Raw genomic sequence first — 72,089 nt, 5'->3', positions numbered from 1 at the left:
TTCCTTTTTAAACATAACACAATATTTTTACTTCTTACAATATTAAGTTTAATGAAATTTTATTTTTATTTTTTTTTAAGAATGACAACAGAATCAACCTTCAAATACAGTAAAGAGATTAACATTGACTTAGCCAACATCATAAAATGAGAATAGACACTAGACCGCACAAATCTTGATACAATATCTATAACATTATACTGAGAGATGAATACTAGAAACTAATCTGAAATAACAGTAACAATTCCAAGTTGTAATTCTTCTTCGTGCAATAAAATCTAGATTATCCACGATTACAAATCTAAGAAACTCATTTTTTTTCTCTCCATAAATGGCTGTGTAATGGTCAAACACTGATTTCAATAGCATGGTAATTTTTTACTTATGTCAGCATTTCTCAACCTATGGGGTGCGCCCCGCCCCTACGGGGCATGATAACGCTAAATGGGGATGCAAGCATATTGAAAATTAAAAAAAAAATTCATCAATTTATTGTAAGGAAAGTAAAACAAAATACATTCCGACATAATAAATAAAATTCACATTTACATTGATTTAACGCACTTAAAAATAAGACTGTATGAGTACTGCACAACCTACGTAATTAATAAATTTATCAACACTAAATTAAAAACAAGTTTAATTATTAGCAACTCCCTTGGGCCTATCTTGCATACCAAAGTTTTTGGTAGTAAGGTTTAATATTAGAAATAGACACCCTTGAGTTCTTTTTCTAAATTTAGCTGAGATCTACAATTTGTCTTAAAAGCAGCAACTGCAGAAAATTCAGTTTCACAAAGACGGAATGTTGAAAATGCTAATAATAGTATAGGAAATGCTCTTGTTTTCACTGTAGAAAACTCATTCAATTCTGCCCATAATTCAAAGTGATTTATTATTATTAAATTGTCTTTTGATTTCAACACTTGCCTTGAAATTTTGAAGATGGCAGTTCAGAGCCGTTCTGGAGTATTTTGAAATAGATCCCTAACTCACTTGTAACTTGCTACCAAATCATCAGCAAGAAAAAATTTTCAAAATTGTTTCTCAGCATGGCTAAATGATTTTCAATGATTACAAAAACAACTTTCACATGATTTTCTTCAGCCTAAGTTTTAACAAATTCATTCACAAACATTTCTAGGTTTTTTCTTTTAAATTTCTGCTCCACAATTGCAATTTTCTACAAAAAGCATTAACTTTATCACTCGTAAGTGTATTTGCTCCTTGGAGTTGATGATTAGAAGGTATTTAATTTCTCAAATACAGTGTGTCTGAAAAGGTCCCTAACTAAAATAAAATTCAAGATTTAAAGATAAATGAATTTACTCACATCAGATCTCTACACAGAACCCTTCTCTAGTTATTAACTAGTTGCAGCGCTGACAGAGCCTGTCAAACGATCTGGAGAAATCACTTTGTGGGATAACCTTCAGCTGTTCGGTGCAAGCCCTTTGGATGGCCAGAATATTGTTGAAAAACTGGCCTTTCATCTTAACTTGAGTTTTGAGAACAGAAAATAGTCTGCTGGAGCAAAGTTGGGTGGGATAAGATGGTGATTTGAATTGTTGCATAATAACGTGTTAAACTGTTGCCATGTGTGCCAGGACAATGTCATGCAAGAATCCAACTGCCCTTTTCTTTTTCCTGTTTAGCCTCCAGTAATTACCTTTCAGAAAAAACTTCACAGGATGAATGAGGATGATATGTATGAGTGTATGCAAAGCTTTTTCATTCATGAAGTTTTTTTTTTTTTAAATGTTTGCTTTTCATACAATTTTAATTTTATGCATTCTTCGGGTTTGTTAATCCAAAATCATTTACTTTCTTTTTCATTTACTTCAGTACTGGTTAATCCAAAATGTAAGTATTCTTGATTTCATTTTCAGAACCACACCTGTCTGTGCACTTGACGCTTCTCTATCATCTAATTCTCACTAAAAATTTAACCCATGATTCTATGTAAATGTACTGCCGTGAATAATTAATACCATGAATTGCAATTAACATGCAAATTACAACGTACACATTCATGTTAGATTCTATAGGGGTAGAAGGATTGACTAGACTGAGACTGACTGGAATTGGACGAGGTGCAGCTTTTATAAGTTTGTGCAAACCTTTCAGAATGTTAGAGACAAATCTGAAATTCTCGTGAAGCCGTGAGAATGTCCAATATGGTGGATATAATACCGAGCAATAGAGAGGCATCGATTCTCTGGTTTTGTCAATGCAGCTGATTGGTGTTGACAAATATCAATAAATTTACTTATTCTTGATAATTTATAGGGTTTGTAATAAAGGTGTACCTTTAAAGTTAAAATTACACTATTATTGTAAGAGAGGGCACGATGAAAATTATTGAAAATTGGGTCGCAAATACTGAAAGGTTGAGAAACACTGACTTATGCAATTGTACATTTCCATCCCTACCCTTAAAACTCACTGCTTCTACAATTTACAATGTTCTCTTAAACATGTAGGTTAAAGCATTACACAATTAAAGCTATATGGGAAAATACAGCACATTAGTAATGATATACAATCTACAGTTGAACTATACATTTTACAGCAACTTAATTTTACTTGACTATGCTGAAGATGTATTCATACAAGATTTTTTCAATATTATAGTAAAGGAATATAATTAAATAGACCTGTATAAAAACAAAGAAACTTTTATAATCACATTTTGAAGGGACTTCAAAACAAATGTGAATAATTTACCATTAACAGTATTTGAGGATGAAAAGGTTAAGAAGTAAAAAGCTTAAAAGAATGCAACTAACTATTCAGATATCTTTTAGTCATTGTTGTTTCTGATTCAATTTCAACTTTTTTAACTATAGTGACATCAACTGAAATTTAATTTAAGCAGAAAATTCTGTTTTTCTTTACATTGTTATATTTAAACTGATTTAATTCACAACAGAAGCTTGTATATTGGAATATGAAAATGGAAATTTGTAACATATGAAAAATGCATGCCTGATGGATTCAAACCCAGGACTTCTGGATGAAAGACAGAGAAGCTATCACTCTGCCACAGAGAACAGCAAAACTTGTTAAAGAATATGTTTTTTTTTTAGTTAATTGCATTTAACTTACATATTATATGCACTTTTTATTATGTTTTATAAAAGAATTTGAATTATTGATTTCAGTTGAGAAAAACTGTATACTTAATTTTACACAATTAAAAATTCTTTTGATTGCTAGAAATGCTATTTTGATGTCATTGTTAATTATTGGATACAACTTAAAAAGACAAATATAAACAAAAATAATACCCATCAAATTAATTGAGACACCATTTCAACTTACGAATTCAAACTAATTAAATTCATTACTTATATTTTGAGGAAATTCAACTGTAGTCTATATATAGACTATATATATAAACTGCAGTTTATATATTAAAAAAAAAATCGACATAATAAATCAGCCTATCAATGTTTAAGAAAGCTCATAATTTTTTTTGCCAATAACAAACGGATTTGGAATTTTGTGCATACATATGATTAGAATGAATATAAAGCAGTTAAAATATTGAGAATTTAATGAAAACATATTTCTGATGGATGCTTAAAATTATGGAAATTTAAATTTTACTGAAGAATATTAAATAAGTAAAACACGTAAATTATATTATTACATATTTAAATACATAACACTAACGTAAAAGACCACTGAAACAACAAATACATACAAATATATACAGTGCAAATATTTGACTAGTGAAAACTTATGATTAAAAAAGTAAATTTTACCTTTATTTATTTAAAATTATTGGTTTTCATGTAAGAAAGTGAAACTTAAAATTATTAGACATTTTTAATGAAGCTACTTCAAAATGTGAATAAATAATCTTGTTTTAAAAACATGATAGCAAATGTAACCAAATGTTTTTTTAAGATTTATAAATAATATTCACTATTATTAACAAAAACATAGGTAATCTTTTTCTTTAATTTTTGAAAGAAATGGTTTTGTATTCAGATGTCAACAAAAAGAGGTTAGATTTGGGGAAAAAATCTTTTGCCAATGCAAAAGCACAAAGAATAAATCCATAGTAGATCAAACATTTTTTTTTTCTACTACATGTAATCCAGCCTTTCAACCTTCAATAACCATACAATTCAACATCTAGGTCTACATGAAGAGGATTTTAATATAATAGCTTACTGTATGACAACAGTTTTTGAAGTATCCTTTTATTGGCGCAATAAATGAATATAAATATTTTATTGGTGCATTTTTATTATATTATTTTTTCCTTGATATTCACTTACATTCAATAAGCTTGGTAAATGCGTATTGTATGTGCTGTTTACTTATTTTAAGTCAGCTATTTTTGCTTTATAATCACTTATATATATAAAAATACTGATCGTCACTTTATTATTCATCAAAAGTTAAAGTCTAAGTAACTACATTTGTACTGTAATAGTTTCTCAACTGTTATGAGCTCTGTTTACAGAGTTCAACATTTAACTTTTGATGAATAATAAAATGATGATCAATATATATATATATTTCAATTATGTTAGTTTTATAATTGCCTCTTGAAGATGGCAGAAGAGCCAAAAGTACTCTAGGAAATTAAACTGGAATTTGGTAACCTGTTTTTTAAAATTATAAGTAATAATTATTATACCAAATGGTGTCACGTTTGAAAAACTAAATTTGTAATAATTTTCATCAAATTCAGCTGGTGTGGTTGATTTCCTAGTCAAATTTTATTAACTGTTTTTCTGTTTTAAATACTTTTGATTCTTTTCATTAAATATTTCCTACAGCTATTTCTTACGCAGGGGAGACAACTCACACAGAGTGGTGCACAAAAATGTGCAATTCCTCCTGTTTTATTCACAATGTAATTAATAGTACTATCATAAGCAATGAAAAATAAAAATTTGACACATACAATTGAAAGTTCACATCTAAAAAAAAGTTTTCCTGAAGACACGCATCTACATTTGATAGGACTCAGCCCCTCTTGGCTAAAATCAGTGATGTCTACTGAGCTTAAAAAAAGAAAGAATAACAATCTTGAATTCAGTAATATAAAAAGGAATCATAAATTGTACTGAAACATCTGAAAATCTGAGAATAAAAACCACAAAAATATAGATTACCTCCCTCCTAGTACATTTAAAAAAACGTTTGCCTGATGACATGCATCTAAACTTGATAGTACTCAGGCCCTCTTTGCTAAAATCAGTGTAGATGTATACTGAGTTTAAAAAAAAGAAAAAATAACAATCTTGAATTCACTAATATAGAAAGGAATCATAAATTGTACTAAAACATCTGCAAATCTGAGAATAAAAACCATAAAAACATAGATTACCTCTTAGTAAGTATTTTGCAGACTCATACTATACAACAGCTACCTTCAGTACTAATGAGTTAGGATACTAGATTTTATTGCACATTTTTATTAACTTAAAATTAGTCACATAAGCGTCTTAAGAAGGCAACTAGCAATAGCTAACAAATATAGACATAGCACACTTTACTAGGTGCTATTATGCTTTAAGTAACAACTAATAGCAGAAACAACTGTGTTAAAGATCTTTAAGTAATACATAAATGAAAAAAGAATGGAGATTATCTTAATACTTGAAAATTTTTTAATTCTTTAAGCAAAAAAGCTTTAAAATTTATACAGTTAAGAGTATGCATTTATATCTGCGTTCCTATTATTATAAACAAATTAATAATTAAAAAATGCAGTTCACAATATACTTTTTGTACACGTAAAATATATAACAAAACTTAACACTATACACAAATGATGATTCACATGTTCTAGCTAAATAAATATTAACAGAGAATAATTTGTATATTTATGCAATTAATATTTTACCTTACATTTTTCTTCATCTCAACGTGAGTGAAAATAACAAACTTTACATTGATGAAACAGGTATACTTAACTCCTTTTAAGCTAATTTATTAACACAAACAAAAAAAATTACAACTACTATCTTACATGAATTATATTATGAAATATAATTCAAAGAGTATAGAGTACAACCATTTCAGTAAATAAATTCTGTTAAGGAAATCTTAATAATCATCCTTTTCAGAATTTGTTTGTAATTTATCAATAGATAGTAAAAGAAAAACTAGTATTTCTAATATGTATCTCAACAGCAGAGTGACTTTTCTGAGTGTATAAAAGCACCAAAAACCAACATGCATAAAAAACCTCCAATTAACTTTCCACTCATTGTATATTCTTGCAATACATGATACCAAATGTGCATTACTTAATTATAGATAAAATACTTAATGAACTAAAAAAAGGTTTCTGCAAACTGTAATTAACATATTCTTTTGAGAAACATAACTACCAGAAAAAATAAGGACGCTTCTGGAACATGGACATAAATATTCACAGGCAATGAAAATAATGAAAAATGTTTTATATCCGGCCATTTCATTCTTTGTCAAAGCAATAAAAAAGACTATAGATTTGAATATGAAGTGAATTATTTGAATATGTAGTTTATATCAGTTATGATAATTATCTGTCATTTCTGGTAGAAATAGGAGATTAAATTTTTATGCATATTATACCAAATTCAGAGATTTTAAAAACACATCTGTAACTAAGAGATTCATAATTTAGTATCAGACTTCACTGATTGTGTATGATCAACTAAACATCATATTCCAAATTATAGGAGGCAGCCTAGGTATTAATATTTTAGATCTATAACAGTAAATTATTAACACTAACTGCAAATTGCTACTTAGTATGGATGAATTTTTTTTTAATAACTCAAATGTAAACAACCAGAGAATTTTATTACCAAACTTAATATTGACACATTTCATTCATTACTCCAGTACAGTGTCATAACACTGAATTTTCCTTACATAAAAACATCATTTCATATAACGTAATGAAAAACATTTCAACATAGAATACACCTAAGCCAATTTCTATTACTTCTAAAAACTAATCTTGCTGGGTTAAGGAAATCCATATTATAACAATGAAATATAATACCAAAATCTATCAGGTTACAACATGAAATGATTGGTACACAGTCAAATTATAGATACAACTGTTAACAAAGCAAAAGAGATAAAGGGAAAGTGCTAAACCAAAGAACAATAAACATGGCCAATAAAGGTGAAAGAAAAATTTCATTTACTGAGACTGGACAAATGGCTTTTATGTAAAGAATTTCAAATTTATTTTTTTAAGTTTAAAAATTATGGTATAGCAGAAGCAAGTTTTCATGGAGTTTATTGTAATATAAATAGTACCAAATTTTTTCCCACTGTCACAGATATACCAATAGTTGTCTCTATAGATAGGACACCCAATAGACTACAAGTTAAATGTGAACACTGAATATTTCAACATAGAAAAATCTAACAGCAGCCTCACTGCAACTAACTGACTTTTATTCAACTGTGAGGAAATAAAAGTACAAACCAAAAAGAACTGGAAATTAAACATGATACATTGAAAGATTCAGCAAGGATACAGAAAGGTTCATGTAAAGAGTAGTTTCAAAATGTAAGCCATGTGAAATATTACTTAAAATTTTATAAAGATCTGATAAGCTACTTTTATCATATATCTCTAGTGATATATGATAAAAAATTTGGAATGCATTCATGAAATCATTTTCAGATCATAAAAGAAAGCTATGAGAAGACCGATTCATCTTTTTTGTTTATATAAACAAGTGTTAACGCAAGGATTGAAAAACCAATTCATACAACATTTGTTTCTTTTTATTAACAGAAGATGAAAAACATTGTTTGGTTGTTTATTTAAGATTTGAGTAAATAAGTTCAAAATGACACACAGTTTCTTCAGTTGAACTGGATATGAGATGAAATTTAGTGTTACAATAATGTTTCAGAAGTAAATGAACTCAAAATTCACAAAAAAAACAAACCTTAAGAAGGCCTGCCTGTCTTCCAAACTAGTTAAACGTAATTTTTTCCACATTAATGTTAACAGTACAGAAAAATTCTTTTTCCTCCAAGACAAAATTTTAAATAAATCTAATTGGAAAAATGAAATGACTATGAAGTAGTGTATGGTGAAACCGACTAAAGATACAAAAAGCATAGTAATTTGATCTTTAAAAGTGTCCTAACCACTGTCTTGTGTGTGTAGCAGGGTTTTGGCAAAAAATATACATACATGAGGAACATTCAATAATTAAGTAGACAGATTGATGTAGAGAAAAAAACTGGTTCATTCAACGACAATCTTTTGGATGGTCAACTTGGCTGGCCACCTTGGAAACTATTTAATCAGTTGGTTGATACTAATTAATCTAAACATAACCTCTTTTGTTGAATTCAGAATGTTCAGCTTCGTTTGAAACATGTACATTGGAAGAGTAATGTTCAGTGATAAAATTTTTGCAACCAGAAGGTGTAAAACTGGGCCAAAAATTTATTCAAGAATATTGAAACAATATGGTGAAATGTAACGTGTATAAGTGGATGGAACACTTTAATTTGGGCAGAACAAGTATGACTGATCTCCATCGCTCTGGAAGAGCAGTTGAAGTTTTGACAACTCGCTGCAAAATTGCATAAATGATCTGATTTGCAAAAAAATTGAATCAAAATTTCCCAAATTGCTACTTTGTGTAATATTGGTATTGGAACTGTGCATTCAATCATTTATAAGATGCTGAATTATTGCAGAACATGTTCAAAATGGTTTCCAAAAGCCCATAAAGACACCTGGAGAAACGTTCAAAAAGTTAGGTTGGGAGGCATTACCACCACCATCACATCCTCCTTTGCCCAGATCTCATGTCCGATTTTTATCTGTTTGACCTGCTTAAAGACTTTTTACATGGAAAGAAGTTCAACAACAAAGCAGTACACAAATGGTTCAAACAGGAAGGTAAAGACCTCTATGCTGCAGATTTAGAAAGCTGACAGAATAGTGGGCAAGTGTCTAAATGTTGCTAGATACTGCTGAAAAGTAGCGTAACTTTCATTGTCATTGAGTGAACAGTTTTATCTTGAATCAATTTGTCTCATTAATTATTGAATGTCCCTTGTAAAGACATATTTGTTCTCAAATCTGTTCTCCCTTAACTAAATTTTCATGCAGTTTTTCTTTAGATGACAAATCAAATGAAAAGGGAAATATTTTGCCAAGATAAAAAGTCTAAAAGAAAATGATAAATGAAGAGGTTTAACTATGACACAGGATCTGAATAAGATTCCAGCAGCAAGAAAAAGTTCGGAAAAATGTATAAAGACAAAATAAATTCTTTTTGTCTCTTCTATATTCAAAGTACGTTAAAGAAGACTTGAGTTTAAGTACATATTACTTAATAAACCATTGTGTCTGTTAAAGTACATAAAATGTGACAACTTCCATAATGGTATGATACAGCTGGTACTCAAAGTTTAGTCGCAGGTTTAAAAACCATATAAATTATCTCAGAATGAAATAAGACCATCATGAATGAATGGTCTCATGTTGTTTAAGAGTAACACTTAAAAACAATTTCTAGCACCAAAAATCTAAACCAGCAGTATCAATCAATACTGTTCCAAAAGAGACTGCTGGAAAGTAGACTTTTATTTTATCAAGTTTTGTCAAACTTTTTGCCAATAAATGTCTTAATCTTAATGAGACTGATCTTTTACAGCTACATAAAACACTTCATATCAGGTAGGAGAATTTCTCTAGATACAATATGGTCATATACATTGAAACACAAACCTTTGATGATAAAAGTAGGAGCAAAAAGTGCATTAAATATAAAAAAAACAAGCCCACTACTATAATATGAAACAACTTAAAATGGTTAAAAGGATAATATAGGAATATAGACATATACTTATGAAAACAAAAACGGTCCCTCTGCATCAGCATCATCTGTTCCAAGTAAGACTCTATATAAAAATATTAACTTAAAACATGTTAATTATTGAATGCAGAAATTATAAATTGAAAAAAATCTTTAGAAAAAAACATATAGAGAAAAAAATTATTTTTGAAGAGAAAGAAAATTTTTGTTATAATTCACAATGAACATTTAATTCTAGTCTGATAAAAAGCAAACAGAACTTTAACTTGAAGTTGTGATAATCATAAAAAAACAATCTTCGTTTCACTGAAATCAAAAGTTTTAACTAATACTATGCTAGTTTTAAATGATAGAAAGCGTAACTGTGGAACAATTATTTACATTTAAAATAATAGCAATGTGCTGATTTAATTAAAAACAGTCATATGATAAAGAATATGAAATTTGCTTGATTACAAACTTGAAATTCTATGTAAAACAACATTGTACAAGGGAAAAAAGTTAATATAACATAGTACAAATACATGCAAGAAACCAGTTAACACAAAACCTAAGTTACACGTCCTCATAAAATTTTTCATCTTAAGTATCACTATAATAAACTCTCTCATCTGTTGAGAGCCAGACTAAGGAATGATTCCTGAAAGAGGGCAGCAGCTCTTTCAGTAGTTGTTAGGGGCGTGAGTCAGGACGACTTAAACGGCCATATCAACATCACTCAGTCCTCTGAATACTGCGCAGCTGAAAGCAATGGAAAACTACAGCTGCTTTTTTTCCAAGAAAATGTGGCTCTCTGCATTTTCATATAGCAATGATGGAGGTGCCCTCCTTGGTAAAATATTCGGAAGGTAAACTAGTCCCCCGTTCGGATCTCCGGGTGGGGACTACTAAGGAAGGGGTCACCAGAAAATTAAAAAATAACATTCTACGAGTCGGAGCGTGGAATGTTAGAAGCTTGAAAAAGGTTGGTAGGCTAGAAAATTTAAAAAGGGAAATGGGTAGGACAAATGTGGATATAGTAGGAATTAGTGAGGTTCGGTGGGAAGAGGAAGGCGACTTTTGGTCAGATGATTTTAGAGTAATTAACTCAGCGTCAAATAATGGGCAGGCAGGACTAGGTTTCGTGATGAACAAGAAGATAGGGAGGAGAGTGGAGTATTTCAAAACGCATAGCGATAGAATCATTGTAATAAGGATAAAATCAAAACCTAAACCGACAACGATTGTTAACGTCTATATGCCTACAAGCGCCCATGATGATGATGAGGTAGAGTGTGTATACGAAGAGATTGATGAAGCAATTAAACACGTAAAAGGAGATGAAAATTTAATAATAGTTGGAGATTGGAATGCAAGCATTGGAAAAGGCAAGGAAGGAAATATAGTGGGTGAATACGGGCTGGGCAAAAAGAATGAAAGAGGGGACCGACTTATAGAATTTTGCACGAAGTATAATTTAGTAATTGCCAACACCCAATTTAAAAATCATAATAGAAGGATATACACTTGGAAAAAGACAGGCGATACTGGAAGGTATCAGATAGATTATATCATGGTTAAGCAAAGATTTAGAAATCAACTCGTTGACTGCAAAACTTACCCTGGAGCAGACATTGATAGCGACCATAATTTGGTGATAATGAAATGTAGATTGGGGTTTAAAAACCTGAAGAAAAGGTGTCAGATGAATCGGTGGAATTTAGAGAAGCTTGAGGAAGAGGAGGTAAAGAAGATTTTTGAGGAGGGCATCGCAAGAGGTCTGAGTAAAAAAGATAAGGTAGAAATGAAGAAGAAGAATGGGAGAATGTTAAAAAGGAAATTCTTAAATCAGCAGAAGCAAACTTAGGCGGAATAAAGAGAACCGGTAGAAAACCTTGGGTTTCAGACGATATATTGCAGCTGATGGATGAACGTAGAAAATATAGGAATGCTAGTGATGAAGAAAGTAAAAGGAACTATCGGAAATTAAGAAATGCTATAAACAGGAAGTGCAAACTGGTGAAAGAAGAGTGGATTAAAGAAAAGTGTTCAGAAGTGGAAAGAGAAATGAACATTGGTAAAATAGTTGGAGCATACAGGAAAGTTAAGGAAAATGTTGGGGTACATAAATTAAAATCTAATAATGTGTTAAACAAAGATGGTACACCAATATATAATACGAAAGGTAAAGTCGATAGATGGGTGGAATATATTGAAGAGTTATACGGAGGAAATGAATTAGAAAATGGTGTTATAGAGGAAGAAGAGGAAGTTGAAGAGGATGAAATGGGAGAAACAATACTGAGATCTGAATTTAAGAGAGCATTAAAAGATTTAAATGGCAGAAAGGCTCCTGGAATAGACGGAATACCTGTAGAATTACTGTGCAGTGCAGGTGAGGAAGCGATTGATAGATTATACAAACTGGTGTCTAATATTTATGAAAATGGGGAATTTCCATCAGACTTCAAAAAAAGTGTTATAGTTATGATACCAAAGAAAGCAGGGGCAGATAAATGTGAAGAATACAGAACAATTAGTTTAACTACTCATGCATCAAAAATCTTAACTAGAATTTTATACAGAAGAATTGAGAGTAGAGTGGAAGAAGTGTTAGGAGAAGACCAATTTGGTTTCAGGAAAAGTATAGGGACAAGGGAAGCAATTTTAGGCCTCAGATTAATAGTAGAAGGAAGATTAAAGAAAAACAAACCAACATACTTGGCGTTTATAGACCTAGAAAAGGCTTTTGATAACGTAGACTGGAATAAAATGTTCAGCATTTTAAAAAATTAGGGTTCAAATACAGAGATAGAAGAACAATTGCTAACATGTACAGGAACCAAACAGCAACAATAACAATTGAAGAACATAAGAAAGAAGCCCTAATAAGAAAGGGAGTCCGACAAGGATGTTCCCTATCTCCGTTACTTTTTAATCTTTACATGGAACTAGCAGTTAATGATGTTAAAGAACAATTTAGATTCGGAGTAACAGTACAAGGTGAAAAGATAAAGATGCTACGATTTGCTGATGATATAGTAATTCTAGCCGAGAGTAAAAAGGATTTAGAAGAAACAATGAACGGCATAGATGAAGTCCTACGCAAGAACTATCGCATGAAAATAAACAAGAAGAAAACAAAAGTAATGAAATGTAGTAGAAATAACAAAGATGGACCGCTGAATGTGAAAATAGGAGGAGAAAAAATTATGGAGGTAGAAGAATTTTGTTATTTGGGAAGTAGAATTACTAAAGATGGACGAAGCAGGAGCGATATAAAATGCCGAATAGCACAAGTTAAACGAGCCTTCAGTAAGAAATATAATTTGTTTACATCAAAAATTAATTTAAATGTAAGGAAAAGATTTTTGAAAGTGTATGTTTGGAGTGTCGCTTTATATGGAAGTGAAACTTGGACAATCGGAGTATCTGAGAAGAAAAGATTAGAAGCTTTTGAAATGTGGTGCTATAGGAGAATGTTAAAAATCAGATGGGTGGATAAAGTGACAAATGAAGAGGTATTGCGGCAAATAGATGAAGAAAGAAGCATTTGGAAAAATATAGTTAAAAGAAGAGACAGACTTATAGGCCACATACTAAGGCATCCTGGAATAGTCGCTTTAATATTGGAAGGACAGGTAGAAGAGAAAACTTGTGTAGGCAGGCCACGTTTTGAGTATGTAAAACAAATTGTTGGGGATGTAGGATGTAGAGGGTATACTGAAATGAAACGACTAGCACTAGATAGGGAATCTTGGAGAGCTGCATCAAACCAGTCAAATGACTGAAGACAAAAAAAAAAAAAAGGATCACGTAAAGTAAAACTGATTTTATCATTACTTAAAAGTAGATAGTAGTAAATCTGAACAAAGGATATGAAATCTATCCAGCAAATTATACATACAATAGTGTAGCTCAAGTTTGATTACTTTACAAGAACACCAATGAGTGGAAAGTAAATACTAAATATGTAAAAAAAAAAACACAATTTCACACCTGTAATGTTAAACAAAAGTGTAACATTACAAGTTGTTAAATACAGAATCTTAATTTATAAAAGTTCACAATCTTTCAACATATTTGATCTTAATTTTTCAATACTTCTATATTTCTATTTGCAATCAAACATCATTTTCAGCAGATATTACTATAACACAACAAATTTTAATCAATTGAAGCATTTCTTCTTTGAATACAATTAAAAGCAGAGTGTATTTTCTGCCAAAAAAAAGAAATTGTGTCCCAAAAAAAATCTATTTTGTAGTATTAAGTCACAAATATAAAATTTACTGGATTCATAAAATTGTTTTTAGGACTTTATGTTGGTTACAAGAAAACATTATTTATAATGCGCTTTAATCTATGATCTAATAGATAGCATATCTAAATCAATATTTTAACATTAACATAGTCTGGGCTTGCTTTTAAATGTGTGAAAGTCACCAACAAAATAAGTAATTCTTAAGTAAAAAATTAATAAGTGAAACCAAGAATACTTTAGGATCAACCCTCTGGACAACTGAACACTGGATGGCTACTGAACAACTTTAGCCATGCCTAAACTTTTTAGAACAATTAAAATTATTGGTAGGATTTATAAGTAAATAGAACATCACATAGTATTACTTACACAAGCCTGTTTACCAATAAATTTCTAATTACTTTATTACCATCGAAAAGGAAGCAAGAATTGATAAATATTTTAAATTTTTACTAAAATAAAATTAACAGAAATAACTGATCAACTACTTCGTTGCAAGATATTCATTGATTTAAGAACTTCACAAGAAATATATAACACAAGAGTATTTTAGTTACAGAATAAAGAGAACAAAGGTTTCAACAAAGGTAGCCAAGCAAGCCTCAGATCTAAATTTTGATAATTAATTAATAAGAAATTTAATTAAACATAATGAGGGCTGCAACTTGTAATATATAAAATGAAGCAACACACAAAGAATCCAGAGATCACTAATTTTATCCTTAAATTTCAATTAAAAATTAGGGGCTTAAAAAATAATGAATGAATCCATTTAAATAAAATGGGATAACATAATCAGATGGCAAACACGCCTATAAATTAATTCCAAAGGGGATCGATAATAAATATTTGCTAGTAATCTGGTAAAGTATTGTATAACTAAGACTGAAACATTTTTGACAGAAGAAAATACAGTACCGTAACTTACAGGAATGAATGAGCAGAGTAAATATTGATATTAAAGTTGCAGAATTTTAGGAGATGTTTATTTACATAAAAAATTTCTTTAGCATGAGGAATATGTATATTGTAAACAAGTTATTTTTAACTAACTCAGTGAAGTAAATAACAGCATGAATAGGTAAAATTCTATCGAGAGAAAATAGTAAAAGAATAAAACTGATCATTTTTGGGACACAATGAATGTAATAAAATTTCAATTTTGAACAAATTTAAAAGTATTTTTTTCTTTTGAAAGAATTTGTTGAGATAATAGTAATATAATTTTTACATGTCCAAGATGCATTTAATTTCAAATCTAATGAAATACAAATAGAGTATGTTATAAATGATATTGAATACTATCATACACTTTTGCAATAAAACAAAAAGCAAATAAGTTAAAGAAAAAAAATTAACAATTTTTTTTCAAATCAGTTTGCAAATTTGCATGCTTATTTACCATCCTTTTTAACCCACCATCTTTTTAAAGTGACTGTGATGATATATTTTAGGTATTTTTTTAAAAGTATTTCTATTATAACTTTCAAAACAATCTTTTTTTCATAAAAAAAGCATTTTGTTGCCTCACAAATCGGTTTTTTAGTTCATTCAAGTATATCAACATCATCATCATCTCTAGAAAGTGTTTTATCCTCCATCAAATAAAATGACAATGATTATGCCGGTCAGATTCACCGTCAGTCTGATAGGATGATGATAGCAACAAAGATGACGTAGAGGAGGAGTAGGAGGCCATACTTTGAGATGAAGACCTAATAAAGCAGACACACAACTGAGTGTTTAGAGCTACGACAAAAATAAAAGAAAAAATATGACAACAGAAACAGAAAAATTTCTAACGCCGCAGCTCATAACACTCAGACATGAAAAGAAATTATGAAAAAAGAAAAAATCAACAGACATACGATGTACAAGAATCACTATGCCTAGAAGTTATTAATAATGTTCCCATCTCTCATTTAATTAGACTTAATTAAAATCTTTTCTTTTATAAAAAGAGGATGCAATAAATACCATGTATCTCTAAACAATACACAGCAAATGCAATTTAAGTTCAATCAATAATAACGACAATCTATAATACAATTAGTCCTATTTCAATTTTTGTATTCATTAGTCAAATTGATATATAACAAAAAAAAATCTTTTTAAAAAGTAAAAAAAATTACAATGGAAATTGCTGAATAACTTAGAAAATAATAAATTATTTTCTAATTCTGTAATTTGCAGTAATTTGTTTGAAAAATATTTAACTCACAGAACTACAACTTATAGTTATAAAATCAATCTAAATTCTTCACTTTAACCTTGGAATAGTTTTTTATTCAATCTAATTAAGAAAACAAATTGCTGCAAAAATTCAATCATACCTTTTAACAAAAAATAAGATTTTTATTACTTGTGTATAGTGAAAATTATTTATCAATTCAAAAATTAATTTATTTCTTTACCCATCAAACACAAAAAGTGATTCCAATCAAACCAGGCCAGGCCGGTAGCTACCATATTTTAGTTATTTGTTCATTAATTTTTATGACAGAAAATAAGAACTGTTGTCATAATTGTGCTAATAAATTCTACAAAACTTCCAAATAGAGAAAAAAATTATAAATAAATTTTTTGGTCACTTTTTCCCACCATTACTAAATCTTATGGAAGAAGATGAAAGGAATTGGTAATAGCCTGTTAAGTGGAAAGATTATACTGGAAATTAAGTACTATTGGACTCTACAAAACAACTGCAATAGTTATGTTTATAAAGAATGATATACCAGTCTACAAATATGAAATCATTTGTTTCAAAAATACAATCCCAAATTTAAATTAACAAGTATGATTCTTAAATAAAATGTCACATAACCAGAAAATAAATCATAAAAATTTCAAAATGATACACACATTCTAATTTCATAATATTGCATATAGAAAAAAGAACCATTCACTTTTGACAAATTTGAAGTAATATAATAAACTAAAAGGTAAAAAGCACAAGAAAGATATACGTAATAGAATTTAAAAAAAAAGAAGTCAAAAACTCTAGCTTCACACTAAGTTTTCAGATGTCATTAACTGGAAGGGCGATGCAAAACTTTAATCCCAGACATGATGATTAAAGTGACCAAAGATTTTTTTTTAAAGTTTTCTGGCAAAAATGTATCCTAATTTCAATAAGCCAGTCTAAGACATGTTCAAGGAAGCATAGGCTTTTGAATTTGATAATGGGTATGAAATCAAGTGAGCAAGGATATCTGAAATTAAATATGAAAGCAATGAGGGCTGAGCAATCCAGAAGAGTTAATGATAAGCTATCTGCCCAGCTACATTTTGGAATGGATTTGTCTGCTGATAGGACTTGCTTTTAGGTGAAATCCCAAAGATGGTTTATCTCAGTAAAACAATTTGGTACCTGGGTACGGAGAAGTGGATGAAATCTTAGAACCACATACTAGAATTTAAATTTTTATATTACAATTCTGAAGATTGTGCATGTTCAATAAAATGCAGTTAATTTTCAGAAAAATCATAAAGCTTGTTCTGATTACAAAGCTGACATTTTGGAAACTTGGCATATAATTTCAATTAATAAGAAAAAATTTATGATTATTGGAGTAAAAATAATTTCAGCTGATAATGAAACAAAAAACATGTGTTAGTCTTAAAATTAGTTCCAAATTCTGAAACACAAGTCCTAGAACCCACACCAGTAAATTAAACAATTATTATAAGAAATGAAATGGACTATTAAGAACAATAAAAAATGAAAATTTAGAAAAGATTATGAGACTTCTCTATCTGAATTTTTTATAAGTTTATAAACCTTCTCTTTTTATGATGTTCGTGTCAGTTGAATTACGTTTACATTTTGGTACCTTGTACCTAGTCCCATCTTTAAGTTTTTTAGACTTTGCATTTTATTTATTAAATATTTTATTTTAAGGTTATTTTTTAGTTCTCTGTTTATGAAGTCTCTTTTGGTTCTTTAAATGTTTATTTACAACTTGTAAATAAATATCCAAAAATCAAATAAATGATCATTTTCGGGATGGGAGTACTCCACCCTACCATGCTTAATCCCACCCCTCCATTATTGTTATGGTTCTACCACTTCTGTTTTACTTTCCTTTTACTTATATTATGTTAGCTTTACTTTAATTTTAAATACCTTTTTTCCTTATAGCAGTGTCTACTGTTTTAAGTTTCCTTTTTCTAGTTTTTCTCCTTTGATAAAGTCCCTTTTGGTTCTTTAAAAGTTTATTTACAACTTGTAAGTATGTATTCTTGTTTCTCTTGGTTACGATTAAGAAGTGTTTTTCTTTTTCTTAACTGTTTAAACCTTTTTCGATGAGTTTTCTTGCTTGTTTTCTGTAAACTAGACTTTGATATTTAAATTATCTATGCAGGTCTTTTCCTTATCTGAGGCTTATGTTTTTTTTTTATTTAATTACAGAAGCTGTTTTTTTTTTCTTTTAATGTAACCTCTAAATTGTAAGAAAACTTGTAAAAGTTTTCTGTTCTTAAACGAAGTTGGTTAGATTAGATGTACTCCTATCAGATATTCAAATTGAAGTGAATTTTAAAATATCATGACATTGTTAAAGAGAATTTTTAATTTTGTTGCTTAGTTAATATTTTTATTAATAAAAAGTAAAAATATCTTTAAATATTCTTTATTTAGTTCAAATAAAAGAATACCTAATACTGTGCAGTATGTGAGCACATATCCTATTGAGTTGAAGCAATTGTTTCAAAATAGAAAAGAACACATTTACTTGTTGCTTTGCACTATATGTCCCAGTAGCTATTCACAACTGTAATACATGTAAAGAAATCGAGGCAAAAGAAACTGTTCAGTAAACAGCCAGTTTTCCGTTGAACATAATGGAGAGTCCCTTATATCTAAATACTAGATATATTTAAGCTAAATATTAGTTGTATTTCAGTGGTCTTGGCATGCTGATATGTTTGACTCAATGAAGAATGCAATAGGAAATATTTCAGTCCTCACTTTTCTTAGTAAATCTGGCTGGGATGCTTGTTATTCTTGAGGTTGACTGCCATTTTTGGAAGTTATTTGTAACTCGTGTCAGGTCATCTATAACTGTTATGTTCTTATGGAACCTCATAATATTATTGTACAGTACAAATGCATAATCATTCGTACTGTACAATATTATGGACATAATATATATATATATATTGTTACCACATTCATATATGCCTAATTTAATGTCGGCGGACGAAAACGGTAGCAACTCAGGATATGATTGACGCACAGTTACGTACGCGCTCATACAGCATCACTACCGTCGCGCAGTTCTCCCACCATAGCAGCGCTGCGGCCACCGCCGCATAATTTTCAATACATCGTCGACCACCACCTGGAGAAGACCAAGAAGAAGTTCCCTGGCCGCCTCAACGTAGGACCTCCCGGCGGGGCCAACATCCCCGCCGGAGTAGTAGGCCTGGCCGAGGGAGCCGCTGTACGCGGACGCTACCTTCCCAGGCTTCAATTGCACTGGCTGATGGACTCAGCAGCAGTAGCGGCCCACCTTGGAATCGGTCGGGGAGAACCGCCTCGGTGAAGGACGACCGACACTACAGAGGTCTGGGGGCCACGCTGTAGTGGGTACCCAACTGCCGCTGAGGGAAAGTCCGGGCTAACTTCAATGTTTGAGCCGCAACTCCCCAACTTCGCCGGAGACCAGCTTCCGGACCCAACAGCTCTTCTCCGAGCTAACGCAAAAAACGGCCCTTTTGAGGGCCACCACAAGGTTGTGAATTACGAGACGTCGAAGGCAACAGCCCTTTTCAAGGCTATCAGTTACAACGAGCTGTCGAAGCCAATCAACGACAGAAACGACCCTTTTCAGCGCTACCATTAGGTGCCACGTACCGTCGAAGCTATTCTGCGACAATATATATATATGTGTATAACTGTTATGAGAAAATGAAATAATGGTAAGAATATTAATACTGAATATGTCAATGATCGGGATAACGATATCCCGATACGAATGAAACAAAATGACAATTACAATAAATATTAGTAATATTCATTAAAATAAAGAAAAACTTACAATGTATAATGTTTTGAAAATTCACTTGTGCTGAATCTAAAAATTGTTTTCAGATATTTGGGTTTATATATATCCAGCATCGGGTGCGAGTATATAACATTTTATATGAAATTACAGGAAGTGCACGTAAGCAGCATAGAGACCCGGCTGAAACATGTTATTGAGCACGTAAATATTGTGTTTTGTAATTATGAAACAAATTAGAAGTGGGTATCATACAAAGTATGATAAAATTCAGTTTCCCCACTTACTAATTAGAAAATAGTTAATAAAAAGAAAAAAAATTTATTATGTCCAATTCATATTGCAGGAAGTCTTCCGTTCTTATGCATTCATACAGAATTTAACCGATGAATTACATTTCATCCAAATTTATAAAGTCGGCACAAATAATTAATAGCTTCAGATCATTTATACTTAAAGAAAATACCATGTCTTTTTTGTTTCCACAGAATGAGAAATTGCAAGGGACAAAATCAAACGAATGAGGTAGCTAGTCAGTTGTTCCTTTAGTTGGCCTCAATATTCATACAAAGTTTGATTGAGGTAATGTTTAATTTGAACCGTATCTTGCTCAAAACGGTTACGGGCAATGTCAAACACAAAGTTCTTTAATAGCTCAAAAATAAAAATTACAGTATCTTGCCTGTTACACTTCTGTTGAAGAAATAATTTACCAACACAATTTTTACCTTCCCGTTTAGATAGTGCTATAGCTCTAGAAGGGAAAATATTGTAGATTGAAGAATCATGCCTTTTATTCTCTTCTGAGTTTTTTATGTCTGACAAGCAACAGCAGTTTTTGAATGCCAATTATATGTTTTTGGTCAGTTTATAATTTCCTATTTTTAGAGCTTCTTTTTTCATAAAACATTATTGATAATTTCACTGGCTTGACTCCCAAGTTTTTTTCTTAACTATGGATTTAATTTCTGCCATTACAAACTGCACTAACGTACAAACAGAAATAAAACAAAAAAATTGTGGAGAACAATGAATAATTATAAAGTAATATGCCTGCACAAAACGCTATTCATACCTTCACTGAACACGATGTAAACTGGACTAAAGTTTATTTCTTTATATACTCTACGAACTACGAATGACATATCTAAATATAATCATGACGAAAGAAATAATTTCTAACTGCTTGTATAAATTTTTATAGGCCTGTTCATAATACCAATTAAAGCATTAGTGATTGTTTTCAAGATTGAGTCATTAAGGATTTTTATAGGTGATCAACTCAAGTGGAAAGAATTGAACACATAACATAAATGTGTTGTTTGTGAGGCATATTATTTTAAGTCAATAAATGAAATAAAAGTATATTTACGTGGAAAACAATATGAGATGTCAGCACATGACATCACAAGCTTGTAGATTCACTGGGACAACTATAGACTTCTAGACAATACAAATACTTTAAAAAGTAAACTGTTTTTATTACTTCAAAAGTTGTGCGAGTTATGTTCAGCTTACTGGGTTTATTGTAGAAATAAGTTGACTGTATTAACATCTTAATGGTGTATATTTTTTAAACTTCAAAATTAAATCAATTGCCTTTGGTTAAAAAAAAGTTCACTTTTTCAGGCAGTAACACTTTTAAACATACTGCTTATTTTAAAGTACTACAGAGTAGTGGCGGCTTGTAGCTAAAATTAGTGAGGGTGCTGTTCCAGAAAATATTTTTCTGGGCCTTTTAAAAGCCATAGTTTTTTGCAAAATAAAAGAACCAAAAAAATCAAATAGAATAGCTGGAAGCAGGATAATCATCTAATTCTATATCTTTATCACATTCAAGAATGCGAGACAGTTTTTACTAAAAAACGTATTATTAGATAACTTAATAAAATATCCACTTAAAAACACTAGTCCAATGGTGTTTAACTTAAATTTCTATGTCTACAGAAACAAATACATTAGTTTTTACTAATTACCTTCTCTTTTGCCCTTCCAGAGTGTTTTTGTACAATTTGGCAATCAGAGTCCTTGCTTAATCTGTTGTTCAGATTATATTAAAAAACTTTAAAAAAGTAAAATAATTTTTTTTCAACTGACCATACTATTTGAAGAAATGTTGCTTATATTGTATTTTTTACACATCTTTTTCTACTGTCTGCCTTTTGGAAAATGGGCTCGGACATAAACAAAGGAATATCTACACTGGCAGGCATACTCTAATGATTTTCAATAAGAAATTTCAAAGATATCTTTGAGGTTGTTAAAAAACTGCACTGCCTTAAGGTCACTTTCAATCAGAATTTTTAAAGGGAAATTTACCAATTTTTTCTGCCTTTTTGCAAATGAGCTTATACACTTATATTGCTCATACAAGTCTGTGGACATAGACCTTACTGTTTAAATATCCTCAAAATTTTCCGAACATTGAGGCTTCCCATCATTACGCATAAGAGTGTAATAACAATACCTTCTAGTTATACTTAATTTTCAACTTTACCCAGTGATTTAACAACCTTGGAAAGTAGGAAATGTTTCCTACTTTCACCCGCTACAAAAGTTTCTGTCTCCCACCATGGGTTATTTACAATCATATATTTTTCATGTAATAAGTACAAAAACAACACTGAAATATTATTTTCAAAGATCATAACAGCAGTGCAACATATCCTTTCTTTCTTAATAAAAAACTGGAAATTCATCCTTCTGATGCACTTAACTGTGACAAAAGCTATTTTTGTAATCTTTTACATCATGTCTTAAAGTTAACAGTTTTATTACATTATTTAATAATTTTCTAATTCAGTTTCTTATGATATTCTATTTCAATAATTTATATTTTATTTAAAATATTTTTGCATGCATAACATTGTTATAGTAATTTGTAATACTTTTTTAAATTACTTTTTCAAGCTCTTTTATTTTCTAATAGTAACGGTCTTCTTGATGAATTTCAAGCAAATTTACTTTAAATTATACTCAATGACAAATTATTTTGTCAAGAGGCATTTTTCAGCAAAAAGGGGTTATTTCATCAGGCAATTGTTATCAATGTAGTTAATGAAGAGTTGATCTTGTCAAAAATCAACAAGAAGTGCCAGCGAGTATATTTTTACAACCTTCTCGTTCAGAGTTAGGTAAGAAGCAGGAAAAAATTTCTTGATGTTTGGTCCTTTACTTCAAAGAAGTATATCAAGTGTTTATTATCGTTGCCTGTGTTAACGACGTAATCTGTAGGTACATTTGAACAGATTATTGGCTGATAATACAAGACGTTTCATGTGACAGCAGCAATTTTCAGATTTGAAAATGCCAACTGATGTGATAGTTAATAGTTTGGTATTGCTTATAAAAGAATACAATTAGTTTCTATTAATAACAAGAAGTAAATTTGTATATGCTAATTCAAGAAAACATCCAAATGAATTTCTTAAATTTTATTGCTATATTCAAGCAGCAATAATGAAAAATACTATATATATATATAGTTATAGTCAATAATAGGAACTATCTTCGGCATACAACTAGTTGGGGAAGAACATATGTGCCATCTATGTGTTAGTTTATAATCACCAGACACTTCAATCATAAGAGATCTAATACTGATGAGACCTGGAAAGCTTCCAAAGGCTTTCAATGTTTTACAATAACATTTTAAATCATGTTACACCATATAGTAACAATTTAAACAATCCTTTTTAGCTGACAAAAAATCAAGACTGTTAAAGCACAAGTATGAACAGGTAGACCAAGTTATATAAAAAGGGATTGAAACCTACCTTGATATTTGCTTCATTCATGCTGTGTTAAGTTACTTTATCTTTGGTTCACAGGCTAGAGAAAATACTAAACTGATATCAATAATGGATTTATGTAGATTATAACTACTTACAGAATATGAACATCTTACAATAAAAATTTGGAGGATGTGAAAATTTATTGTTATTTACAAATAAGTTATGATCACTATATATTACCCTGGACCAATGAACCAATATGGTAATACAAGTTCGAGGCACATCACAAAATATTTTTGATTCAATTTCTCAGTTGCTGTTTCACCAATGAACATTCACCCACATCCCTAACTCATCTATACATTCCACAAGATTGGAATTGCAACAATTTTAACTTCAATTTCAAGGAAGAAATGAACACCATAACAATCTGTGGTCTGACTATAAACTGATATTAACTAAAATTGGATAATTTGTTTCTACCTTCTTCCCTAATACAGTGATAACTAATTCAGTTGTACAGCAATCTATACACAATAGTTATGTTATGGTGGTTTTGGCCTGACCATTCCATATTAGGTAACATAAAGAGGTCTGTAACGCTTTAAATAATCCTCAATGATATTTACATATAGGCTGTGTTTAAGTGAAAAATTGACCATTCAACTAAATAAATTGTTCTAAACTCTAGTTACATGATTAAAGATGTATTGAAACCTCCTGAATCTTATGAAAATTGTTAGCAACATAAATGTTAATAGGTAAATAATAAAATAAAAAACTTGAAACTAACTTTTTTATTGCCCTTAAAAATACAACAAAAATAGGTATGATGAAAAAGGTTTGAAATTAAATAAACCTACAGCCTGTTCTATACAATAAAACGTTATTGATGAAGTATACAACTGTTTTGAAGAGTAACTATAATTTATTTATAAACTACAAACATATGAGTGAAGTAACAAAAAAAAACCCAGGAAAAGAAAACTAAATAACTATTAAAAAAATTATGTAATATAATGCAAGTATAAAAATAAAAACAGTACGAAAATACAAATACATATAAAAACTCTAAGAAAAAAAACACTAATATCAAAAAAGCATTGTATTTGTACATTAAAACAAGTTTTTCCATGTCCTAAATTTTAAATAACAATGTATTTCATACAAATAACATTATGCTTTATAATTTTAAATACTACTATTTCAAGTACAGTTTAAATAATAAAATAAAATAAATCAATCACTCTTAAGTAGTTTATTACAGCAAAAAAACTTGTTAATTACTTTGAATACACCACTATTTTTAATACATTTTTCTTAAGTTGCATTTGTTCACATTACTAAAACCATCATGAACACATAACATAACAATGTATATATTCATCAATTATAATAAGAATCACATAATCCGTTAACACAATAAACAATAAGTGTTAAAAAAACCTCATACAATTAAATTTTGTGCACCACAAAATCTTGATTAGTTAAATTTTTTATAAATGCACCACAATGTTTGTTTTATTTATTCAATAGCACACTATTTAGTTTATCATTAACTATATTTATATATATATATATATATAAACACAAAAGGGCAACCAACATTTATTTACCAATTAAATGTTTTTTACTTTTTTTTATTTATAATTATATTCAAATGTATTATTGTAATTTAGAAGAGAAACACTACCAAAGAGGTGGGGGAAGGGGTAACTAATTTGTACAGAAACCAGGTACAAAAATCAATGCCATTATTCACCGGAATAAAATTTATTAATTAAATACACTACTTACATCATTATGTTTTACAAATATATATTTATAAGGATGAAATGGCAAATTAAACAATTAATTTGCACATTATTTGACTGCTGCCTTAATATTTATAATTACCATATCTCTTCAAATTACAATAATTATATATGTATATTATGCAATATATATATAAAAAGAAAAACAAAATTAGGAATGATAAGAAACACAGGGAAAAACAAACTATTATACAGTCTCTTTTCTATATATATATAATATAGTGAACATGTGACAGAGAATTTGAAGAACAGACATAATTTTAATATTTAGAAATAAACTTTCAAAAAAAATAAAACAAAAAAACCACTAATACAGGGTGGCAAGTTATATATTATATTACACAAAAACCGTGTCTGTGGGTGCTCAAAACATTAAAATAAATAACCTTACACCAAAATTACATTCATGAATTTAAAAAAAAACAAAAAACATCTGCAATGCATTTTAATTAAACTGTAGTAAAAACTTAAATCCCACATTAGGACACTGCACACCCTATTTAAAAAAAAAGAAGAAAAAAAAGTGAAACATATATATATATATATATATATATATTAAATACACAAATATATATATATATATTAATTAAATAACACAGAAAACAGAATACAACTTAAAATTAAGCTTTTGCATCTGCCTTAGCCTCAGTAGCTTCAGCACTTTTATCCAACTTAGCCTTTTTCTCAGGGCTGGCACCTTCCGCAGGTACACCATCAACTGCATCTCCCTTCTCAGATTTCCTCTTTACAGGTGCACTGTTTTCTGTAGAATCTTCTGAAACACAAAACAGTAACCTAAGAAATTTCCTGTACCAAAGCTTTAGATTAAAAATAACTGTAAAAAAAGAATGTTCATTAATAAGTAAAAAAAAAACAGCAATATCATTAAGTGTTTTAACATATAACATGCTTATGTATTCAGAAATTGTAAAAATAACTCTTTTCTGGTTAAATACTGCCTATTTACTGAAATGGTCATACTATTAATTTGCTTTAAAAATAATTATTATACAAAAGCACTATTGTCCATTTGGCAACTATATATATATATAGCAATAATTCACAAATATGAAAACTGTTTAACAAAGTCCTTCTAAAAACCCAAATACATTAAAAAGAAAGTCAAAAAAATCAGCAGAACTTCTCTTGCATAATACATTTTGTAAAATAATAATAATTTAAGAAACAAAACAATAACGAATTTAATCACTTAATGCGGTTTATTTTTTAAGTTAGTACAATGCAATCTGATTTTCTAAACTTAACATATTACGTACAATATATGTACACAGTCCATGACACCTATATGCATTTAATACACTGTCCATGAACACCTTCATGCATGTTCTTGACGGGTGGAAGAATGTTCTTAACAACAATTAATATGTTCACAACAATTTTAATATTTACTAAGATTATTAGCAAAATAAGTGTAACAATGCTCAATCAGGTTTTTTTTTAAATTCTATTCTATTATCATATTTAATTTTTTAACTACACTTTTCTTAAATTGTTATTTAAAAAAACAAAACAGGCTACTTAACATGAACATTTAGAAAATATTTATTCTAAGTTTTACTAAATCTAATTTTTGGATTTAACAAAACAGAATTTAAAGAAGTTTCTAAATCATTATTATACTTTTTTTTACAACTACTCTAGGGAGATAATACTAAAATTTAAATATATGTTTAACACATTTTAAAAATAAACATTTCTATGAAAATCTCTATGTACTTAATTTAATAATATTGCAAACATGATAAATATGGAATGTTTAAAACTGGCAACTATGACCAATGTACCTGATACAGTTCAAAATGTTTGATCATAACTAATAATTAAATAAATAATAAAAAAATTTAAAATTTAAATAATAAAAAATTCCAGGCTAAGTGTGTTCAAAGTTGTTCACCTGTTTGTAAAAAGAAAAATATTAACAGCAAACTTAATTAATAACTGTCATGTTTTTGTTTTTATTTAACTACTTTAAGATATTATAAAACTGGGATTAATAAGGGTTTCCAAAATTGTTATCTTTAATAATATAAAGAAATGATAGATAAAATAAATCAAACTTCCATTCCATCCAGTTTAGAATAACCATCGCAGAATGTTACATACTTATACGACTTTAGTACAATACATGAACAGTTTTCCTATACATATAACAATATCTCTTATGTAAAATCTAAATCATATAAAAATTTAATTTATTCTAAAACTTGTTTCATTCATTGGTCTGAACCATGATTGCATTGCATCTAGTTCCATTTACTGTGGAAAATAAAACACCACCTTAAGGATAATAAATCTAATGAATTTCATATTTTTACGGCACAGAGATTATTTAAAAATAATTAATTACTTTTTGGGAGTGATAATGGCAATTAGGCTAAAAATGAAAATGAGTTAATGTTATGTAATTAGGTCACCTTGTGATGTTATTAGCAACATCAGTTTAGATGTTAGTAGCAAAACAGGATACTAATTGACTGCTATTTACACACTAGGTATATTAAGGTTTGGATGTTTCGCACATTTTCTTAGCAGTTTGTAACAACTGCTAAGAAATATATGTTTCAATGTAACATCATCTAGAGTCAACAAAGGAGTTTCAATAATTTGAAATCAAACATCTATAAAATGCAAACATTAAACAAGCTAGAACTACTGTTGGAAAGATTTAATTTTATACGATATCTTAACCGTAATGGTTATAGATGACCTGACATAAGTTCCAAGTTACTTCTAAAGAAACAACATTTGCAAGAATAAGTTGCACACCTCATGCTGGGTTCACAAGAAGTGAGATTACAAATGGAATTAAAACAACTTACGTTGTATTAAGTAAGAAGCATACGGGCATCTGATGCTATAAAGTTTACCTACTTCATTCGTATCCACTAATGGTTTTATATTTTTTTCCTTCAAGTTTATTTATTCCCATAATTAAGTAAAAGTTAAATTTAACTTCTTTTTATTGAGGCAGTGGATAAATGTTTTGAATTACAGGTTACAATGAGAATGGTAAATGAAAAGATTTTAATGGTAATGCATGTTATGTCTAAGTAGAATTCTGTAAATAATGATGAGGTTAAGAACTAATTAACTTATTTATGAGCTCTAGATAAAAGGTAAAATCTTTAAAGAATGATTCTCTAAATAAATTTTTTTATCTAATTTAGAAAAATTAGAGAGAACAAACCCTTATCTATATGATTAACCTTTTAATAAAGAACACTAATAATAAAAAATTAAATATAACTAATCTACTAAACTGTAAATCAATTGCCATGTGCTGCTTGAATGCAGGGCCAAGTTCAAAACCAATCTTTTACTTTTCTAATAAAATACACGGAACTGAAGTAGTAATGCTTGCTAGAGCTTAATTAATGTTACTATCTCTAGAAATGTTCAATTATTGTCAATTTTAATTAAATGGTTAGCTTGTTATATAGGAATTAGTTAATTCCTTGGACTTTTAAATAACCTGTTATTACATATGAGAAATTTGTCAGCCAATTCATGTAATAATTAACATGCTTGCATTCTGAATCATACGGTTTTGGATCTGTATAAAAAAATGCTTTTATTATAATTTAAAAAAGAAATATTATGCTGAACAAGTCCTGCTATAACAAAAAAAAGTAATATATATATTTGCCAATCAACTACATAGTACGTTAACAGCAATAAACAGAACATAATTTTAATTGTAAAAAAATTAAACAATATGTTGCGTTTCCAATTCAAAAAATTTCACGCAATTAATAATTATTAAAATATAGCTGAACATGTGAAAACAAGATGTAAAATTAATGATTAAAGACCTCAAATTTATTAATAAATACTAAAATTAATTATGTAAGGAAAACCATAAAATCAGATAATTCCAGTTGTTTTAATAATTACTGATAGTTTAATAAAAATGTTCTATTCTCATTTTAATCATCTGAGAAAATTCAAAAGATTATTGAAATTTATAAGCATCAATAAAGATATAAGGTTGTGTTATCACTACAGACAATTTGTAATAATTACTTAAGATTAAAGTACCACTTGGGGAAAAAATATAATGTTATTTAATCTTCTAAGCATTAACTCACTTCTAAGAAAAGTTATGTTTTACTGGTGCAAAACAAATCTTGTGTTTAATTCAAAAATATTTTGTCTATTTTGTCTCTTTCATAATATAACCTACCTAAAATAATAGATAGCCATGGTACCATTAATCTGAAAAGAAATGCAATGGGTACCTATTAACATAAAATGTTATTTGAAATGACATCAGTGTTACAAAAAAATCCCACAAACATCTTTCTGAGCACCTGAGTCATGCTTTATCTAAGTTGGTTTCCTGCTGATCATCTTATCTTCATTCTAACATTAACTGACAAAGGACACAAGTTGTTAAATATGACCAAGCACTCAAAAATAACTAGGAAAATACAGAAAAGACAATTATTTTTTATTACCCAGGGAAACTGTCATGACTCTGAGCAACATTGATTATTAAGAGATTGTGGATAATTAGCAGCTATTTGTGAGTGGCAAAAGTGAAAGCTGTCTCACGTGGCGGTTAAATGAACTAGGGTTAAAGAAATATGAAATATTTTCAAGTTTTGGAATGCTACAATAGCTCAATACTAGCAGTGATAATATGAAGAAGTAGGCTAAAGCAAGCAGTTTTAGAAGGGGATAATCAATTGTATAATCTACTTAAAAACTATAAACCTGAGGTTTTTTTGTCAAGAAAATTCTCACTTACAATATTTATTCAAAAATCAAACATTCGTCTATTGACTAATTGTTTATGTAAAAGAAAATGGAGATTTACATGAAGAATAACAATAGTAACTTGAATCTGTTAGTAAAACATGACTGTATAGGAGTTTTCTTCTTCAATTTGGCAGTCATTACAACATTTTGAAAATTTAGAGTAATTCATAAGCAGGAACAGGTAGATAATAATGATGCTCTGTTGACAATAAAGACCCTTTAGTATGAGTTATATACTATTAGAAGATTTATGGTTGCGTTCTGCCACTAAGTTTTTAGTCATGACGTCTAACATAGTTATACATAGCAACTAAGAGTTACATACTAACTATTATGCGTTATATATATTTATATTATAAAATATTTCATTACTTTTTAAAAGTTAGAATTCTAGAGATATAAAGATTTTTAAGTTTCGTACCAACCTGTGGTAAGACTGATCTCTAAATGTATCACATTCAACCTTTTTTTAGTAGAAAAGTTCATCACGGAATAACATGTTTACTTTGAATAAACTTAGGCAATAAATGACCAAATACCTAACTGGTTAAATTTAAAGCCCTTCCTTTTTAAACATAACACAATATTTTTACTTCTTACAATATTAAGTTTAATGAAATTTTATTTTTATTTTTTTTTAAGAATGACAACAGAATCAACCTTCAAATACAGTAAAGAGATTAACATTGACTTAGCCAACATCATAAAATGAGAATAGACACTAGACCGCACAAATCTTGATACAATATCTATAACATTATACTGAGAGATGAATACTAGAAACTAATCTGAAATAACAGTAACAATTCCAAGTTGTAATTCTTCTTCGTGCAATAAAATCTAGATTATCCACGATTACAAATCTAAGAAACTCATTTTTTTCTCTCCATAAATGGCTGTGTAATGGTCAAACACTGATTTCAATAGCATGGTAATTTTTTACTTATGCCAGCATTTCTCAACCTATGGGGTGCGCCCCGCCCCTAGGGGGCATGATAACACTAAATGGGGATGCAAGCATATTGAAAATTAAAAAAAAAAATTCATCAATTTATTATAAGGAAAGTAAAACAAAATACATTCCGACATAATAAATAAAATTCACATTTACATTGATTTAACGCACTTAAAAATAGGACTGTATGAGTACTGCACAACTTACGTAATTAATAAATTTATCAACACTAAATTAAAAACAAGTTTAATTATTAGCAACTCCCTTGGGCCTATCTTGCATACCAAAGTTTTTGGTAGTAAGGTTTAATATTAGAAATAGACACCCTTGAGTTCTTTTTCTAAATTTAGCTGAGATCTACAATTTGTCTTAAAAGCAGCAACTGCAGAAAATTCAGTTTCACAAAGACGGAATGTTGAAAATGCTAATAATAGTATAGGAAATGCTCTTGTTTTCACTGTAGAAAACTCATTCAATTCTGCCCATAATTCAAAGTGATTTATTATTAATAAATTGTCTTTTGATTTCAACACTTGCCTTGAAATTTTGAAGATGGCAGTTCAGAGCCGTTCTGGAGTATTTTGAAATAGATCCCTAACTCACTTGTAACTTGCTACCAAATCATCAGCAAGAAAAAATTTTCAAAATTGTTTCTCAGCATGGCTAAATGATTTTCAATGATTACAAAAACAACTTTCACATGATTTTCTTCAGCCTAAGTTTTAACAAATTCATTCACAAACATTTCTAGGTTTTTTCTTTTAAATTTCTGCTCCACAATTGCAATTTTCTACAAAAAGCATTAACTTTATCACTCGTAAGTGTATTTGCTCCTTGGAGTTGATGATTAGAAGGTATTTAATTTCTCAAATACAGTGTGTCTGAAAAGGTCCCTAACTAAAATAAAATTCAAGATTTAAAGATAAATGAATTTACTCACATCAGATCTCTACACAGAACCCTTCTCTAGTTATTAACTAGTTGCAGCGCTGACAGAGCCTGTCAAACGATCTGGAGAAATCACTTTGTGGGATAACCTTCAGCTGTTCGGTGCAAGCCCTTTGGATGGCCAGAATATTGTTGAAAAACTGGCCTTTCATCTTAACTTGAGTTTTGAGAACAGAAAATAGTCTGCTGGAGCAAAGTTGGGTGGGATAAGATGGTGATTTGAATTGTTGCATAATAACGTGTTAAACTGTTGCCATGTGTGCCAGGACAATGTCATGCAAGAATCCAACTGCCCTTTTCTTTTTCCTGTTTAGCCTCCAGTAATTACCTTTCAGAAAAAACTTCACAGGATGAATGAGGATGATATGTATGAGTGTATGTAAAGCTTTTTCATTCATGAAGGTTTTTTTTAAATGTTTGCTTTTCATACAATTTTAATTTTATGCATTCTTCGGGTTTGTTAATCCAAAATCATTTACTTTCTTTTTCATTTACTTCAGTACTGGTTAATCCAAAATTTAAGTATTCTTGATTTCATTTTCAGAACCACACCTGTCTGTGCACTTGACGCTTCTCTATCATCTAATTCTCACTAAAAATTTAACCCATGATTCTATGTAAATGTACTGCCGTGAATAATTAATACCATGAATTGCAATTAACATGCAAATTACAACGTACACATTCATGTTAGATTCTATAGGGGTAGAAGGATTGACTAGACTGAGACTGACTGGAATTGGACGAGGTGCAGCTTTTATAAGTTTGTGCAAACCTTTCAGAATGTTAGAGACAAATCTGAAATTCTCGTGAAGCCGTGAGAATGTCCAATATGGTGGATATAATACCGAGCAATAGAGAGGCATCGATTCTCTGGTTTTGTCAATGCAGCTGATTGGTGTTGACAAATATCAATAAATTTACTTATTCTTGATAATTTATAGGGTTTGTAATAAAGGTGTAGCTTTAGAGTTAAAATTACACTATTATTGTAAGAGAGAGGGCACGATGAAAATTATTGAAAATTGGGTCGCAAATACTGAAAGGTTGAGAAACACTGACATATGCAATTGTACATTTCCATCCCTACCCTTAAAACTCACTGCTTCTACAATTTACAATGTTCTCTTAAACATGTAGGTTAAAGCATTACACAATTAAAGCTATATGGGAAAATACAGCACATTAGTAATGATATACAATCTACAGTTGAACTATACATTTTACAGCAACTTAATTTTACTTGACTATGCTGAAGATGTATATCATACAAGATTTTTTCAATATTATAGTAAAGGAATATAATTAAATAGACCTGTATAAAAACAAAGAAACTTTTATAATCACATTTTGAAGGGACTTCAAAACAAATGTGAATAATTTACAATTAAGAGTATTTGAGAATGAAAAGGTTAAGAAGTAAAAAGCTTAAAAGAATGCAACTAACTATTCAGATATCTTTTAGTCATTGTTGTTTCTGATTCGATTTCAACTTTTTTAACTATAGTGACATCAACTGAAATTTAATTTAAGCAGAAAATTCTGTTTTTCTTTACATTGTTATATTTAAACTGATTTAATTCACGACAGCAGCTTGTATATTGGAATATGAAAATGGAAATTTGTAACACATGAAAAATGCATGCCTGATGGATTCAAACCCAGGACTTCTGGATGAAAGACAGAGAAGCTATCACGCTGCCACAGAGAACAGCAAAACTTGTTAAAGAATATGTTTTTTTTTTTTATAAAAAAAAGTTAAATTGCATTTAACTTACATATTATATGCACTTTTTATTAGGTTTTATAAAAGAATTTGAATTATTGATTTCAGTTGAGAAAACTGTATACTTAATTTTACACAATTAAAAATTCTTTTGATTGCTAGAAATGCTATTTTGATATCATTGTTAATTATTGGATACAAGACAAATATAAACAAAAAATAATACCCATCAAATTAATTGAGACACCATTTCAACTTACGAATTCAAACTAATTAAATTCATTACTTATATTTTGAGGAAATTCAACTGCAGTTTTATATATTAAAAAAAAATCGACATAATAAATCAGCCTATCAATGTTTAAGAAAGCTCATAATTTTTTTTGCCAATAACAAACGGATTTGGAATTTTGTGCATACATATGATTAGAATGAATATAAAGCAGTTAAAATATTGAGAATTTAATGAAAACATATTTCTGATGGATGCTTAAAATTATGGAAATTTATATTTTTTGAAGAATATTAAATAAATACGTAAAACACGTAAATTATATTATTACATATTTAAATACATAACACTAACGTAAAAGACCACTGAAACAACAAATAAAACTTTAATGTATTTGTATATACAGTGCAAATATTTGACTAGTGAAAACTTATGATTAAAAAAGTAAATTTTACCTTTATTTATTTAAAATTATTAGACATTGTTAATGAAGCTACTTCAAACTTATTCAACAGCTACCTTCAGTATAATGAGTTAGGATACTAGATTTTATTGCACATTTTTATTACCCAAAAATTAGTCACATAAGCGTCTTAAGAAGGCAACTAGCAATAGCTAACAAATATAGACATAGCATACTTTACTAGGTGCTATTATGCTTTAAGTAACAACTAATAGCAGAAACAACTGTGTTAAAGATCTTTAAGTAATACATAAATGAAAAAAGAATGGAGATTATCTTAATACTTGAAAATTTTTAATTTCTTTAAGCAAAAAAGCTTTAAAATTTATACAGTTAAGAGTATGCATTTATATCTGCGTTCCTATTATTATAAACAAATTAATAATTAAAAAATGCAGTTCACAATATACTTTTTGTACACGTAAAATATATAACAAAACTTAACACTATACACAAATGATGATTCACATGTTCTAGCTAAATAAATATTAACAGAGAATAATTTGTATATTTATGCAATTAATATTTTACCTTACATTTTTCTTCATCTCAACGTGAGTGAAAATAACAAACTTTACATTGATGAAAAATGTATACTTAACTCCTTTTAAGCTAATTTATTAACACAAACAAAAAAAATTACAACTACTATCCTACATGAATTATATTATGAAATATAATTCAAAGAGTATAGAGTACAACCATTTCAGTAAATAAATTCTGTTAAGGAAATCTTAATAATCATCCTTTTCAGAATTTGTTTGTAATTTATCAATAGATAGTAAAAGAAAAACTAGTATTTCTAATATGTATCTCAACAGCAGAGTGACTTTTCTGAGTGTATAAAAGCACCAAAAACCAACATGCATAAAAAACCTCCAATTAACTTTCCACTCATTGTATATTCTTGCAATACATGATACCAAATGTGCATTACTTAATTATAGATAAAATACTTAATGAACTAAAAAAAGGTTTCTGCAAACTGTAATTAACATATTCTTTTGAGAAACATAACTACCAGAAAAAATAAGGACGCTTCTGGAACATGGACATAAATATTCACAGGCAATGAAAATAATGAAAAATGTTTTATATCCGGCCATTTCATTCTTTGTCAAAGCAATAAAAAAGACTATAGATTTGAATATGAAGTGAATTATTTGAATATGTAGTTTATATCAGTTATGATAATCATCTGTCATTTTTGGTAGAAATAAGAGATTCAATTTTTATGCATATTATACCAAATTCAGAGATTTTAAAAACACATCTGTAACTAAGAGATTCATAATTTAGTATCAGACACTTCACTGATTGTGTATGATCAACTAAACATTATATTCCAAATTATAGGAGGCAGCCTAGGTATTAATATTTCAGATCTATAACAGTAAATGATTAACACTAACTGCAAATTGCTACTTAGTGTGGATGAATTTTTTTTAATAACTCAAATGTAAACAACCAGAGAATTTTATTACCAAACTTAATATTGACACATTTCATTTATTACTGAAAATTCAGTGTTATGACACTGTACTGGAGTACAGTGTCATAACACTGAATTTTCCTTACATAAAAACAGCATTTCATATACCGTAATGAAAAACATTTCATTATAGAATAAACCTAAGCCAATTTCTATTACTTCTAAAAACTAATCTTGCTGGGTTAAGGAAATCCATATTATAACAATGAAATGTAATACCAAAATCTGGTTACAACATGAAATGATTGGTACTCAGTCAAATTATAGATACAACTGTTAACAAAGCAAAAGAGATAAAGGGAAAGTGCTAAACCAAAGAACAATAAAGGTGAAAGAAAAATTTAATTTACTAAGACTGGACAAATGGCTTTTTTTTATGTTAAGGCATTATCTATCAGGAGTTGAATCATAGAAAAAGTTCATTGTTTATAAAGAATTTCAAATTTCTTTTTTCTTAAGTTTAAAAATTATGGTATAGCAGAAGCAAGTTTTCATGGAGTTTATTGTAATATAAACAGTACCAAATTTTTTCCCACTGTCACAGATATACCAATAGTTGTCTCTATAGATAGGACACCCAATAAACTCCAAGTTAAATGTGAACACTGAATATTTCAACATAGAAAAATCTAACAGCAGCCTCACTGCAGCTAACTGACTTTTATTCAACTGTGAGGAAATAAAAGTACAAACCAAAAAGAACTGGAAATTAAACATGATACATTGAAAGATTCAGCAAGGATACAGAAAGGTTCATGTAAAGAGTAGTTTCAAAATGTAAGCCATGTGAAATATTACTTAAAATTTTATAAAGATCTGATAAGCTACTTTTATCATATATCTCTAGTGATATATGATAAAAAATTTGGAATGCATTCATGAAATCATTTTCAGATCATAAAAGAAAGCTATGAGAAGACCGATTCATCTTTTTTGTTTATATAAACAAGTGTTAACGCAAGGATTGAAAAACCAATTCATACAACATTTGTTTCTTTTTATTAACAGAAGATGAAAAACATTGTTTGGTTGTTTATTTAAGATTTGAGTAAATAAGTTCAAAATGACACACAGTTTCTTCAGTTGAACTGGATATGAGATGAAATTTAGTGTTACAATAATGTTCCAGAAGTAAATGAAGTCAAAATTCACAAAAAAAACAAACCTTAAGAAGGCTTCTAAACTGGTTAAACGCAATTTTTTCCACATTAATGTTAACAGTACAGAAAAATTCTGTTTCCGCCAAGACAAAATTTTAAATAAATCTAATTGGAAAAATGAAATGACTATGAAGTAGTGTATGGTGAAACCGACTAAAGATACAAAAAGCATAGTAATTTGATCTTTAAAAGTGTCCTAACCACTGTCTTGTGTGTGTAGCAGGGTTTTGGCAAAAAATATACATACATGAGGAACATTCAATAATTAAGTAGACAGATTGATGCAGAGAAAAAAACTGGTTCATTCAACGACAATCTTTTGGATGGTCAACTTGGCTGGCCACCTTGGAAACTATTTAATCAGTTGGTTGATACTAATTAATCTAAACATAACCTCTTTTGTTGAATTCAGAATGTTCAGCTTCGCTTGAAACGTGTACATTGGAAGAGTAATGTTCAGTGATAAAATTTTTGCAACCAGAAGGTGTAAAACCGGGCCAAAAATTTATTCAAGAATATTGAAACAATATGGTGAAATGTAACGTGTATAAGTGGATGGAACACTTTAATTTGGGCAGAACAAGTATGACTGATCTCCATCGCTCTGGAAGAGCAGTTGAAGTTTTGACAACTCGCTGCAAAATTGCATAAATGATCTGATTTGCAAAAAAAATTGCATCAAAATTTCCCAAATTGCTACTTTGTGTAATATTGGTATTGGAACTGTGCATTCAATCATTTATAAGATGCTGAATTATTGCAGAACATGTTCAAAATGGGTTCCAAAAGCCCATAAAGACACCTGGAGAAACGTTCAAAAAGTTAGGTTAGGAGGCATTACCACCACAATCACATCCTCCTTTGCCCAGATCTCATGTCCGATTTTTATCTGTTTGACCTGCTTAAAGACTTTTTACATGGAAAGAAGTTCAACAACAAAGCAGTACACAAATGGTTCAAACAGGAAGGTAAAGACTTCTATGCTGCAGATTTAGAAAGCTGACAGAATAGTGGGACAAGTGTCTAAATGTTGCTAGATACTGCTGAAAAGTAGCGTAACTTTCATTGTCATTGAGTGAACAGTTTTATCTTGAATCAATTTGTCTCATTAATTATTGAATGTCCCTCGCAAAGACATATTTGTTCTCAAATCTGTTCTCCCTTAACTAAATTTTCATGCAGTTTTTCTTTAGATGACAAATCAAATGAAAAGGGAAATATTTTGCCAAGATAAAAAGTCTAAAAGAAAATGATAAATAAAGAGGTTTAACTATGACACAGGATCTGAATAAGATTCCAGCAGCAAGAAAAAGTTCGGAAAAATGTATAAAGACAAAATAAATTCTTTTTGTCTCTTCTATATTCAAAGTACGTTAAACAAGACTTGAGTTTAAGTACATATTACTTAATAAACCATTGTGTCTGTTAAAGTACATAAAATGTGACAACTTCCATAATGGTATGATACAGCTGGTACTCAAAGTTTAGTCGCAGGTTTAAAAACCATATAAATTATCTCAGAATGAAATAAGACCATCATGAATGAATGGTCTCATGTTGTTTAAGAGTAACACTTAAATCTAAACTAGCAGTATCAATCAATACTGTTTCAAAAGAGACTGCTGGAAAGTAGACATACATTTTATAAAGTTTTGTCAAACTTTTTGCCAATAAATGTTTTAATCTTAATGAGACTGATCTTTTACCGCTACATAAAACACTTCATATCAGGTAGGAGAATTTCTCTAAATACAAAATGGTCATATACATTGAAACACAAACCTTTGATGATAAAAGTAGGAACAAAAAGTGCATTAAATATAAAAAAAACAAGCCCACTACTATAATATGAAACAACTTAAAATGGTTAAAAGGATAATATAGGAATATAGACATATACTTATGAAAACAAAAACGGTCCCTCTGCATCAGCATCATCTGTTCCAAGTAAGACGCTATATAAAAATATTAACTTAAAACATGTTAATTATTGAATGCAGAAATTATAAATTGAAAAAAATCTTTTTTTCGTAATATGTATCTTTGTAAAGATTATTATAAAATTGTGATAAAATAATTTTTATTTTGGAAAAGTTTCAGAGATAATACATCCTTAAAATTCTAAACAAAAACCTGTACATATAAAGACAAAAAAATTATTTTTGAAGAGAAAGAAAATTTTTGTTATAATTCACAATGAACATTTAATTCTAGTCTGATAAAAAGCAAACAGAACTTTAACTTGAAGTTGTGATAATCTTAAAAAAACAATCTTCGTTTTACTGAAATCAAAAGTTTTAACTAATATTATGCTAGTTTTAAATGATAGAAAGCGTAACTGTGAAACAATTATTTGCATTTAAAATAATAGCCATGTGCTGATTTAATTAAAAACAGTGATATGATAAAGAGTATGAAATTTGCTTGATTACAAACTTGAAACTCTATGTAAAACAACATTGTACAAGAAAAAAGTTAATATAACATAGTATAAATACATGCAAGTAACCAGTTAACACAAAACCTAAGTTACACGTCCTCATAAAATTTTTCATCTTAAGTATCACGTAAAGTAAAACTGATTTTATCATTACTTAAAAGTAGATAGTAGTAAATCTGAACAAAGGATATGAAATCTATCCAGCAAATAGCTCAAGTTTGATCACTTTACAAGAACACCAATGAGTGGAAAGTAAATACTAAATATGTAAAAAAAAAAACACAATTTCACACCTGTAATGTTAAACAAAAGTGTAACATTACAAGTTGTTAAATACAGAATCTTAATTTATAAAAGTTCACAAACTTTCAATATATTTGATCTTAATTTTTCAATACTTCTATATTTCTATTTGCAATCAAACATCATTTTCAGCAGATATTACTATAACACAACAAATTTTAATCAATTGAAGCATTTCTTCTTTGAATACAATTAAAAGCAGAGTGTATTTTCTGCCAAAAAAAAGAAATTGTGTCCCAAAAAAAATCTATTTTGTAGTATTGTCACAAATATAAAATTTACTGGATTCATAAAATTGTTTTTAGGACTTTATGTTGGTTACAAGAAAACATTATTTATAATGCGCTTTAATCTATGATCTAATAGATAGCATATCTAAATCAATATTTTAACATTAACATAGTCTGGGCTTGCTTTTAAATGTGTGAAAGTCACCAACAAAATAAGTAATTCTTAAGTAAAAAATTAATAAGTGAAACCAAGAATACTTTAGGATCAACCCTCTGGACAACTGAACACTGGATGGCTACTGAACAACTTTAGCCATGCCTAAACTTTTTAGAACAATTAACATTATTGGTAGGATTTATAAGTAAATAGAACATCACATAGTATTACTTACACAAGCCTGTTTACCAATAAATTTCTAATTACTTTATTACCATCGAAAAGGAAGCAAGAATTGATAAATATTTTAAATTTTTACTAAAATAAAATTAACACAAATAACTGATCAACTACTTCGTTGCAAGATATTCATTGATTTAAGAACTTCACAAGAAATATACAACACAAGAGTATTTTAGTTACAGAATAAAGAGAACAAAGGTTTCAACAAAGGTAGCCAAGCAAGCCTCAGATCTAAATTTTGATAATTAATTAATAAGAAATTTAATTAAACATAATGAGGGCTGCAACTTGTAATATATAAAATGAAGCAACACACAAAGAATCCAGAGATCACTAATTTTATTCTTAAAATTCAATTAAAAATTAGGGGCTTAAAAAATAATGAATGAATCCATTTAAATAAAATGGGATAACATAATCAGATGGCAAACACGCCTATAAATTAATTCCAAAGGGGATCGATAATAAATGTACTAAAATATGATTTTTGCGCATCCAGCAGAATATTTGCTAGTAATCTGGTAAAGTATTGTATAACTAAGACTGAAACATTTTTGACAGAAGAAAATACAGTACCGTAACTTACAGGAATGAATGAGCAGAGTAAATATTGATATTAAAGTTGCAGAATTTTAGGAGATGTTTATTTACATAAAAAATTTCTTTAGCATGAGGAATATGTATATTGTAAACAAGTTATTTTTAACTAACTCAGTGAAGTAAATAACAGGATGAATAGGTAAAATTCTATAGAGAGAAAATAGTAAAAGAATAAAACTGATCATTTTTGGGACACAATGAATGCAATAAAATTTCAATTTTGAACATATTTAAAAGTATTTTTTTCTTTTGAAAGAATTTGTTGAGATAATAGTAATATAATTTTTACATGTCCAAGATGCATTTTAATTTCAAATCTAATGAAATACAAATAGAGTATGTTATAAATGATATTGAATACTATCATACACTTTTGCAATAAAACAAAAAGCAAATAAGTTAAAGAAAAAAAATTAACAATTTTTTTTCAAATAAGTTTGCAAAATTGCATTCTTATTTACCATCCTTTTTAACCCACCATCTTTTTAAAGTGACTGTGATGATATATTTTAGGTATTTTTTTTAAAAGTATTTCTATTATATTTTTCAAAACAATCTTTTTTTTATAAAAAAAGCATTTTGTTGCCTCACAAATCGGTTGTTTAGTTCATTCAAGTATATCAACATCATCATCATCTCTAGAAAGTGTTTTATCCTCCATCAAATAAAATGACAATGATTATGCCGGTCAGATTCACCGTCAGTCTGATAGGATGATGATAGCAACAAAGATGACGTAGAGGAGGAGTAGGAGGCCATACTTTGAGATGAAGACCTAATAAAGCAGACACACAACTGAGTGTTTAGAGCTACGACAAAAATAAAAGAAAAAATATGACAACAGAAACAGAAAAATTTCTAACGCCGCAGCTCATAACACTCAGACATGAAAAGAAATTATGAAAAAAGAAAAAATCAACAGGCATACGATGTACAAGAATCACTATGCCTAGAAGTTATTAATAATGTTCCCATCTCTCATTTAATTAGACTTAATTAAAATCTTTTCTTTTATAAAAAGAGGATGCATTAAATACCATGTATCTCTAAACAATACACAGCAAATGCAATTTAAGTTCAATCAATAATAACGACAATCTATAATACAATTAGTCCTATTTCAATTTTTGTATTCATTAGTCAAATTGATATATAACAAAAAAAAATCTTTTTAAAAAGTAAAAAAAATTACAATGGAAATTGCTGAATAACTTAGAAAATAATAAATAATTTTTTAATTCTGTAATTTGCAGTAATTTGTTTGAAAAATATTTAACACACAGAACTACAACTTATAGTTATAAAATCAATCTAAATCCTTCACTTTAACCTTGGAATAGTTTTTTATTCAATCTAATTAAGAAAACAAATTGCTGCAAAAATTCAATCATACCTTTTAACAAAAAATAAGATTTTTATTACTTGTGTATAGTGAAATTATTTATCAATTCAAAAATTAATTTATTTCTTTACCCATCAAACACAAAAAGTGATTCCAATCAAACCAGGCCAGGCCGGTAGCTACCATATTTTAGTTATTTGTTCATTAATTTTTATGACAGAAAATAAGAACTGTTGTCATAATTGTGCTAATAAATTCTACAAAACTTCCAAATAGAGAAAAAAATTATAAATAAATTTTTTGGTCACTTTTTCCCACCATTACTATATCTTATGGAAGAAGATGAAAGGAATTGGTAATAGCCTGTTAAGTGGAAAGATTATACTGGAAATTAAGTACTATTGGACTCTACAAAACAACTGCAAGTTATGTTTATAAAGAATGATACACCAGTCTACAAATATGAAATCATTTGTTTCAAAAATACAATCCCAAATTTAAATTAACAAGTATGATTCTTGAATAAAATGTCACATAACCAGAAAATAAATCATAAAAATTTCAAAATGATACACACATTCTAATTTCATAATACTGCATATAGAAAAAAGAACCATTCACTTTTGACAAATTTGAAGTAATATAATAAACTGAAAGGTAAAAAGCACAAGAAAAATATACGTAATAGAATTTAAAAAAAAGAAGTCAAAAACTCTAGCTTCACACTAAGTTTTCAGATGTCATTAACTGGAAGGGCGATGCAAAACTTTAATCCCAGACATGATGATTAAAGTGACCAAAGATTTTTTTTTAAGTTTTGTGGCAAAAATTTATCCTAATTTCAATAAGCCAGTCTAAGACATGTTCAAGGAAGCATAGGCTTTTGAATTTGATAATGGGTATGAAATCAAGTGAGCAAGGATATCTGAAATTAAATATGAAAGCAATGAGGGCTGAGCAATCCAGAAGAGTTAATGATAAGCTATCTGCCCAGCTACATTTTGGAATGTATTTGTCTGCTGATAGGACTTGCTTTGTTGTGTCCTAAGGTAGGTGAAATCCCAAAGATGGTTTATCTCAGTAAAACAATTTGGTACCTGGGTACAGAGAAGTGGATGAAATCTTAGAATCACATACTAGAATTTAAATTTTTATATTACAATTCTGAAGATTGTGCATGTTCAATAAAATGCAGTTAATTTTCAGAAAAATCATAAAGCTTGTTCTGATTACAAAGCTGACATTTTGGAAACTTGGCATATAATTTCAATTAATAAGAAAAAATTTATGATTATTGGAGTAAAAATAATTTCAGCTGATAATGAAATAAAAAACATGTTTTAGTCTTAAAATTAGTTCCAAATTCTGAAACACAAGTCCTAGAACCCACACCAGTAAATTAAACAATTATTATAAGAAATGAAATGGACTATTAAGAACAATAAAAAATGAAAATTTAGAAAAGATTATGAGACTTCTCTATCTGAATTTATTTTACAGAATAAATGCAGTTTCAATTAAAAATTCATAGCTATCAAATGTCCCAGCAAAAATTTTTAGAAAATTTTAATCAAATTAATGCCCAGTAGTCTACTCAAAAGTATCTGGTTAATTTGGTACAGGGAAATGTATAAGAAAAAAGGGCAAAATTAGATTACATAACCTACACAATTTGCAATGCTACAATAATAGTATAGTGAATGAAGAAATTGCTCAAATGTGTCAAATAGTGTTTTCAACACAAGCCTGCCATTTATGAATGGATAAAATTATGTACTTAACATTTTAGGCACATCTAAAAAGTTCATACAAAGTTAAAGAAAATTTCATAAAATTTTTTTTAACAAAAAGGCAGAAATATTTTAGAATAAATATACCTGTCTGCATACTACCTAGGTTTATACTAACATTATGTGCTTATGGGTATTAAACACAATAAAAAATTCTGAATGGATAACCTTAACCAAAGCCTTAATAATCCTAACTTATTTTTTACAAGTAATTTTTGTCAGTTTTGGTTTGAAAAAAAGTTGGAGATTGGTTGATTCAGTCTTAATTAAAACGTTTCTAAAGGTCTCACAGTATAATGTATGTTACTCATAATAAATATAAGCAGGAATTTTAGTGAAATTAGCTTTTATTTCTTAATACTGATTAGATAGTGAACAAAAAAATATATATTTTTTCTAACTTGATTTTGAATCGTATAATCGTATTTCCCAGGTCTACAAGAACGTACAGATAGTGCGATGGTCCTAAGTAAAATACATACTTAACAGCTAGTGTCAGAGGCAGAAATAAAGGGGATTGCGATTCTATCCAAAGATTTTTTTTTTTTATTAAACCTTTATTGGACACTGTATGTATGCAAGGTAACTAAATCTAAATGTAACAGATGTCAACATTTTAGCCTTTCATCTAGATGTTCTGGGTTCAATCTCAATAATGCACGATATTCTTCTTATGCTACTATTTCCATCCCATATTCCCAGCATAAGCTTCAAGCTTGTAATGAATAAAAAAGCGCTTACTAGGTACATTGAAAAGTGAGATGGTTTTCCATTGACTTTGTTGGAAGACGGATACATAAATTGACACCTTAGTTCACTGAAATGAAACATTCAACTTTACAAATGACACCTTCAGTGATCACGACAGGAATTAGCTGTATAATGATCATAATACACAAAAAAACAGGAACCTCAGAATGCTTCACAAGCATTGCATGCACTAGGAAACCGAAAGGCTTAATACCTAATATACAAAAAAGTACATTATTCCTTCTGTCATGAAACAATGCATTACATGCACTGTTTTTACTGAATACGTGAAGAGCTCTCAGTGGTAACAACATATATATAATATAGCAATGTACTATATTAATAAATTAGAGAATGGGTGTTGTATGGCTTTACTATGACCTTGGTACCAGATTTTAATTTGTCAATACTATTTAGAATTATAATGAAATGTAACCATGCACTTGTAAAATTTTTACAAAAATGTTCAACCAGACTCCCTCATCCCTTGCTCCTACACTTTATCAGAAAAGGCATCCTGCACCAAAGTTAAACCATTGTTGGAATATAAAAAATACAAAGCCGAAAATGAATCTTAAAGTAATTGCAATTTTACACTACTTTAAAAGAAAAATTTTAAACAGGCCTGACTCAAATCAACATGAGCTTATGGTTAAACACCACAGCAATATAATTTGTGTTATTTTCTATAAAAAATATTGCAAAATAATGATGAAACCTTAAGATTTCCTTTGACCATTTTAATATGTTCAGGACAACAAAAATTATGGACATAAATATTTTAATATTAAAAAAAAAACTGACAAAAACCTCAAATTAATATGAACTAAATTAAATGCAAAATTTGAACACATTTTTTTTTACGTATTGGTATGCAACACAAACAAAATAAGATAACTATCTAGAGATGAAATCATTCGTATCCAATTAATATAAAAAATTTAAGAATAGAAATAAAGCTATCTAAATACATTTTCTAATCACTATACACAACCATAAAAATCATATTTTAAAAAACCAGTTAAATATAAACATATGTATATCATAAAAAATATCTTTAAAAAAACCAGTTTATATAAAAAAGAATAATACACTAGAAAAATCCAACTATAATTTGAAGTACAATTAGGAATGGCAAAGGATGTTAAAATTAAAATATATAATTAAAAAAACATAAAAAACACCTTATTTACCATAAACATGTATACACACACAACAAATACGCTCTCACTTTAGCTTTGAATATTTTAATTAGCACAAGCAAAATATATTGTAGAACTTAGTAACTTATAGAAAAATGTTAAAATTTTTGTATTATACAAGGACCATCATTATAACTGAATAACTGCAATCGATAGAGTTCATCAAATATTTATGTAATGACAACATGTAGCCGCCATCTTCAATGAGCAACAATTTATATATACAAGGTGATAAATATGAATCATGAAAATTACTTATAGATTTATGAATATTTTAACATGTAACCAGCAATTTATAATTTGCACAATTTCAATGTTCTCTACTGTATTCCTGTGATACTCATATAATTAAATAATGATTTTAAACTAATTTACAAAATAAAAACTTATCAAAATAATTTTTTTTTCTATAAGAGGAAGAAAATTATCTTTTACAAAATTTTCATAAGTTACAAAATTTTACAATAACAAAACTCTCTTCATACTCTGGTTTAAAGGTAAAACTAAATAAAAATGAAACAGAACAAGAAGGTTAGGTAATAAATCTTGCTAATATCTATTAATATATCGGTATGTGTATGCCTAGAGTAAAATAGAAGTAACAATTAAATTAACATGCAATCTTTAACATAATGAGGGATAATATCATTTTGTTTATAACATAAAGATTAAAGACAGTAGAGTACATACTGGTTAAGTTAATAATTAACAATTATAGGATATAAACATCAAGTATTAGAACAAAAAAAAAATTATTTAAATCTGATGAAATTTTCTATGAACATAAGATCAGCCAAAGTATGGCACCACATTAATTTCCTGCCATATAAGTCATAAAATAGAAAATGTTTCATCATTTTATCAAAATTAAGAAACGATTTTCTACCAGTTTTACCAAAGTAAAATTAACAATATTAAATTTTTTTAAAGGCATCAGTCAGAAGAATAATGAGAGTTCAATGATGAAAATATTAACTATTCTACATTAGATTCATCAATGCTGAAAAACTCTGGATCAAGAAACCACTCCACAGTCAGCTACTCTTAAAAACAGTTGGGGCAACTTAAAATTTCAACTAGCCTTCAGGCACATACTTATACACACATGATTATCCTTCAACAATTACATTCCCTTGATAACATTGCAGAAGTACAGAACAGAAAACTATTATATATTGGGAATAATTGAAATAAATTATTTGTTCAAAGAATTAAATATTTTTGAGATGAGAAAACATTTATATATGACATAGAAATGTATATTGTAAAAAAAATATATATATAATAGTACACCTGTATGTATTAACACCAAAGTGTTTTTCAGGAAGTTAAAAGTAAAATAAAACATAAATTTTAACCTTTAATGAACTTTATTAACAAAATAATGCTGAAGGTCTAAACACAAGAACATCTCTCAATATTTTTGAGTGAAGCTAAATAATTTCACAAATTAACAATAAAAAGTGAAGGCTTCAGGTTGTAGAAAGAGAAAACTAATCGCAAAATTTTTTAATTTTCACTATAGTAGAATTGATGTTAGCTGAAAATGTACATAAGAATGATTATATGCAGCTAATTTTAACTTTGAGGATATGGTGCTATTAGCAGAATGCAGCTTATAGTTCTATAATTAATTTATTCTTCAACAGTTTGCTATTTATAATCCCAGCAAATTGAGGGTTTCAACACTGAAGAAAAAAATTCATAAATAACACATCTCCCTGGTGAAAAATACTTGAGAAACTAAATACTAGTACAGAAGTACGATTAATAAAAATATGTTAACTGTAATTAGAAAAAGAAACATGATACTTTGAACAAATGTATTTTTTCAAAAAGAGGATAAGTTGAAAAAGGAACAGTGCAGATTATGGTAGTTTTAAAAAGCAAGTGTAATATCAAATGGTTTTTAAGTTTAAGTGTGTAAAAGTGGTTTAAGTTTAAAAAGAAAAGAATTTTGTACTAGCTTGCAGATGTTCCTATAAATGGTTAACATTTATAAACCATAGTTTACTGCAGTAGATACTTTACATATAAAAAATCTAGTTTTATGAATTCACATTTCATTATGTATTTTAACCACCTGATGGATAACCAATGCTAATCAGAATTGCTTTCTCTAAGTCATTATGCCCTTTGATCAACTGAATTCGTACAGCATATATAGCTGTTTACTACTATGCTACAATTCTGAAATCTGTAGTATCTCAAACTCCTTCAATTGAAGAAGTTAACAAATTTTTTGGATTTTTTAGTTATGACCAGATAGGTTAATATTTATTAACATGCACTTAATTTGTGGTTCTTATGTAGAATTTTTTTGCGAAGGAAGCTATTATTACAACCTTGTGGTTTTTCTGCATTATTTTAAAATTATTTATGGCTTTTCTTTTTTTTATTTTGTAAATCTATTCATATATTACAGCAGTATGGACATTTTCCCCTTCTTTACACTGTAAAAACCTCATAATGAAATGAATACCATACCACAGCAACAGTTACAACTCACATCTCCTGTTGCATGCCTGTTATAACCACTTGATATGCTAGATTAAAAAAAGGATAAAGAGAAAACAAAAGTACAGAACAACTGAATTCATAACTAGTTATTACCACTGTTTATTTTGAAAAGCAAGGTCATTCTTATCTTCAACATTAACTTAAGTTTAATTAGGGTGGGAGTTGTAGAGTTTAATTTGAGTTGTGATGTAAATAACATCCCTGATTATAAATAATAGTTTAATTAGAATTGCGATGTTTTCCAAAGAATCTTTTTTGATTTTTGACAAGGAAAAAAATATACAATAAATATTAATCATTTCTGAGGCTATGCACTTTTTAGACAATGTTTGCTAGGTTAGTATTACATCTTGCTTTTGCATCATTTAAGATGACGATCTTTCTGGTCTATTAAATCCTACCCTACTGAAGGGAATTTGTATGTGGGTCTGTGTATATGTATGTGTCTCCCTTAGCTCAGCACCAGAATGTACCAATCACTAGAGGAAAATCCCGATTCATTAGTACGTGTCTCGTGGTGGTCAGATGTATACTTGTTATATATTGATTGACTATAACCAAAAAGTAGGCACTGGAATGTACCAATCACTAGTGGAAAATCCTAATTCGCTAGAGTATCTCTAAAGTTAAATTTCTAATTTAATTTCCATTAATCAATTTTCATCATCCAAAATGTTTTTTACACAAATGGTCAATTTTGGACACCCAATTAATCCCATTCTAAGATGCTGCCTGCCAGGTCAACCCGCCCGAAGGGCATGCCTACGGCACACGCCTCTGCAGCTATTTATATTATAAATAGAAATAATTTCATGTCAAAAACATGTATATGCATTTTAAACAAGTATATGTATGTATTATAGGTTTACCTGAACTAGAAAATGTGAAAAAACTTTAGCACTAAAAGCTACACAGCAATAAACATGCTACAGGAAGAATGATTATAATCATTTCACTCTACTCTTACATAGTGAACTGGCAATGATACATATATAAGCTAGCCTATACATGATTAAGCCACTTTTATTTTTAGATTTATTTGCAACCCCAATATTTTTAACAGGGCCAATAATGATACCTGTGCTAAATCCCATTAGGGCTAGGAATGGAGGAGTGGTGTAGCGACTGGAATCGTCACAAGGTGGGCGTTGGGTGTTTTCCCCTTAGGAGATCAGAACTAGTATTCATCTAAAGTGGGCAATATTAATCATCACTCATTTTTTCTGTGCCTAAATCAATGTTTTGGGCAGTGCTGTTGAGTACTTCTTAAATTAGAGAAAAGTTTAATTTAAAATAAAAATTAAAGACAAAAATTTAAGTGAAATAAGTTACAATATGAAAAGGTGGTAAAAAAACAAGCATTTCGTTTACTTTCCCCATTGTAATAATATTTGAACTCCATATAATCAAGAGTTATATACTTGGGGTTTGTTGTACCAGGCTACTTGCAACAACTAAATCTCCACAGGAGCAGCAATTTTAACAGGCACTCAAGCCTTTGTCATATGAAAATGTTAAATTATATTGAATAAAAATAAATTCACTATTATTTAACTGGAATAGAATCTTAGTTATAATTCTGTTAATCAAATTACATTGAATATACTTTAATGAAGTTTACGTCATGTTCATAATAAACATTTTTAAAACTGTTAAATGAATCATTAAATCTGCAACACGTTCTCCAAGACTGTTCTCTACTCCCAACACACTATAAAAAGGGCACCACACAAATCATTGTTACTGAAGTACATATGACAAAAGCCAATTAAACTTCTATTGTTCCAAGAGAAGAAATATTCAAAGGAAAATATATGTTCTCATTATTCTTCTGACAATTATGCAAAATACAGGAATTCTTTTTATGATAAAATCATTTATGATTAAGAAATTGTTTATCATAATAAATAAATAACTTTGTTCAAATAATTATTATTATTCAACTACTTTAGTTTCTGAGGTAAGAATTCAAAGACAGATAACAATTTTCTTTTTTTTTAATTGTAACTATTTGAATCCATTAAATAATTTAGGTATCAACAGAAAGAAAGATTCTGGGTTTCTAATGTAACTAATTAGGAAAAATAAATACTCGCATACAACAATTTCTAAAATAAAAAAACCTAATTATCTAAATTAAAAAATAACATGTTAATGTTAAAAAAAGGAACACATTACATGTATGAGAAAAAAAAATTAAACAAGCATACATATATACATAGTAATATAAGGTATGAAGCACATTAAATTATAAGTAGATGTATCAATATGCGCATACAATAAATAAAGGCTTATGTTAACTTTTTTTTATTAAACATGTTTACCTCTGTAGTAGAAATGGATAATTTCTTTTGTTTCACAACATAATGTGCTTCATCGCAAATTTATCTCCAATAATTTTTTTTTCGATAAAAGATTTAACACATAAAAATTAAAAACACTGTTTACTCTAATTATGTATCAGAATAAGACCACAATAGTAGCTGTATGATGTAATTATCTATACATTTAAAAATAAATCAAAACAAAAAAGAAAAAGAAAAATGATTTTACTAATTATTAATTTCAAAATTTTAATGGCAGTGTTAAATAAATAATTTTATAAGCAGTTGCAGTTAAAAATTATATAAGATTTTTTTTTGTTAAATTACACAAAGCAATAAGAATCAACTGTACAGCTTTTTATGTTATCACAAAAAAAAAGACAACAGAATACTAATCAAACATTTCTTCAGAAATACCAGATTAAATGGCTGATCCTACAAAAATTTACCTTTCGTAGTAGCACATCAATTTCATGAATATAGTATAAAAATGGGATTACTTTGAAAAAATTATTTATTTTTAACTTATAAGAAGAGAATAAATAGAATGATTTTGGTCAGATCAACCTTTAACAGTATACAAAATAATTCCTGTCACAACTAAGAACCTTAGAACTACCTTTATTTTTAAATTTATAAAAAAAAAAAGGGGTTTTATAATTTATAAAATGAGTTATACAATTTGTTTAACTCAGTTGAGGGCTATATATTACTGATTTTGCTAATGATAAAAAAATCCCCAATAAAGGTAGAGATTCAAAAGGCCCTTTAAAATATTGTTTAACATTAATTGAAGTTTTAGTTTAAGCCTGATGCAAGATTCAAGGTTTTAGCAATATTCAGAAAACAGAAATTCTGGGCCCAACATGCATGTGCATGACACAGTCTTGTTTTACCTAATATGATGCAGGTTAAGATCTCATCTGGTGAATTCAACTAAAACAACCACCAGCAGTACAGAAAACGAATGTTTATTATTCTACAATTTTGTAATCTGATAAATTTTTTTTAATGGAGTGTAGTTCAGGAGTTCATTGCATATACTTCTCTAAGTGAAGAAAAAAATTTAATTTTAAAATTACACTACATAGTTTCTAGAGGCAGTTAATATTTTTCTTGAAAAAAGAAAAATAATTGTGTTCTCAAACAAATACAAGTTATAGGTGTTAAAGGTAGAAATATAAAGAAGTTGATCATTAAAAAATTATTCCTTTTAATGGCATATTTTTATAATGATGTTGGAGTTTTAATGCAACCATAAAATGAAAACATTTATTAATACACGACATGTTGTGTTTCTACATAAATTGCTCATAACATACCTTTTATATAATTAATAACAAAAACACAAGTAAATTACTCAGTTATCTTGATTTGTGACACAGTTCATGCAATAATGAAAAATATAAACAAAGTTGGAGGGAGGGGGTAAATTCTTTGCAGTGCATTTATTGACAAAGATGCTGCAGTTGCGAAAACTTTACAAGAACTTTTCTTCTCTGGGTGAACATTTTTGCAGTTACATGATAGAAATTTACTCACTTTTAATAAAAATTTTCAAATAACTGTAATTGTTATTTTGAACATGGGATCTGAACCTTCTTATCAAAAGATTTTTCTTTGCGATATTACAAAAGATAAACTCTCATCAAAACCTTTCAATGAATATTTAAATTTAAAATTAACAGGAAAAGTTTTAAAAATGTGCTAACACTTTTCACCAAACTTTTTTTTATAAAACTTGACTAATATTAATAAATTTTAAGTTTTTTATTTTTTTTTAAATGGATCCTACCTACCTCCTTTTGACAGGTATATGTAGTTTGATAACCTGCCCTGAAAGAACATTTTAGAAAAAAACAAAGAAACAAAATTTAGGTTATATATATTACTGCACTTTTCCCTCTTTGTAATTCAAGTAGTAGTCAAATATTTTGATCTTGGAAGTCATGTTTTAACAACAATCTCATTCTCATTATGCAGAATTTCTCAGATATTTTATATCTTATGCATTGATAACAACACTAAGACTTGAATTATAGGTGCAATGGATTTTTTGTTACTCAGCAAACTGGCACAAAAATTACATTAATACAATACAAACGAATAAGAAATACAAATAAAAGATCAATTAGTATGCACAAATCAGACAAAACTCAAAATGCAGAAGAGAATAACTATAAAATAATAATTATCAATAGAATATCTAACACTGCCATTAAACTGTAATTATTAAAAATAACTACAAAAAATACATATTAAAATAAATTTTTTCTGACTTAACCACCTCATTTAAGTATGAAAACTGTATGGCTTTATTCATTTTTTTAACACTGTTGAATGGTTTTGATGTAAAATCAATGGAAAAAAGTATCAAGAGATTTAACAACGTACACATATTCAACCTAAATATGTTCACAAGGGCGCATATTTTTTAATACTAGTTTTTCTCATTTTTCTAGGGTTAGACGAGCAATTTTTCAGAAAATTTTATTCATATCCTTAATCCAATAGTGACAAGGAATACAGTATTGTATTAAATCAGTATCCTATGCCTGACTAGTATGTGAAATCTGGAAAGCTGGTTGAAAGACAAAGATACTAATGTCATATAATCAGCATATATGCATGTGCTTTTTTTTTAAAGAAAAAAGAAAGTATTATTAAAATAAGGTACATACATGTATTAATTTATCGGCAAATAAATAAATTCATTAATAAATTTTTATTTATTTACAAACACTACAGAATAATCTAAAATATGAAATCGTTAACTGAAATTGAACTTTACAAACAACCCAAGAAACAGGTAATTTTACGAATAAAAAAAAATACTGTTAAAAAATAATACAATTACTGTTACATCAATATGAAAATAAAAAATGTTAGGTGATAACATACATTTTTTTCACTGTGATAGTCTTCACCAATCATCAAAATACTGATAATTGCTATAATTAGTAATAAAACATTTACTCACTGGAAATTTAGCTAGCTACATAACATATTGATCAATCTAGTTTTATTAACATGTTCAAATAAACATAACAGACTAGCCTGTTAAAAAAAAAAACAGATTATTCTATTGATCAACTTTTTTTGCAAAAGATGTAAAATGATGGTTTTTTTTATTAAAATTGAGAGAAGCTATATCAATCTTCAGTAAATTTAAGTATATTTTATATTGTCATAACAGATGGGAGAAATTGTGGGTACCTTACTATCTTAATTCAGAATAGGTCTAAACACCAAATACATATTTTAAGGTAAGTCTTGGAACAAATACTGAGAATTTAATCAAATATTATTGGTTACTTATATCATTTCACAAAAAGAAAAAAGGTTTACTGAATATTCAGGCAGAAACTGGAGACCCATCAAGCTCCCGCCACCAACAGACAATAGAGCTCTATAGCAAGGTCTGAATACTAGACAAAATTCAGACATCCAGCAAGGCGATAACAATCATCTAACCAGAAGAAAGAATATGGTTAGTGGCTGAAAATGATAAAGACAAGGGTGACAAAATAGAAGTTATTAACCATGAATTCAGTGACAAAAGCTAAAAATATTACACTAAATGAACAATGCAAGGAAAGCATGTGTAGGTTCAGAAAACCAGTGATTCACTACCTTAGGAGTAGCAAATTGTAAAAAAAGATATCCTTTCATGTGGACTTTAGTAAGGCATCAGTTTCAACACTATTAGGAGGAATGCTTAGCAATTTCTATGAATTTTCATTGAATACCTTTTGTTTCATGAAGGGAAAAATACCCAACTTCAAGATACAATTTATTGAACTATTGATCTTACTCTTTAGTAACGGTGATTGGTGAAGAAATCAATTATGGAGATCGCAACAGCATTGTTTTTTTACTTAACTTCAGGCCTGTAAATTTTCAGAGTAATTTAAAAACTCTATTTTCTTAAAAAGTTTCAAAATGGATAAATTAAAAAAAAATTCTAATTCAGAAAAGAAAGAAGGAAATTCTAATTCAATTAAGTCATGGTCTCATAGAATTTTAATACATTTCTAGTATGTGTTTTGTTGTAACATATGCTTGTGTCTTGTAAACACATACACTAATGAAAAATAAAAACAGTTTGAAAAATAAGGGGCTTCCTTAGGTTCAATAACTTGTAAAAATTACTGTCTACAGAGTTCATATTTAACAGGTAGTAAAATTTATAGAGCTAAACCTCTTCTAAGAAAATTGAAAAACTAATGAAAACAGAATTAGGAGCAGTGTAGAGGAAGAAAAGAATTAAAAGAAAAGGCAAGTAAAATTACATGAACAATCATAATAACATCACATAAACTCTAATAAAACAGCGTTATGTGACAATCACATTAAGAAAATATTGCAGCCAAGGACTTTACCTGAAAGCATGAACCAGATACCATAAGCCAATGGAGATTGAAGAGTGGAGCATAAAAAGAAATGAAAAATAAAAAACTGTGTGATATAAATGGCAGTGAAAGACAAAGTTATACATATTAGAAACAAGGAATGGGTGGAACACAAGAAAAAGAGCACAAATAACCAAAAGGGGAAAAATGGCAGCAACAGAAATCAACTATAAACATACAAGAATAATTAAATAGAAAACATAAATGAAGAGCAGACAACAATTTAGAATAACGTACAACTGATTTAAGTTGCTGGTAATCAAGTTACAATACCTCTTCTGCGGAATGACAAAGCCAGGAAACCAATCTTTTAATAATTCCAGGCATAGTACTTAAATTCGGCAAAAACATTTACGTTACTGGTCAAATAAGTCATCAGGAAATTAATAAAATTTGTGTTTTCTTAATTGCTAACTGTAACAGGATACAGCTAAACAAACGGATTTTTTTTGTCCCAAAACAAGAAACATCTTGCCACAGACTTTAATAAATGGTACAACTGCGTAAACCAGCAAACCTAATTTAAAAAGTTCATCAAAACCACTCAACAGCATTAAAAACAAAGTAAAAAAGGTCTTATAAAACCATTTATAAATACTAAGTTTTGAAATAAAAAAGAAACAAAACTGTAAACATCATAAATTGTTATTCGTTAATTAAAAAAAAAATCACAACAGCTCATACAATAGCTGAAATTTAAGCCATATATATAAATATATATTTACAAAATTTAACCTCTTTATTCAAAACTTGTAAAAAATTTAATTGAAATAAAAAAAATATAAGCAATTAAAAATTTATTTTTTTTTATTTCTTGGACATTTTTGTCTTAACAAATTTGGTTAATAATAAATGACCATTAAAATAATACCTGTAGCACCATTTTCTTTTTCACTTTTTTCTTCTTTTTCTTTATCACCATCAGCTCCACTTTCTTCAGTAGCACCATTTTCTTTTGGTTTATCCTCCTGTTTACCGTTTTCGGCTACTTTTTCTTTTACTGGAGATTCCTCCACAGATTTTTTTTCTACATCCTTTTCAGGGGTGGCTACTTTTGTCGATTCTCTGGAAAAAGACATTGAGAAATTTAATTTATAAGCAGGGTGTTTAAAAAAATATTAAGACCATTCAAATAATTTATATTGTTTACACTAACAACCATATTATTACCACAATCATATTATTATCAATTGCATTTATTTAATTGTGCAACATACACATATATAGATAGAATTACAAAAACATAATCTAAATTAATGCAACAAAACTTTCCATAATTATATTTTAAATAATCATTCTACCATCAGCATTTTCTCTGACAAGTACAAGTATAAATAACAGTAATTAACTACAGAGATCAGATACTTATGTATACCATAATTATATAAAATAAACAAGTTAATAAACAGCCTAGTGTTTACTTAAGTACTATAAAAGTACAAAGCAAGCTTATTTCTTTCAAAACATGTGAACGATTCAAACACTTACAGAAACTTTCAGTATTAACTAAAAAATAAATCCTTTAACTACATTAAATACAACAAAAAATGCAGCCTAGTTTCATTAAGATATTTATCCTTTTCTATAATCTTGAATTCAAAACAAACTCCTTTTAAGAGTGTGATTTATGATTGAAAAAAGTAGCAGATTTGCTATCACGACATACTTTATGAATTCCATATCAAAAGCAGGACCATACTATTTGTTTTTTATTGTTAAACTATATGTTTCAATGTAAAATTACTTAACGGTTTATATTATGTAATATATTTTGGGAACATGAAACATCTGATCATAGATGAACAAATTTTTATAAATTATACACTAAATTTTTTGTTTAGCCAATTGTTTATTGACAAACAAGTTGAGCTAAAAAATAATTCCTGACTGTAATAACTGCGTGAAGTATTTACACAATCACAAATTTGTTCTTCTTAGAATAAAAATGACATTTGAATGATCAATCTGTAATCAAAACGGTTAGTATGTTGTGCGTACAATACATTTAGTTTTTATTTGATAAAGAAATATGAAGTTTCATACAAAAAATTTCAAATGAATTGTGAAGATGAGTAGAAACATCAGTGATGTCTGTAGGGTATTTAATCAGTTATAGAAAGGTTTAATAAAATAAAAAATAGTACAAATAACAAAACTGTTATCATTGTTAATGATATTAACAGGGGGAGTTAAATTTTTTAGGAGTTTATTTCAGAGAAGTTATCAAGTTTATGTATTCTTCATATTCTATTTTTAGCATTTTCGGCTATGTATTCAGTATTCTTAAGTAATGAATTATGACCAAAATAAAAACTAAAAGCCCAGACTTGTATGAAATTTTATGTTTACTTTAAAAAATATATAATTTTTTTTTAAGGGTTTAGCCTGTTTCTGGACACAAAAAATTATTAAATTTTAATATCAACAGTGAAAAAAATTACAAAAACTGCACTTCTAAGAAACTTATTATTTTTCTGCAAAACTTGGAAGAAATCTGACTAACACAGCGTTGTGTACAGAAGCAGTGTTCATTAATATAAGTAAAATAGTATTAATGTATAATAAGAAATTTTCTTATACTTAGAAAAATTGGTCAGGAAACCTATTTCCAAATATAGCGAGTCTGAATTTTTTTTTACTTTGCTCTGAATGATCCAGATATGTCATAAGCGCCACTGGACTCTAAACTTGAGTCTCCTCTTAAACCCCCGTTTACTTCTCAACTGGGGCATTGGCCAAAATTGTTACTCACAGGATCACTTTGAATGTCCACTGATGCTTGATGACATACCAACAGACCAATCTGAACAGAATGTACAGTCAGTTCAGAACGTCTGGACTGACTGGAAATAGGTTTGAGCAAGCATATACATATGATAGAAAAGAGACAGGGGATTGAGAGTGAGATATGCATATAGAACAGGGTTTTAGAAATTTAAAAAAATATATATTAACTACTTTGTAATAACACTGCAGAGCAGTAAGGAGGCCACTAGTAGTTTTTTATTTGTACTTTAGTATTTTAATTTGTAATTTTAGTTTTTTCCAGATTGCCTTTCAATGTGATGCCACTTAATAAAAAATATGGCTCTCAATGAAGACATAATGTTGCCTTTTCAGTCACATGGTAGTTCAATATGTAGTTTCATAACTAAAACTAACAGAGAGAAAAAAGAGCAAGTGAGAAAGAATTTTAATTAACGGGAATTTCAATAGTCTGGGGTTATGTTTGAATCAATTCACTAAATGTAGCATATACCTCTCTCAAAAGTACCTACAGCCGTTTACACTGAACTATTTACCAACTGGAGGCCAAGCAATTTGGCAGTTTTAATAAAATTCTTTCTTTCAAACCACTTTTTTCATAGGTGAACTATGAATCCATACTGTGGGATTAAAATACATTTTCACTTCTGGAAGAAAAAATGTTATTTTCTCAATTCCAACAGCTTTTCTTTAAGTTCAAACTCACAAGAATAAAGGTTTATGATATAAAATTGAATTCTGTCCCCATTAAATGGAACAGATCACACTGGCAAGTTTAATCTTTTGCAAAGTATTAAAAAAAGAGCACTAACTCGCAGACCTTCCTTTATTATTCTATTAAAAGAATCACACTTTTTTAAGTGAATTATCAAGCTCAACAGTAATTTTACATATAATTTTAAATTGTACTCCCCGACTAAGATGAAATAAGTCACTTTAAATTACTGAATATTTAAGTTTTATATATATATTTAAATACCTTAATATAATTACTTACAATACCAAATTTAATCAGAATGAAAGCTAATATGAATTTAAAATTAACAATCTATTATATTAATTTTTAATGTAATACTGCAACATTATGAGAATCATAGCAAAACATTATTTCTCAATAAGATAACCATTTCTGGATAGGTCCCAAAAATTAATTCCAATAACATAACAAAGCTACTGATGTGTGGGTAAATAATTAGAAAATATAATCATAAACCACTCCCACCAGCTTCCCAAAATATCATGCAATATCTTTTTGCCACTTTTAAAAATGTTTAAATACTAATAAGAAATTATGAGAAAAACTTCAATACAAAATAAAAAACCATTTTTTAACATATAACATATGATGAACATTGTTCAGTAAAATCAATCAACTATAATTTATTATAAAAAAAGTATAGTTTTTGTCATAACAAAAATTATTCTCTATTAATTGGCTTGAAATTTTGGAATACTCCACAATCCTACCATTAACTAATGTTTACTTGCTTATATAACTTGCATTAAAATTTTGGCTGTTTAGGATTCTAAATTTAACTGAACATATTTCTAAAAAAAAAAATTTAGTTTAAACTTTCCCCCAATTGTCAAATGAATTAAAAAGGAAATACTGATATCAAAATAATCAGTTACGACATCTGTATAAGAGATGGATATGCACAGAATTACACAAAATTCAAGAATAATAATAAACTAACGATACCATTAGTAACTCAGATTCAAATAAATAGAAACTGAAAGGAAAATACACAAACCCAAAACTACATTTGAATAAATTTAAAAAAACTATTACATTGAATAACGTGATTAAAGTGTTTCAAACTAAAATAAAACTACATTTTGATAAAAAAAATAACGTAACAGGCCTAATTAATTACCCCAGCAGAAAAACCTTTTTATATCATTTACCTAACTTAACGCAGGTTTAGTTATCAGTCAATCGAAACAATTTCTTGACTTGAGAAAAGTTCATTAGAAAAAAAAATCTGAAATATTACGGCCAGGGAAAACCCCGCCGAAACAAAGGGCCTACACTCAGAACAAAGTTAAGTGAATAATAATCAGGAAGTTCAACAGAAATACAATAGGTAGGATTTATTCACTACATTTGCAATGCATTTTAAGAACAATTGAGAAATATAAGTTTATATCGAAAATAATTAGTACGGGAATGTAGCAGCCACGAGGCAATAAAAGTAATATCACAAAAGAGCACAATTGAAAAGCTGTAGGAATACACTCTATTACAAAGGTTCAAATTTCCTGAGTTATAACAAAAGAAACGAATTCATAATTATTATGATATGAATATGCATACAGTTAATGAATTTCACACAAAGGAAATTGGAACACGAAAATCGCCGGCCGGCCATCTTGCATTGCCACACGCCACTTACCAGCCGCCAAAAGACACCAATCAATATTTTAACATAAAATGAAATCTACAACATTTTAACAAAAATTAACACTTACTTTACTTCAGCTGCAACATCTGCCATTGCTTAAGGTAATAATTTGTACGAAAGTCACTAAATAAACAGCAAATTAGTCTCAAACAAATGCTAGAATGCGACTGACAACCGCACAATGCACACTCTGAAAGCAAAAGAGAAAATGGCAGTGGTCTAGGCAACATACATGCGCCTGCGCGCATCAGCTTTCGACAACAATTTCCCGCTCACACAGATAGCGTGGTGAACATAATTACTGTTCATTGCCGCCAATCGCTAACAAGCCTTCCTGCTTTAAAAGAACGACATTAAAAAATAAAAATGATTTCACTGTTAAAGTGTATTTTAGCTTGAAATAGATTTTAAACTGATTTTAAAAGTCCTGATTATTTTTTCAGGAAATTCTCAAATGTATATTTGGAAACTTTTTCAATTAACTTCATTACGTTTATTTTAGATACAAAATCTCATATATTTTAAATACTATATATAAATGTCAGATAATTAAAAAAAGTCTTTAATGAATAAATAATTATATTAAACCAAATATGACCACAACAGAGTTCATTAATTTATCATGGGGTTATGGTTAAACATTAATAGCTTTTTAACTTGATAATTATATTTACAAAAATTAGCTAACATTTTTAAATCTGAAATTAAAATTTTATAGAAAATAAATAATAATTCAGTTTCTTTATTTTATGTTACAGAGATTCTAAAACTATTGGTGACGTTTCTTTCTTAGTCATTTATGCCAGTGGATAAAATTAAAACCTCATAATTCATTTAAAATGCCATAGCTAAAAGATTCCAGTAGAATTTTCTTGGGAAAAATTGTTCTATCTATAAAATTCAATAGTAAATATATAATAGTGCAATGCTTAATTATAAACATTGCAATGTTTATAATAATAATATTTTTTTTTTTTTGCGGAGGGAGGTGGAAATGCATTTACGCACGGAGTGTCGGGCTCCCGCTGATGGTATTATCCAATCACTATCAGCAGACTACGGAATAAAATTACTCCCCTTTCTACCAGGACTCGACCTGGAACCGTTTAACACATTACTTCCGGTCGAGTCCTCCTATTCAGGACTACCCAGGTCAAACTTTTTGGCCCTGAGAATGTTGCCGACGAATCGGGCTACACTTTCACAGCTGCTCAGGTTACGGAGCATTATCGCAACCACGTTGAGGGGGGCTCAGTGCTTCGAGATCCGCCTCTAGTGTCCCTCAATCTGCCACCCACCGAGCACATTTGAAAAAGGTGTGCTCAGCGTCGTCCCGTACACCGAGGCAATAGAGGCAGTCGGGGGACGGCGCTTTCCGTATGACATGGAGGTAAGCGTGGAAGTACCCGTGACCCGTTAAAAATTGGGTCATGTAGTACTCCACCTCTCCATGCTGTCGCTCCGTCCACGGTCTGGCCAGAGGGATAAGCCTTGCGGTCCATTGTCCTCTGGTCTCATGGTCCCAGGTCTCTTGCCATGCGAGGAACGTGCGAGTGCGTTCCTCGTTGGCAATGGTCTCCCGGTCTTCGCCTGCCCGTCGCCTCCTGTAGATCACCGGGCGCTCCCTTGCCAAAATAGCAATGGGTATGACGCCGTCGACCACAAGTACTACAGGCTCGGAGACCATTCGATACGCGGAAACGACTCGCAAGACTGCGGTGCGTTGCACCTGCGCGAGCCGCTTCCGGTTTCTTGCAACTCTTAATGCCTGGGCCCACACTTCCGACCCATATAACAGGATGGAATGCACCGTGGACATCAGCAATCGCTGTCTGCTGGCCTTCGGTCCGCCGACAATCGCCATGACCCGGCTGAGAGCAGTTACGGCTCTCGCAGCTTTGTCGGCGGCTCTCCGAAGCTGCTCAGCAATGCTGAGTTTCCGATCAATCATCATACCGAGGTACTTTGCGGCCGGCTTGGTCTCGACAACCTCTACCTCGACCAGCAGGGAGAGAAGTGTGTAGATATGCTTCTTCGTTACAATCACGATCTCAGTTTTGCTGAGGGCTAGAGACAATCCATGGTCATCCAGCCAGGCACCAACTCTGTGCATGGCTCGACTGAGCCTCAGTTGGGCGCGCTCCATGTCGCGGTCTGCGACAAGTAGCTCAACGTCATCAGCGTACCCAGCCAAGACAGATTCTTCAGGCATCTCCAGCCTCAGCAAGCCATCTTATACGGCGTTCCAAAAGTCGGGGACGAGAATCGACCCCTGCGCCGACCCCAATAATAATAATAATGATAATAATGCAATGTTTAACTATAAATCAATAGTTCCTGGCTAAATTGACTATCTTATAAACAGTCTAATTATGAAAATTTGTCAATTACCATGGTTCTGAAATCTAGTAAAAATTGGCATTGTACTTACTTTGAGAACCTATTGTAACTTTCTTTTTTTTTAATAAAATAGAAAGAAATAATTTGAAATAAAATTAAATATCTAAATTCTATTATTATTAATTTTTTATTTAGATTTTTTCATTCTTTTTTTGAAGTCTTCAAAATAAATATTTTGCTTATTATATAACATTATCATACTCATTAATTACAATTATTGTTTCATTTCATAATCATTGTTAAAAAAAATTTTAATTTAAAATAATCTTAATTAACCATGATTGATGTAAGCTCATATCATTTTAATAAGAGCATTCATTGCCATATGTTTATTATTACCCAGGAAGAAAAAATAAGAGTTTTTCCTATTAACTTAATTAATTACTTTTATGATTTATGTAAAAATATATGTACATACACACTTTTTTTACCTTTAATAGTTTTAGAAAATGAAAACATTTTTGTGTAGAATTACGCAAAAATACATATCAAAATAAAACATTAACTGTGCAATAGACTTTTATAATAATGTAAGATAATCATTTATTTATTACCTCATTGTATATTTACATCACGACTAGAATTAAATTAAAATGTTGATTTAGTAGCATATGTATCCTTTCCCATCAGTATGTAATAAAACATTTTTATATTAAAACAATTTTAGCCATTCACAGTTCATTCATTTATGAGATAAATTTTAATGTATGAAGGAGTTTATACTGCAGCTTTGTAAAGGTCAGTAACCTAAGTTTAACTTTTTACAAACCAGCTGATATCCCTTCCATTTAAAAATACACAAACGCGCGCGCGAGCGCACACACACACACAAACTCTATCCACACTGGTTTATATTCATTTTGTAACTGGTAAAGAGAAATAGAGATTAACAAAAAGAAATATACTAAACCTCCTTCAATCACTTTTTTAATTTCAAGTGAGACTTAGTGTTATTTTAAGTTATATTAAATGTATATATTTTGTTTGTTCCTCTGCAAGTATGAAACAGATAAGTAAAAAAAAAAGTGTGTTTGTTTTACATCTTGAAACACATTATTTTACAATATTTAATAAGGATGTATGGTTTTATAATCAAAAAGATTGTTGACAACCTGATATGTTACATAAATCACTGCTTAAAAAGGTATAGCCATTCTCATGAAAAGATAAACCCCATTCTAGACTTATTAAGAAAAGTAAGTCTTTTGTTAACTGTAAGCCTTCTTTACTGTGCTAAACATACTACTGCAGATCAGTGTCCCAAACCCAATGAAATGCTGATGTTGAGCTCTAGGAGTGGCTTCTACAGTAACTGTTCACAGCAGGAACTGCATAATAAACATCATTACTACCAATGAAAGCAACTCTAACATGTGTCTCATATATCTCAGTTAATTTAAATGTGTCACAATCATAAGACGAACATAGACAGATAATGGAAATTATTAAATTGTTTTATATTGTGTAAACATATCAAAGTACATATTACTTATTTATGCTAATCTGTTCTGTTCAAATACAATTTCATTTTAAGTATTAAAGAAATGACTGGATAAACATTAGAATTTTTAGGTATGTCTATAGTCAGAGATCCTTTAAATCTCACAAGTACCAAGGAGTATCTAATAAAGTCATCAAATCTCTAGCGTTGATGAAGTAAACATTCAACTAAAATCTTTGGAACTTAATTAAGGAGGAAGGAATCAAGTATAACAAAAAGTAGTGAAGATAGTATGTTCTATTAATTGAAGGACCATGAATGAGGTAAACAATCCCACCAAAAGGGATTGCTTCAAAGTACCTCCTAGGCAATGGGCATCTACACTGCCTAGAGTCCTTTGAAGGATTTTGAGTTTGAATCTAGAATGGGTTTTTCACTATTGCTGATTGACAGTTTGCAATCTGCAGAAACAAATTCTTTTAATTCAGACATTTAAGGACTATTTGAGTACAGGTACAAGTTTCCTTAAGGAACCTTTTCCATTCTCAGAATTGTTTAGCAAAAAAATATCAAACTAAATTAAAGAAAAAACTACTCAACCAGACCCCTCGATGGAGGATCCACTCTTTTTTTGGTAAGCCTGATATCTACTCATTTCCTACAGTAGATGATTCCAGATATTTTGTTGATTATCAACATTACTAATAACATGTAAAAACTAAACAGTTACTTTTTAAAGATATGAGTGGAACTGAAACAAAGATGAAACTGGATTTTGAAAATATTCGTACACCTGTATGAATATTCATTTTGGAGACTTATTATGTTAATAGTGTTATAGCAATAGAGTCAATTTGTATAAAAAATACATTTATTTTTCATTAAATTAAAAATTTTCACAATTGTGAGGGTAATTGTTGGAAAAAATTCAGCTAGATCTGAATTAAGCTAGAATTGTTGGAAAATTCAGCTACATAATAAATTAGTAATGCTAATGATAATTACCTAATTAAATTTATAAATAGTTCAGTAAGTCATAATAACATGTCACATTTCATTTTAATTTAGTGATTTATATTGCCAGAAAACTGAAAAAGTCCAAATATTAAAAAAAAAGATTTGTACAAACCCAAAATGTTAATTGAAATATTGAAGGAAAATATTGAAAAGGGCATCATGTTAAAAATAATGAGAAAATTGATTGATGTAATTGGAAGATATTCTCAGTGTAAAAAAAAAAAAAAAAACACATCATGGGCTCGATGTTCATGATGTATTTTTGGACTCATTTAACAAACAATTTTTGGACTATTAAACATTATGACAATAGGAGAGACACAAATAACATTTAGAGACGCTAAATTGACAGTCAATATAGTGGGCAACATATAGCTGTGCACATTGCGTGTGAAAAAGATAGATTGATAGGACGGGTGGAATGAAAACATCTTGTATAGTTCCCCATATACTTACATAGTATGCCGTACATTGTCAGAGTTATTCAGGATAGTTAATAGCATGGTAAGCCAGCCGTCAGCCTATGCGCACAGCAATACATCGCCCACTATAACACTGGTGACTGAAGAAACATTAGAAATAAGTACATGACTGATTCCAGGTGATGAAAGAATGTCAAGGAAGATGAAAACATTTTCATTACCTATAAAGTTAATAATAAATATAATTAATTAATTTATTAAGTACTTAATTTAATTCACCTACCAGGCTGATCTAGTGGTAAACTTATCATCACAAATCACTTGTTTAACAGCTGATTTTCGAAGTCAAAGGTTCTGAAGTTCAAATCCTAGTAAAAGTTAGTTACTTTTTTACGGATTTGAATACTAAATAGTGAATACCAGTGTACTTTGCTGGTTGGGGTTAATTAACCTCACATCTCAGGAATGGCTGGCCTTGGTTTATACAAGATGACAAGTCATACATATCATGCTCATCTCATTGAGCCATTTTGGAGGGGGGGGGGTGCTTATTGTTCACTAACTGAACAAATTGCAATGTACATATTAGGATTAATTAAAAAATTTAATTTAATAATGCATTACCTGTATTACCTCAGATATTAAATGAGATCATTATTTTGTTGTTTCAGCATGAAGTACAACAAACAAAAAACATAATTTAAAGCCATGTTAGGCTTTTAATTAAGCTATCTAAACAAAAAAAAAAAATAATAATAAAACTTAAGAATATCTAAAGTAAACCTATCAAAAAAAAAAACCTAACCATTGAAAAAATCCAACTAAACCACCTGAAACAAAATATTCTAATCAACCAGAATCAACTAGTCTATAACTAAAATAACAAAAACTAAAAAACCGATTTAAAAAAAAACCTGAAGAATAAAATCTTAAAAATCACATAGAACTGAAAAAATAAAAATAAATTAAACCAAAATAAAAATATAAAAAACTTAAAACATCATAAAACAAAAAAAAAAAAACAAAAAACAAAAATAAATCTATTGTTTTGTTATAAAATAAAATATATGTTTCAAATCTATAATGAAAAATAATTATTTTATAAACTTTTTTTTTATTATCGACAGTTTCTGATCCTCTTTTATAATCGACAGTTTGACATGTTACATTAAAAATGATATAACTGCTGAAAAAAATAAAAATTAAGATTAATTAGAGGCTTTTAAAATTATCATGTATGTTGTTACCAAAGTAGGCCAAATCCTTAAAATTAACTTATCAATTGCTTTTTAAGAAAATTACATAATTAATAAATACATATGAATTATTTTTAATGAATTTTTTCTTATTAATGTTTTAAAAGAATAATAATACAAATAGATTTTACTGACTGTAAAATCAAGTTAGTTTGTATAAAAATGTTTCTATACATTTATTGTACTTTTTTCAAGACTATTTATAAATAATAGGTTTCTATTAAAATAATCTAGCAGAACTCTAAAGATAATTATATTAAAAATAAAAAAGGCTTAGTGTGCATAAAGCAGTATTTTTTACTGACACAAACCAAAATAAAAGGAATAAACATGATAAAGAATAGGAGAAAGACAAACAAAGGAGGAGGCTATCATAAAAAAAGAATCAAAACAAAAGACAAATATGAGTATGTGCACCTGTGCATCTGCGGGTATATGTGCATCTGCATCTGTGTGAATGCAAGTAATACAGTAAATCAATAAATGAAGAAAAGAAAAAGAAAACAGAAACAATAAAATTATATGTACAATGGATAGCCATTCTCTAAGTTCAGAGTGTTGAAGAATTCATGTACAAATTCTTGCTGTTTTTACTGTGCTTCCTTTGTATGTGTGTCTTGCATGTATGAATTTTTTTATCATTTAATCAATATCATTATCAGCAAACCTGTTGCAATGAGAATCAAATTTGATTTCTTTCTTTTTTAATTAAATGACTTATAAAATGTATGAAAAATGATGATGAAAAGATATCTGGTAGAAATAGTTAATAATTTTTTATTTGCCAATTTTAAAGAGTGTTGAAAAAAACTGTATTTTTTGTTAAATAAAATTAATGAGTATTTAAAAAATATATATTTCTCTTTTGTTGATCGATTACTTAATTCAAAAAATTGAAAAATTAAATTAAAAATTAATTACTTAATTTAAAAAATTGTTCATTGATTTCTTTCCATTAAAATAAAAAAAGGAAATGTTTGTTCAGTATGAATATTTGATCAATGTGGTAGTACATACATAAATGAAAATTGTGTAAAACTTAATTCATGGATTAAAAATAAAACTTTATTTTTTCTTATATGGTCTTTGTTTTCATTACTTTTATTTATTCCATTTGCTTAAAGTGAGATTTGTACCAGTCATTCATTGTTGCTTTTAAATTAAAAATGATTGCATAGTTGGAAGAGTATTCATGAGAATTTATGCAATTTGATATAAAGGGCTATAGGTTTTTTTTATAATAAATATATAAATAAATTTTTGGTATCTTTAAATAATGTAATAAAAAGCTAACAAATGCTCATAGTGCAAACTTTTTAATTCCCCAAAAAACTAATGATGACTTGCTGATATTGTCCAAATAATAAACTTTATCTTATGTGATCTACTTTAGAAATAGCTGTTTGAATGTTTTACTCATAAAATAGTTAAATAAATTACTGAGCAAGAATTGAAAGTAGAATGGGCACCCACTACCTGGTACCCGTTTTACAATCTACAACGGATCACTGAATAATCCACTGCATATCAATTAGTTGACTAACCAACTCCATTCAATACACACAACTTTCTTTTTTTAAAATAAAAATCAGAGATTATAATTAATATGCATTATGTATTTCTCTTTTAACAGTGGTCAGAACCGATTACTAATGTCTGGTTAAAGTATAGTAGATGGTGAAGGTATTAAAATTATATTTCCAGGTATTAAAATTATATTTACAGCCACCAAACATATGGCTGTGTATGATTTTAAGAAATGTACATCAATAACTTTTAGAAACAGCTTACCTAGTCTATGTAGAGTAGATTAGAGCCTAAGTCTAAATAGACTTAGACTTAGATATTAGACATTATATATATTAGATATTAGACTTAAAATAGATATTAGACTTCCTAGTCTAAATAGCCTACAACAACTTGTAAACATCAATATGGAGAAATAACTCTTTTGAAAAAAAACATAGTGCTTGTAAAATATTTTTTCTGTTATTTTTCTTTGCAAAGAATGAATAGATAGATTTAAACTACTCCCATAATGCACACAACCTTATGGATCAAATCATCATCTGAACAGATAAAACGTATTCAGAATTTTTATACAAAACTAATCATTTTTTGACAAACTGAATGAAAATTACTTTAAATAAAATTCTCTTTTCTCTTGTCTTTGAAAGTTTAGGATGTAAATAAAAAACAAGTTTGTTTGAAGTACTTCGGTACAGTTTGTCATTAAAACTTTCTAGCTTTGTATATTCTTCATCAATGTTAATTGTAAACAAAATGGGAAAATAGAATATTTCTCATCTGAATTTTTTTATTAATAAATAAATGGTTTTATGATTTTATTATTATTATTATTCCAGCTTAGTTAATTTAAATTAATTTCTTCAACAATTTCTGTATAATCAATTTTAATTGGTTTATTTTATCTACTTATTTTGATTAATTTGCAAAACATTAAAATACCTTTGTATAATCCACTTTTTTTAAAAGAGTTTTTTTTTAAAAACGCTAAAATTGTTATCCTTCCTTAATAAGTTAGATACTATTACACAATATTCTCATGACGATTTATATTACATAAAAAAAATCACACGAAATTTAAAAAGTATATACATTAAAGTATACAGAAAGTAATATATTTACTTTAATACAATAAAATTTAAATTGAGTTATTAATGAAGCTGATTACCCAATAAAATAGTTATGTTGGAAAGCTATTAATGATAATTATTAAAGAACTTATAACTAGAAATAACGATTCAATAATCAATAACAAATATTTGACTAAAAATAAATAATATTACGTATTGAACAGATATGAATCAATTTAATGCATGTTGCGCGTGCGCCTAGGGAGAGAATACATTTGTGGGAGAGGAAGTGTTATCTCTCATTCTAGTCTCTTTCTGATGGATATTCTCTCCCACCACTACCACCACAACACCACCATCGACACTACTAGCACAGAAACAGAGAGAGAGAGAATGAGTGAGAGAGAAAGTTAGAGAGAGTTTATGATATTCACACACACGCACACGCACACACACACACACACACACACACACACACACACACACACACACACACACACACACACACACACACACACACATACACACACACACACAACAAACTATAAACGTAAAGGTTATATAAAACAAAATTTACTACATAACGTATATATAGCGTCAACTGAGCCGAGTAACAAAATGAGAAGCCCGTTTACTTCAAATGAACAAAGTTTATTTAAACCTTGTACATTAAACATTAATTTTATAAATAGACCTTGCTAATTTTAAGAATTATACTTGGAAAAACATTTCCAATATTATTTTTTAAGTTTATTTTGTTTACTTTTTTAAGAAATATAGAATTTTAAAAATATATATAATACATTAAATGAAAACATCATAAAAATACCTCCTTAAAATAAATTTATATTTAAATAAATATAAATTTATTTTAATATTTAATTCATATAAATTCTATTGTGAGGAATAAAATATATTAAAATCTCAATTTTAAAAATAAAACAAGTAAAAGTTTCGGATTCTAGGCAAGTTTTTAAATTGCTTTCTCTTAATCCGATATTCTTTGAAACAGAATGTTTCAGGGAGTAGTAGTCTAACCACAGAAGAGGATGCAACAACTACAGATATGTTTAATACACTTATACACGTAAATTATCGATGCTACAATCTTGGACACAGTTTCCCTACACCCGTTAAAAATTCAAAGTTATAACAGAAAAAAAAATTATACAAATGTTCTTTAAATTAAGACATTTTGAAATCAGAGCCAAATTAATTAAAAAAAAGGAAATAAAAACCATTTACCATCTGTTGACTAACCTTAAATTAGACGACTACTTCAATAAGTCGACATTTAAAAACGAACTTAAAATATATATATATATATACTATTGTTTTATTACGTTTATTTGATTTTTTACTTTTTAATGTGTTTTTATTTGAAAAATAAAATTAGAAAAATGTTTCCTGAATGGGGAAAAATCATTCCCCAGGAGAAACGCAAAATGATAAAAAAATACCATCAATACCACTTTGGTATGGACACGGGCAAGAAACTTACATTTTGATGCGGATTATAGAGAAATTAGTTCTATTGTGAGAGAGCAAAGGCTCTTTAATATAGAAATATTTACGTATACATTTTGCTGATTTAAGAGAAACTGTATTTTAACTTCAGATTTTAATGCATATTTTTTACGTATGATTATGATGGAATTTTAATTACGGCCAAACGCGTTTTTTGTTAAATTTTTATAACATTTTATAAAAAATTACCTTGTTATTTAGCGGAACATCGAATGTATAATGAATAAAAACAAAATTATTCCGCTTTAAAATTACGGCTATTTGTCTTTTTTAAGGACTGATGAAGAGATGAAATGGAGCGGACGTTTCCGTCGCCCAAGTCACTGCGTTAACAGACAAGTATATTTAGTAATGGTTTCCTATTCAATACTGACGTCACCTGCGATTTTCAGTCGTTTCTCAGCAATGAATCACAAGAGACTTCACTCTTTCATTTTTTACTCAGTTTTTAAGCCTACCGTTTGTCTTTCAAACTATTTAGCTATTGTAGAGCATCGAACCTCTTGCAGTACAATTTTTTTTTTGTCTTCAGTCATTTGACTGGTTTGATGCAGCTCTCCAAGATTC

General features: G+C 28.8%; 1 protein-coding gene across 3 annotated transcripts; it reads right to left on the bottom strand.

The window, feature by feature from the left end:
* Nucleotides 1-24,588: 24,588 nt before the first annotated feature.
* On the bottom strand, nt 24,589-61,090 carry Df31 (Decondensation factor 31). 3 transcript variants are annotated; one of them, XR_012756961.1, is made up of 4 exons: nt 60,930-61,090; nt 56,563-56,756; nt 41,830-42,126; nt 26,330-26,392 (listed from the first exon to the last, which is right to left on the bottom strand). XR_012756961.1 is itself a non-coding variant. In XM_075370306.1 (3 exons), the coding sequence occupies exons 1-3, from the start codon at nt 60,953-60,955 to the stop codon at nt 26,241-26,243; spliced, it is 375 nt and encodes a 124-aa protein (XP_075226421.1). In that variant the 5' UTR covers nt 60,956-61,090; the 3' UTR covers nt 24,589-26,240. The 3 variants fall into 3 exon arrangements, 2 of the variants coding, with proteins under 2 accessions (XP_075226421.1, XP_075226422.1); XM_075370306.1 differs by lacking the exon at nt 41,830-42,126 and having other exon boundaries at nt 24,589-26,395; XM_075370307.1 differs by lacking the exon at nt 41,830-42,126 and having other exon boundaries at nt 24,589-26,392.
* Between the last annotated feature and the right edge of the window lie 10,999 nt (nt 61,091-72,089).

Source organism: Lycorma delicatula, chromosome 7 (assembly GCF_047948215.1).
Source record: "Lycorma delicatula isolate Av1 chromosome 7, ASM4794821v1, whole genome shotgun sequence".
NCBI classification, from domain to species: Eukaryota; Metazoa; Arthropoda; class Insecta; order Hemiptera; family Fulgoridae; genus Lycorma; species Lycorma delicatula.
Note: the sequence above shows the minus strand (reverse complement) of the source record. Positions and strands in the feature narration are given on the sequence as shown.

Excerpts from the sequence above, each read along its gene's own strand:
- Df31 (XM_075370306.1), bottom strand. The coding sequence starts at position 60,955 with ATGGCAGATGTTGCAGCTGAAGTAAA. Across the intron at positions 56,757-60,929 it reads GATGTTGCAGCTGAAGTAAA|AGAATCGACAAAAGTAGCCA; the intron begins GTAAGTGTTAAT and ends GTCTTTTTCCAG. Across the intron at positions 26,396-56,562 it reads AAAAGAAAATGGTGCTACAG|AAGATTCTACAGAAAACAGT; the intron begins GTATTATTTTAA and ends TTTGTGTTTCAG.